We start from the raw sequence: 72,089 nt of genomic DNA on the forward strand, positions 1-72,089 counted from the left end.
GCTGCCCATCTGGCTGTTTTCAATCTTTATGTTGAGCCAATTCATAAAAGTACAAATATGTAACATAAAACGTTCTTGTAAATTGGGAAATATATGAATGCAGGTGAAAGTAAAACTGATAACATAATTCACAATGAGTGGTGTGAACTGAATTTACCAGATGAGTAACGATAACATGCTATTTCCCTTTCTTAACAACGATTTTCACGTTACTCAATAGATACTCAAAATGATGAAGATAGTCGCCGCTCTTGTTGCCTGCCTGGCTGTTACCGCCTTTGCCGAGCCTACCGGTCTGTATGGTGGAATTGGCGGGTTGAAAGGAGGACTGGGCGGAATTGGCTACGGAATGGGTGGATTGTACGGAGGCCTTGGAGGTCTGTACGGAGGCTATGGAGGTCTGTACGGAGGCATGGGAGGTCTATACGGAGGCGTGGGAGGTCTATACGGAGGCATGGGAGGTCTATACGGAGGCATGGGAGGTCTGTACGGAGGACTTGGAGGCTATGGTGGTCTCTACGGCGGAATTGGAGGATACGGAATGGGATTGGGAAAAGGTATTTCACAAAATATGATATCATTTGTTTATCGTATCCCACTTTCAGTCTCGTTTGCAAAATTATATAACTTACCTATGTGGTATTATTATTTACGCGACAAAGCTGATGACATTTACAAAATATCTTTAAAAATTATTCTCTGCTTTCTCTAATATTTGATTTAGCTTATCATGCAGCTAGTTTCAAGACTTCGTTGTGACTTATCCATATATCCCAACTTTATTCTACTATTTTTTTGTTTCAGGTATCGGCTATTATTGATTTTTTATCACCTGCAGTGTGATGTTGGCTATCTATGTATATTCGCAAACCAATGGAATTGGTTCAATAAAATCTTGTCATATTTATTTACGCCTTGAAATTTGTTTGAGAACCTGAAAACTGAATTGAATGTTCACAATGGAAGAGGGATCTATGTTTCTCCATATTGTAAACTCTGGACATAGTACGTGTTGTAGACCAATATCCAAGCACTTAAATGATATTGCGTTTTACTTCAAGCTAAGATATCAACTACTGAAATGTGTATTAAGTTCCTGAGGAAACCGGACATGATGATAAGAGGAGGGATTTTATGCTTGATATATCTCCCACAAAATGTCACTTACCCGAGTTCATGTTTCAGGGGAATGTATCATTTGGGCTGCCACGAAAGGGTTTGATGGCCATTTGAAGTACCATAATATCTGGAATTGGCTGGCTGTATTTCAATTTGCATTTTAAAAACAAGCAGCGAAACAAATAAGCAGGAGTATCAATTTTGGTCAAAGCGTTCATTAACGGGATCAAGGGGTAGACAGTGTGCACTGTATTGAAATGCAAATGTGTGTGCTGGCCTTGAAAATGAGCGAAAGTTGTAGAAAGAATACAATCTACATGTTGTTATGGTGCTCTGTATAAATAATATCTGAGCTGCTGCAATGAAACAGCGAAAGCCATGGTGATGTAGAGCATCAAAACAAATGTTGCAAGATTCTTACTGCTTTGGTTAGAAGGGAATGCATACAGTTGGAATTTCCATGACAGTAACATATCTTTACAGTTTATTAATAACACAAACAAAACGATTGAATTCAAAAGTAACTATTAAATACGCTTGTCCGGGTGTAGCTTATCAAACTACAAATTATTTGTAATTTCCATCAAACATGTACTTCTTGATTTGATGATGCAATTTAACATTTTGCATACTGCTTATGTAATTAATAGGAGAAGTATCTATATAGATATTTAGTTGTGTGTTTACTAACGACCTTCCCTGTAGGCGCTATTTGTAGAATACATATTGATTAAATCAGACCGCGAATTTTAAGATTCCGAACTGGATTGGTAGGATTGAAGATTACAATAAACAAACAAATAGCTAATATATCCCTTTTGTTGGATTACAACGCAAAAGTGACAATCATTTATCAATACAAAGGAGATTGCATTTGGTAACTGTAGAGAGTTATGTTTAGCTGAATAAATGGTCCAACTTTAAAGCTTGTCATAAGTCTTTATAACAACAACCAGACTGTAAAAACAAGTCGTTTGATCATGTCTATCTTTGAAAACACCTTTGTGTTATACTTTAAGAGCATTTTCTTCTGAAAACACACGTCTTTACTTTTAGATGTACGGTTTTTCTGGGAAACCCTTATACACTTACACATTGTCAAACTGATTTGCGCGTGTTTTATTCTTGGTATGAGTTTTGGTTTAAACACGCCTTAAAAGAACACAGTCATCACTGTCACTACTGCTTCATCATGTCAAGGGCATACTTAAAGGGTAGAGGCGATTTATATACTTTCTTCTTTCTTCTAATGTTTAGAACCAAAGACTCACCCGAAGATTAAAACATGTTAAAGTGAGTTATTTGCAACAGTGATTAAGTATATATGCAAATGTATGAATGGCTGAGACATTGTCAAAAGACAACATTCTCCCAATATGGCACACGATGGAACTGACGGAGGAGCTCATGAAACACCCAACAAATATATACAAATATAAACTATTCATTAACACCTGGTGACATCATTGATATTCAGTATATGTTTTAGTACAATCTTGCCTTTTACAACCAATGAAATCTGTTTCAGCAGATAATGGAGCCTGATTATTCTCCGGCGTTGACGATTTATGTAGTTAAAGGGTCATCATTGAATGATTATTATATCAATATTCAGGCGTTATCTATAGAAATTGAGATAACAAATTTAGTGATGCTCGTATTATTACAAATGCCTTGATAATGAAGTGTACAATTATCAAGATGATATGTTGAAAATAAGAGAATTCTCTCAAGAAACGCAGTTGCAAATAAAAGCCACATAACCCTTTTCAGAATCATTCGAAACCTCTGCTCGAAGCAAAGACCATTGTACGATTTCGACTTTAATGATCACACGCATCTGCGCATGAAAGACTACCAGATAGTGATGATACCTGGCGGTTGCCAAAAAGTAAGCGTATCCTGCCCCAACGGTTCCTCCGTCACAAACACATACAAAGACAAGTCAACAAAGACGAGAAAACAAGCTGTTGTTCATATGTCAATCATGTTTTCAGAAGACATTGGTGTACTTTAGGCTTTTAACAGATATTACACGCATAAAAAGGTGTGGTGAGTATTCATAGTGACAGTCCCTTTGTGAGAAGAAACCAATATATGTACCTATCAGTCAGGAAATAAAGCTGTTGTAGTTTATTGTTATTGTACAGTAAGATAAATAAAATTCGGAGAGAATAATGTAGTATCTGGGGACTTCTGCAGTATATTCAGCAGAAGCTATTTTCTTGTGAGCAGGCTGCTGTATTACACGGAAACGGTTAGCATAGTTGACCCCGTGTGGTACAGTGCTACTGCTGTACTGTGGTGGGGCTGTACTAGTGTGTTGCGTCAGTTTTCTGGTCTCTTGTTATGTCGTATCACACAGATGCATTATAATGTATGATGTATGTTGCTCCCTCATCATACATATACTGGATACACACTTGTCAGACCGTTATCGAATATTTACTTGATATAGGTTAAACGTTGAGTATCGAGGACTGTTCGAATGCATTGAGACGATGCCAGAGAGAGTGTGTCTGTTTGCCACCTTTATATACGTTGTCTTGTACTTCCTTAATCGATGTTCATGTATACCAGCTCGCATGTGTACCCGTAGGGTGATAACCTCGGGGCCCTTTGATGCGAAATGAATGCTTATTTTACACCATTAAACTGAGGTGCGTTACTTACCTGGAAGTGGCCAGCCCAAGGTAAATCAATCACGTATAATTCACAAATGGTATATATAAAGGATGGGGGAAACTGTTCCATCATCTCTTATTTTCACCTGCCGTTCAGACACAGATACGAGTCAAGACCAAACTGTAAGTACTATTTTAAGGTTTGCTTTTGATATATATGTATACTTTTAATGTTTGATTCATCTGCTGCCCATCTGGCTGTTTTCAATCTTTATGTTGAGCCAATTCATAAAAGTACAAATATGTAACATAAAACGTTCTTGTAAATTGGGAAATATATGAATGCAGGTGAAAGTAAAACTGATAACATAATTCACAATGAGTGGTGTGAACTGAATTTACCAGATGAGTAACGATAACATGCTATTTCCCTTTCTTAACAAAGATTTTCACGTTACTCAATAGATACTCAAAATGATGAAGATAGTCGCCGCTCTTGTTGCCTGCCTGGCTGTTACCGCCTTTGCCGAGCCTACCGGTCTGTATGGTGGAATTGGCGGGTTGAAAGGAGGACTGGGCGGAATTGGCTACGGAATGGGTGGATTGTACGGAGGCCTTGGAGGTCTGTACGGAGGCTATGGAGGTCTGTACGGAGGCATGGGAGGTCTATACGGAGGCGTGGGAGGTCTATACGGAGGCATGGGAGGTCTATACGGAGGCATGGGAGGTCTGTACGGAGGACTTGGAGGCTATGGTGGTCTCTACGGCGGAATTGGAGGATACGGAATGGGATTGGGAAAAGGTATTTCACAAAATATGATATCATTTGTTTATCGTATCCCACTTTTAGTCTCGTTTGCAAAATTATATAACTTACCTATGTGGTATTATTATTTACGCGACAAAGCTGATGACATTTACAAAATATCTTTAAAATTATTCTCTGCTTTCTCTAATATTTGGTTTAGCTTATCATGCAGCTAGTTTCAAGACTTCGTTGTGACTTATCCATATATCCCAACTTTATTTTACTATTTTTTTGTTTCAGGTATCGGCTATTATTGATTTTTTATCACCTGCAGTGTGATGTTGGCTATCTATGTATATTCGCAAACCAATGGAATTGGTTCAATAAAATCTTGTCATATTTATTTACGCCTTGAAATTTGTTTGAGAACCTGAAAACTGAATTGAATGTTCACAATGGAAGAGGGATCTATGTTTCTCCATATTGTAAACTCTGGACATAGTACGTGTTGTAGACCAATATCCAAGCACTTAAATGATATTGCGTTTTACTTCAAGCTAAGATATCAACTACTGAAATGTGTATTAAGTTCCTGAGGAAACCGGACATGATGATAAGAGGAGGGATTTTATGCTTGATATATCTCCCACAAAATGTCACTTACCCGAGTTCATGTTTCAGGGGAATGTATCATTTGGGCTGCCACGAAAGGGTTTGATGGCCATTTGAAGTACCATAATATCTGGAATTGGCTGGCTGTATTTCAATTTGCATTTTAAAAACAAGCAGCGAAACAAATAAGCAGGAGTATCAATTTTGGTCAAAGCGTTCATTAACGGGATCAAGGGGTAGACAGTGTGCACTGTATTGAAATGCAAATGTGTGTGCTGGCCTTGAAAATGAGCGAAAGTTGTAGAAAGAATACAATCTACATGTTGTTATGGTGCTCTGTATAAATAATATCTGAGCTGCTGCAATGAAACAGCGAAAGCCATGGTGATGTAGAGCATCAAAACAAATGTTGCAAGATTCTTACTGCTTTGGTTAGAAGGGAATGCATACAGTTGGAATTTCCATGACAGTAACATATCTTTACAGTTTATTAATAACACAAACAAAACGATTGAATTCAAAAGTAACTATTAAATACGCTTGTCCGGGTGTAGCTTATCAAACTACAAATTATTTGTAATTTCCATCAAACATGTACTTCTTGATTTGATGATGCAATTTAACATTTTGCATACTGCTTATGTAATTAATAGGAGAAGTATCTATATAGATATTTAGTTGTGTGTTTACTAACGACCTTCCCTGTAGGCGCTATTTGTAGAATACATATTGATTAAATCAGACCGCGAATTTTAAGATTCCGAACTGGATTGGTAGGATTGAAGATTACAATAAACAAACAAATAGCTAATATATCCCTTTTGTTGGATTACAACGCAAAAGTGACAATCATTTATCAATACAAAGGAGATTGCATTTGGTAACTGTAGAGAGTTATGTTTAGCTGAATAAATGGTCCAACTTTAAAGCTTGTCATAAGTCTTTATAACAACAACCAGACTGTAAAAACAAGTCGTTTGATCATGTCTATCTTTGAAAACACCTTTGTGTTATACTTTAAGAGCATTTTCTTCTGAAAACACACGTCTTTACTTTTAGATGTACGGTTTTTCTGGGAAACCCTTATACACTTACACATTGTCAAACTGATTTGCGCGTGTTTTATTCTTGGTATGAGTTTTGGTTTAAACACGCCTTAAAAGAACACAGTCATCACTGTCACTACTGCTTCATCATGTCAAGGGCATACTTAAAGGGTAGAGGCGATTTATATACTTTCTTCTTTCTTCTAATGTTTAGAACCAAAGACTCACCCGAAGATTAAAACATGTTAAAGTGAGTTATTTGCAAGAGTGATTAAGTATATATGCAAATGTATGAATGGCTGAGACATTGTCAAAAGACAACATTCTCCCAATATGGCACACGATGGAACTGACGGAGGAGCTCATGAAACACCCAACAAATATATACAAATATAAACTATTCATTAACACCTGGTGACATCATTGATATTCAGTATATGTTTTAGTACAATCTTGCCTTTTACAACCAATGAAATCTGTTTCAGCAGATAATGGAGCCTGATTATTCTCCGGCGTTGACGATTTATGTAGTTAAAGGGTCATCATTGAATGATTATTATATCAATATTCAGGCGTTATCTATAGAAATTGAGATAACAAATTTAGTGATGCTCGTATTATTACAAATGCCTTGATAATGAAGTGTACAATTATCAAGATGATATGTTGAAAATAAGAGAATTCTCTCAAGAAACGCAGTTGCAAATAAAAGCCACATAACCCTTTTCAGAATCATTCGAAACCTCTGCTCGAAGCAAAGACCATTGTACGATTTCGACTTTAATGATCACACGCATCTGCGCATGAAAGACTACCAGATAGTGATGATACCTGGCGGTTGCCAAAAAGTAAGCGTATCCTGCCCCAACGGTTCCTCCGTCACAAACACATACAAAGACAAGTCAACAAAGACGAGAAAACAAGCTGTTGTTCATATGTCAATCATGTTTTCAGAAGACATTGGTGTACTTTAGGCTTTTAACAGATATTACACGCATAAAAAGGTGTGGTGAGTATTCATAGTGACAGTCCCTTTGTGAGAAGAAACCAATATATGTACCTATCAGTCAGGAAATAAAGCTGTTGTAGTTTATTGTTATTGTACAGTAAGATAAATAAAATTCGGAGAGAATAATGTAGTATCTGGGGACTTCTGCAGTATATTCAGCAGAAGCTATTTTCTTGTGAGCAGGCTGCTGTATTACACGGAAACGGTTAGCATAGTTGACCCCGTGTGGTACAGCGCTACTGCTGTACTGTGGTGGGGCTGTACTAGTGTGTTGCGTCAGTTTTCTGGTCTCTTGTTATGTCGTATCACACAGATGCATTATAATGTATGATGTATGTTGCTCCCTCATCATACATATACTGGATACACACTTGTCAGACCGTTATCGAATATTTACTTGATATAGGTTAAACGTTGAGTATCGAGGACTGTTCGAATGCATTGAGACGATGCCAGAGAGAGTGTGTCTGTTTGCCACCTTTATATACGTTGTCTTGTACTTCCTTAATCGATGTTCATGTATACCAGCTCGCATGTGTACCCGTAGGGTGATAACCTCGGGCCCTTTGATGCGAAATGAATGCTTATTTTACACCATTAAACTGAGGTGCGTTACTTACCTGGAAGTGGCCAGCCCAAGGTAAATCAATCACGTATAATTCACAAATGGTATATATAAAGGATGGGGGAAACTGTTCCATCATCTCTTATTTTCACCTGCCGTTCAGACACAGATACGAGTCAAGACCAAACTGTAAGTACTATTTTAAGGTTTGCTTTTGATATATATGTATACTTTTAATGTTTGATTCATCTGCTGCCCATCTGGCTGTTTTCAATCTTTATGTTGAGCCAATTCATAAAAGTACAAATATGTAACATAAAACGTTCTTGTAAATTGGGAAATATATGAATGCAGGTGAAAGTAAAACTGATAACATAATTCACAATGAGTGGTGTGAACTGAATTTACCAGATGAGTAACGATAACATGCTATTTCCCTTTCTTAACAAAGATTTTCACGTTACTCAATAGATACTCAAAATGATGAAGATAGTCGCCGCTCTTGTTGCCTGCCTGGCTGTTACCGCCTTTGCCGAGCCTACCGGTCTGTATGGTGGAATTGGCGGGTTGAAAGGAGGACTGGGCGGAATTGGCTACGGAATGGGTGGATTGTACGGAGGCCTTGGAGGTCTGTACGGAGGCTATGGAGGTCTGTACGGAGGCATGGGAGGTCTATACGGAGGCGTGGGAGGTCTATACGGAGGCATGGGAGGTCTATACGGAGGCATGGGAGGTCTGTACGGAGGACTTGGAGGCTATGGTGGTCTCTACGGCGGAATTGGAGGATACGGAATGGGATTGGGAAAAGGTATTTCACAAAATATGATATCATTTGTTTATCGTATCCCACTTTCAGTCTCGTTTGCAAAATTATATAACTTACCTATGTGGTATTATTATTTACGCGACAAAGCTGATGACATTTACAAAATATCTTTAAAATTATTCTCTGCTTTCTCTAATATTTGGTTTAGCTTATCATGCAGCTAGTTTCAAGACTTCGTTGTGACTTATCCATATATCCCAACTTTATTTTACTATTTTTTTGTTTCAGGTATCGGCTATTATTGATTTTTTATCACCTGCAGTGTGATGTTGGCTATCTATGTATATTCGCAAACCAATGGAATTGGTTCAATAAAATCTTGTCATATTTATTTACGCCTTGAAATTTGTTTGAGAACCTGAAAACTGAATTGAATGTTCACAATGGAAGAGGGATCTATGTTTCTCCATATTGTAAACTCTGGACATAGTACGTGTTGTAGACCAATATCCAAGCACTTAAATGATATTGCGTTTTACTTCAAGCTAAGATATCAACTACTGAAATGTGTATTAAGTTCCTGAGGAAACCGGACATGATGATAAGAGGAGGGATTTTATGCTTGATATATCTCCCACAAAATGTCACTTACCCGAGTTCATGTTTCAGGGGAATGTATCATTTGGGCTGCCACGAAAGGGTTTGATGGCCATTTGAAGTACCATAATATCTGGAATTGGCTGGCTGTATTTCAATTTGCATTTTAAAAACAAGCAGCGAAACAAATAAGCAGGAGTATCAATTTTGGTCAAAGCGTTCATTAACGGGATCAAGGGGTAGACAGTGTGCACTGTATTGAAATGCAAATGTGTGTGCTGGCCTTGAAAATGAGCGAAAGTTGTAGAAAGAATACAATCTACATGTTGTTATGGTGCTCTGTATAAATAATATCTGAGCTGCTGCAATGAAACAGCGAAAGCCATGGTGATGTAGAGCATCAAAACAAATGTTGCAAGATTCTTACTGCTTTGGTTAGAAGGGAATGCATACAGTTGGAATTTCCATGACAGTAACATATCTTTACAGTTTATTGATAACACAAACAAAACGATTGAATTCAAAAGTAACTATTAAATACGCTTGTCCGGGTGTAGCTTATCAAACTACAAATTATTTGTAATTTCCATCAAACATGTACTTCTTGGTTTGATGATGCAATTTAACATTTTGCATACTGCTTATGTAATTAATAGGAGAAGTATCTATATAGATATTTAGTTGTGTGTTTACTAACGACCTTCCCTGTAGGCGCTATTTGTAGAATACATATTGATTAAATCAGACCGCGAATTTTAAGATTCCGAACTGGATTGGTAGGATTGAAGATTACAATAAACAAACAAATAGCTAATATATCCCTTTTGTTGGATTACAACGCAAAAGTGACAATCATTTATCAATACAAAGGAGATTGCATTTGGTAACTGTAGAGAGTTATGTTTAGCTGAATAAATGGTCCAACTTTAAAGCTTGTCATAAGTCTTTATAACAACAACCAGACTGTAAAAACAAGTCGTTTGATCATGTCTATCTTTGAAAACACCTTTGTGTTATACTTTAAGAGCATTTTCTTCTGAAAACACACGTCTTTACTTTTAGATGTACGGTTTTTCTGGGAAACCCTTATACACTTACACATTGTCAAACTGATTTGCGCGTGTTTTATTCTTGGTATGAGTTTTGGTTTAAACACGCCTTAAAAGAACACAGTCATCACTGTCACTACTGCTTCATCATGTCAAGGGCATACTTAAAGGGTAGAGGCGATTTATATACTTTCTTCTTTCTTCTAATGTTTAGAACCAAAGACTCACCCGAAGATTAAAACATGTTAAAGTGAGTTATTTGCAAGAGTGATTAAGTATATATGCAAATGTATGAATGGCTGAGACATTGTCAAAAGACAACATTCTCCCAATATGGCACACGATGGAACTGACGGAGGAGCTCATGAAACACCCAACAAATATATACAAATATAAACTATTCATTAACACCTGGTGACATCATTGATATTCAGTATATGTTTTAGTACAATCTTGCCTTTTACAACCAATGAAATCTGTTTCAGCAGATAATGGAGCCTGATTATTCTCCGGCGTTGACGATTTATGTAGTTAAAGGGTCATCATTGAATGATTATTATATCAATATTCAGGCGTTATCTATAGAAATTGAGATAACAAATTTAGTGATGCTCGTATTATTACAAATGCCTTGATAATGAAGTGTACAATTATCAAGATGATATGTTGAAAATAAGAGAATTCTCTCAAGAAACGCAGTTGCAAATAAAAGCCACATAACCCTTTTCAGAATCATTCGAAACCTCTGCTCGAAGCAAAGACCATTGTACGATTTCGACTTTAATGATCACACGCATCTGCGCATGAAAGACTACCAGATAGTGATGATACCTGGCGGTTGCCAAAAAGTAAGCGTATCCTGCCCCAACGGTTCCTCCGTCACAAACACATACAAAGACAAGTCAACAAAGACGAGAAAACAAGCTGTTGTTCATATGTCAATCATGTTTTCAGAAGACATTGGTGTACTTTAGGCTTTTAACAGATATTACACGCATAAAAAGGTGTGGTGAGTATTCATAGTGACAGTCCCTTTGTGAGAAGAAACCAATATATGTACCTATCAGTCAGGAAATAAAGCTGTTGTAGTTTATTGTTATTGTACAGTAAGATAAATAAAATTCGGAGAGAATAATGTAGTATCTGGGGACTTCTGCAGTATATTCAGCAGAAGCTATTTTCTTGTGAGCAGGCTGCTGTATTACACGGAAACGGTTAGCATAGTTGACCCCGTGTGGTACAGCGCTACTGCTGTACTGTGGTGGGGCTGTACTAGTGTGTTGCGTCAGTTTTCTGGTCTCTTGTTATGTCGTATCACACAGATGCATTATAATGTATGATGTATGTTGCTCCCTCATCATACATATACTGGATACACACTTGTCAGACCGTTATCGAATATTTACTTGATATAGGTTAAACGTTGAGTATCGAGGACTGTTCGAATGCATTGAGACGATGCCAGAGAGAGTGTGTCTGTTTGCCACCTTTATATACGTTGTCTTGTACTTCCTTAATCGATGTTCATGTATACCAGCTCGCATGTGTACCCGTAGGGTGATAACCTCGGGCCCTTTGATGCGAAATGAATGCTTATTTTACACCATTAAACTGAGGTGCGTTACTTACCTGGAAGTGGCCAGCCCAAGGTAAATCAATCACGTATAATTCACAAATGGTATATATAAAGGATGGGGGAAACTGTTCCATCATCTCTTATTTTCACCTGCCGTTCAGACACAGATACGAGTCAAGACCAAACTGTAAGTACTATTTTAAGGTTTGCTTTTGATATATATGTATACTTTTAATGTTTGATTCATCTGCTGCCCATCTGGCTGTTTTCAATCTTTATGTTGAGCCAATTCATAAAAGTACAAATATGTAACATAAAACGTTCTTGTAAATTGGGAAATATATGAATGCAGGTGAAAGTAAAACTGATAACATAATTCACAATGAGTGGTGTGAACTGAATTTACCAGATGAGTAACGATAACATGCTATTTCCCTTTCTTAACAAAGATTTTCACGTTACTCAATAGATACTCAAAATGATGAAGATAGTCTCCGCTCTTGTTGCCTGCCTGGCTGTTACCGCCTTTGCCGAGCCTACCGGTCTGTATGGTGGAATTGGCGGGTTGAAAGGAGGACTGGGCGGAATTGGCTACGGAATGGGTGGATTGTACGGAGGCTATGGAGGTCTGTACGGAGGCTATGGAGGTCTATACGGAGGCGTGGGAGGTCTATACGGAGGCATGGGAGGTCTATACGGAGGCATGGGAGGTCTGTACGGAGGACTTGGAGGCTATGGTGGTCTCTACGGCGGAATTGGAGGATACGGAATGGGATTGGGAAAAGGTATTTCACAAAATATGATATCATTTGTTTATCGTATCCCACTTTCAGTCTCGTTTGCAAAATTATATAACTTACCTATGTGGTATTATTATTTACGCGACAAAGCTGATGACATTTACAAAATATCTTTAAAATTATTCTCTGCTTTCTCTAATATTTGGTTTAGCTTATCATGCAGCTAGTTTCAAGACTTCGTTGTGACTTATCCATATATCCCAACTTTATTCTACTATTTTTTTGTTTCAGGTATCGGCTATTATTGATTTTTTATCACCTGCAGTGTGATGTTGGCTATCTATGTATATTCGCAAACCAATGGAATTGGTTCAATAAAATCTTGTCATATTTATTTACGCCTTGAAATTTGTTTGAGAACCTGAAAACTGAATTGAATGTTCACAATGGAAGAGGGATCTATGTTTCTCCATATTGTAAACTCTGGACATAGTACGTGTTGTAGACCAATATCCAAGCACTTAAATGATATTGCGTTTTACTTCAAGCTAAGATATCAACTACTGAAATGTGTATTAAGTTCCTGAGGAAACCGGACATGATGATAAGAGGAGGGATTTTATGCTTGATATATCTCCCACAAAATGTCACTTACCCGAGTTCATGTTTCAGGGGAATGTATCATTTGGGCTGCCACGAAAGGGTTTGATGGCCATTTGAAGTACCATAATATCTGGAATTGGCTGGCTGTATTTCAATTTGCATTTTAAAAACAAGCAGCGAAACAAATAAGCAGGAGTATCAATTTTGGTCAAAGCGTTCATTAACGGGATCAAGGGGTAGACAGTGTGCACTGTATTGAAATGCAAATGTGTGTGCTGGCCTTGAAAATGAGCGAAAGTTGTAGAAAGAATACAATCTACATGTTGTTATGGTGCTCTGTATAAATAATATCTGAGCTGCTGCAATGAAACAGCGAAAGCCATGGTGATGTAGAGCATCAAAACAAATGTTGCAAGATTCTTACTGCTTTGGTTAGAAGGGAATGCATACAGTTGGAATTTCCATGACAGTAACATATCTTTACAGTTTATTGATAACACAAACAAAACGATTGAATTCAAAAGTAACTATTAAATACGCTTGTCCGGGTGTAGCTTATCAAACTACAAATTATTTGTAATTTCCATCAAACATGTACTTCTTGGTTTGATGATGCAATTTAACATTTTGCATACTGCTTATGTAATTAATAGGAGAAGTATCTATATAGATATTTAGTTGTGTGTTTACTAACGACCTTCCCTGTAGGCGCTATTTGTAGAATACATATTGATTAAATCAGACCGCGAATTTTAAGATTCCGAACTGGATTGGTAGGATTGAAGATTACAATAAACAAACAAATAGCTAATATATCCCTTTTGTTGGATTACAACGCAAAAGTGACAATCATTTATCAATACAAAGGAGATAGCATTTGGTAACTGTAGAGAGTTATGTTTAGCTGAATAAATGGTCCAACTTTAAAGCTTGTCATAAGTCTTTATAACAACAACCAGACTGTAAAAACAAGTCGTTTGATCATGTCTATCTTTGAAAACACCTTTGTGTTATACTTTAAGAGCATTTTCTTCTGAAAACACACGTCTTTACTTTTAGATGTACGGTTTTTCTGGGAAACCCTTATACACTTACACATTGTCAAACTGATTTGGGCGTGTTTTATTCTTGGTATGAGTTTTGGTTTAAACACGCCTTAAAAGAACACAGTCATCACTGTCACTACTGCTTCATCATGTCAAGGGCATACTTAAAGGGTAGAGGCGATTTATATACTTTCTTCTTTCTTCTAATGTTTAGAACCAAAGACTCACCCGAAGATTAAAACATGTTAAAGTGAGTTATTTGCAAGAGTGATTAAGTATATATGCAAATGTATGAATGGCTGAGACATTGTCAAAAGACAACATTCTCCCAATATGGCACACGATGGAACTGACGGAGGAGCTCATGAAACACCCAACAAATATATACAAATATAAACTATTCATTAACACCTGGTGACATCATTGATATTCAGTATATGTTTTAGTACAATCTTGCCTTTTACAACCAATGAAATCTGTTTCAGCAGATAATGGAGCCTGATTTTTCTCTGGCCTTGACGATTTATGTAGTTAAAGGGTCATCATTGAATGATTATTATATCAATATTCAGGCGTTATTTATAGAAATTGAGATAACAAATTTAGTGATGCTCGTATTATTACAAATGCCTTGATAATGAAGTGTACAATTATCAAGATGATATGTTGAAAATAAGAGAATTCTCTCAAGAAACGCAGTTGCAAATAAAAGCCACATAACCCTTTTCAGAATCATTCGAAACCTCTGCTCGAAGCAAAGACCATTGTACGATTTCGACTTTAATGATCACACGCATCTGCGTATGAAAGACTACCAGATAGTGATGATACCTGGCGGTTGCCAAAAAGTAAGCGTATCCTGCCCCAACGGTTCCTCCGTCACAAACACATACAAAGACAAGTCAACAAAGACGAGAAAACAAGCTGTTGTTCATATGTCAATCATGTTTTCAGAAGACATTGGTGTACTTTAGGCTTTTAACAGATATTACACGCATAAAAAGGTGTGGTGAGTATTCATAGTGACAGTCCCTTTGTGAAAAGAAACCAATATATGTACCTATCAGTCAGGAAATAAAGCTGTTGTAGTTTATTGTTATTGTACAGTAAGATAAATAAAATTCGGAGAGAATAATGTAGTATCTGGGGACTTCTGCAGTATATTCAGCAGAAGCTATTTTCTTGTGAGCAGGCTGCTGTATTACACGGAAACGGTTAGCATAGATGACCCCGTGTGGTACAGTGCTACTGCTGTACTGTGGTGGGGCTGTACTAGTGTGTTGCGTCAGTTTTCTGGTCTCTTGTTATGTCGTATCACACAGATGCATTATAATGTCTGATGTATGTTGCTCCCTCATCATACATCTACTGGATACACACTTGTCAGACCGTTATCGAATATTTACTTGATATAGGTTAAACGTTGAGTATCGAGGACTGTTCGAATGCATTGAGACGATGCCAGAGAGAGTGTGTCTGTTTGCCACCTTTATATACGTTGTCTTGTACTTCCTTAATCGATGTTCATGTATACCAGCTCGCATGTGTACCCGTAGGGTGATAACCTCGGGCCCTTTGATGCGAAATGAATGCTTATTTTACACCATTAAACTGAGGTGCGTTACTTACCTGGAAGTGGCCAGCCCAAGGTAAATCAATCACGTATAATTCACAAATGGTATATATAAAGGATGGGGGAAACTGTTCCATCATCTCTTATTTTCACCTGCCGTTCAGACACAGATACGAGTCAAGACCAAACTGTAAGTACTATTTTAAGGTTTGCTTTTGATATATATGTATACTTTTAATGTTTGATTCATCTGCTGCCCATCTGGCTGTTTTCAATCTTTATGTTGAGCCAATTCATAAAAGTACAAATATGTAACATAAAACGTTCTTGTAAATTGGGAAATATATGAATGCAGGTGAAAGTAAAACTGATAACATAATTCACAATGAGTGGTGTGAACTGAATTTACCAGATGAGTAACGATAACATGCTATTTCCCTTTCTTAACAAAGATTTTCACGTTACTCAATAGATACTCAAAATGATGAAGATAGTCGCCGCTCTTGTTGCCTGCCTGGCTGTTACCGCCTTTGCCGAGCCTACCGGTCTGTATGGTGGAATTGGCGGGTTGAAAGGAGGACTGGGCGGAATTGGCTACGGAATGGGTGGATTGTACGGAGGCCTTGGAGGTCTGTACGGAGGCTATGGAGGTCTATACGGAGGCGTGGGAGGTCTATACGGAGGCATGGGAGGTCTATACGGAGGCATGGGAGGTCTGTACGGAGGACTTGGAGGCTATGGTGGTCTCTACGGCGGAATTGGAGGATACGGAATGGGATTGGGAAAAGGTATTTCACAAAATATGATATCATTTGTTTATCGTATCCCACTTTCAGTCTCGTTTGCAAAATTATATAACTTACCTATGTGGTATTATTATTTACGCGACAAAGCTGATGACATTTACAAAACATCTTTAAAATTATTCTCTGCTTTCTCTAATATTTGGTTTAGCTTATCATGCAGCTAGTTTCAAGACTTCGTTGTGACTTATCCATATATCCCAACTTTATTCTACTATTTTTTTGTTTCAGGTATCGGCTATTATTGATTTTTTATCACCTGCAGTGTGATGTTGGCTATCTATGTATATTCGCAAACCAATGGAATTGGTTCAATAAAATCTTGTCATATTTATTTACGCCTTGAAATTTGTTTGAGAACCTGAAAACTGAATTGAATGTTCACAATGGAAGAGGGATCTATGTTTCTCCATATTGTAAACTCTGGACATAGTACGTGTTGTAGACCAATATCCAAGCACTTAAATGATATTGCGTTTTACTTCAAGCTAAGATATCAACTACTGAAATGTGTATTAAGTTCCTGAGGAAACCGGACATGATGATAAGAGGAGGGATTTTATGCTTGATATATCTCCCACAAAATGTCACTTACCCGAGTTCATGTTTCAGGGGAATGTATCATTTGGGCTGCCACGAAAGGGTTTGATGGCCATTTGAAGTACCATAATATCTGGAATTGGCTGGCTGTATTTCAATTTGCATTTTAAAAACAAGCAGCGAAACAAATAAGCAGGAGTATCAATTTTGGTCAAAGCGTTCATTAACGGGATCAAGGGGTAGACAGTGTGCACTGTATTGAAATGCAAATGTGTGTGCTGGCCTTGAAAATGAGCGAAAGTTGTAGAAAGAATACAATCTACATGTTGTTATGGTGCTTTGTATAAATAATATCTGAGCTGCTGCAATGAAACAGCGAAAGCCATGGTGATGTAGAGCATCAAAACAAATGTTGCAAGATTCTTACTGCTTTGGTTAGAAGGGAATGCATACAGTTGGAATTTCCATGACAGTAACATATCTTTACAGTTTATTAATAACACAAACAAAACGATTGAATTCAAAAGTAACTATTAAATACGCTTGTCCGGGTGTAGCTTATCAAACTACAAATTATTTGTAATTTCCATCAAACATGTACTTCTTGATTTGATGATGCAATTTAACATTTTGCATACTGCTTATGTAATTAATAGGAGAAGTATCTATATAGATATTTAGTTGTGTGTTTACTAACGACCTTCCCTGTAGGCGCTATTTGTAGAATACATATTGATTAAATCAGACCGCGAATTTTAAGATTCCGAACTGGATTGGTAGGATTGAAGATTACAATAAACAAACAAATAGCTAATATATCCCTTTTGTTGGATTACAACGCAAAAGTGACAATCATTTATCAATACAAAGGAGATAGCATTTGGTAACTGTAGAGAGTTATGTTTAGCTGAATAAATGGTCCAACTTTAAAGCTTGTCATAAGTCTTTATAACAACAACCAGACTGTAAAAACAAGTCGTTTGATCATGTCTATCTTTGAAAACACCTTTGTGTTATACTTTAAGAGCATTTTCTTCTGAAAACACACGTCTTTACTTTTAGATGTACGTTTTTCTGGGAAACCCTTATACACTTACACATTGTCAAACTGATTTGGGCGTGTTTTATTCTTGGTATGAGTTTTGGTTTAAACACGCCTTAAAAGAACACAGTCATCACTGTCACTACTGCTTCATCATGTCAAGGGCATACTTAAAGGGTAGAGGCGATTGATATACTTTCTTCTTTCTTCTAATGTTTAGAACCAAAGACTCACCCGAAGATTAAAACATGTTAAAGTGAGTTATTTGCAACAGTGATTAAGTATATATGCAAATGTATGAATGGCTGAGACATTGTCAAAAGACAACATTCTCCCAATATGGCACACGATGGAACTGACGGAGGAGCTCATGAAACACCCAACAAATATATACAAATATAAACTATTCATTAACACCTGGTGACATCATTGATATTCAGTATATGTTTTAGTACAATCTTGCCTTTTACAACCAATGAAATCTGTTTCAGCAGATAATGGAGCCTGATTATTCTCCGGCGTTGACGATTTATGTACTTAAAGGATCATCATTGAATGATTATTATATCAATATTCAGGCGTTATTTATAGAAATTGAGATAACAAATTTAGTGATGCTCGTATTATTACAAATGCCTTGATAATGAAGTGTACAATTATCAAGATGATATGTTGAAAATAAGAGAATTCTCTCAAGAAACGCAGTTGCAAATAAAAGCCACATAACCCTTTTCAGAATCATTCGAAACCTCTGCTCGAAGCAAAGACCATTGTACGATTTCGACTTTAATGATCACACGCATCTGCGTATGAAAGACTACCAGATAGTGATGATACCTGGCGGTTGCCAAAAAGTAAGCGTATCCTGCCCCAACGGTTCCTCCGTCACAAACACATACAAAGACAAGTCAACAAAGACGAGAAAACAAGCTGTTGTTCATATGTCAATCATGTTTTCAGAAGACATTGGTGTACTTTAGGCTTTTAACAGATATTACACGCATAAAAAGGTGTGGTGAGTATTCATAGTGACAGTCCCTTTGTGAGAAGAAACCAATATATGTACCTATCAGTCAGGAAATAAAGCTGTTGTAGTTTATTGTTATTGTACAGTAAGATAAATAAAATTCGGAGAGAATAATGTAGTATCTGGGGACTTCTGCAGTATATTCAGCAGAAGCTATTTTCTTGTGAGCAGGCTGCTGTATTACACGGAAACGGTTAGCATAGTTGACCCCGTGTGGTACAGTGCTACTGCTGTACTGTGGTGGGGCTGTACTAGTGTGTTGCGTCAGTTTTCTGGTCTCTTGTTATGTCGTATCACACAGATGCATTATAATGTATGATGTATGTTGCTCCCTCATCATACATATACTGGATACACACTTGTCAGACCGTTATCGAATATTTACTTGATATAGGTTAAACGTTGAGTATCGAGGACTGTTCGAATGCATTGAGACGATGCCAGAGAGAGTGTGTCTGTTTGCCACCTTTATATACGTTGTCTTGTACTTCCTTAATCGATGTTCATGTATACCAGCTCGTATGTGTACCCGTAGGGTGATAACCTCGGGCCCTTTGATGCGAAATGAATGCTTATTTTACACCATTAAACTGAGGTGCGTTACTTACCTGGAAGTGGCCAGCCCAAGGTAAATCAATCACGTATAATTCACAAATGGTATATATAAAGGATGGGGGAAACTGTTCCATCATTTCTTATTTCCACCTGCCGTTCAGACACAGATACGAGTCAAGACCAAACTGTAAGTACTATTTTAAGGTTTGCTTTTGATATATATGTATACTTTTAATGTTTGATTCATCTGCTGCCCATCTGGCTGTTTTCAATCTTTATGTTGAGCCAATTCATAAAAGTACAAATATGTAACATAAAACGTTCTTGTAGATTGGGAAATATATGAATGCAGGTGAAAGTAAAACTGATAACATAATTCACAATGAGTGGTGTGAACTGAATTTACCAGATGAGTAACGATAACATGCTATTTCCCTTTCTTGACAACGATTTTCACGTTACTCAATAGATACTCAAAATGATGAAGATAGTCGCCGCTCTTGTTGCCTGCCTGGCTGTTACCGCCTTTGCCGAGCCTACCGGTCTGTATGGTGGAATTGGCGGGTTGAAAGGAGGACTGGGCGGAATTGGCTACGGAATGGGTGGATTGTACGGAGGCCTTGGAGGTCTGTACGGAGGCCTTGGAGGTCTGTACGGAGGCATGGGAGGTCTATACGGAGGCGTGGGAGGTCTATACGGAGGCATGGGAGGTCTATACGGAGGCATGGGAGGTCTGTACGGAGGACTTGGAGGCTATGGTGGTCTCTACGGCGGAATTGGAGGATACGGAATGGGATTGGGAAAAGGTATTTCACAAAATATGATATCATTTGTTTATCGTATCCCACTTTCAGTCTCGTTTGCAAAATTATATAACTTACCTATGGGGTGTTTTTATTTACGCGACAAAGCTGATGACATTTACAAAACATCTTTAAAATTATTCTCTGCTTTCTCTAATATTTGGTTTAGCTTATCATGCAGCTAGTTTCAAGACTTCGTTGTGACTTATCCATATATCCCAACTTTATTCTACTATTTTTATGTTTCAGGTATCGGCTATTATTGAGTTATTATCACCTGCAGTGTGATGTTGGCTATCTATGTATATTCGCAAACCAATGGAATTGGTTCAATAAAATCTTGTCATATTTATTTACGCCTTGAAATTTGTTTGAGAACCTGAAAACTGAATTGAATGTTCACAATGGAAGAGGGATCTATGTTTCTCCATATTGTAAACTCTGGACATAGTACGTGTTGTAGACCAATATCCAAGCACTTAAATGATATTGCGTTTTACTTCAAGTTAAGATATCAACTACTGAAATGTGTATTAAGTTCCTGAGGAAACCGGACATGATGATAAGAGGAGGGATTTTATGCTTGATATATCTCCCACAAAATGTCACTTACCCGAGTTCATGTTTCAGGGGAATGTATCATTTGGGCTGCCACGAAAGGGTTTGATGGCCATTTGAAGTACCATAATATCTGGAATTGGCTGGCTGTATTTCAATTTGCATTTTAAAAACAAGCAGCGAAACAAATAAGCAGGAGTATCAATTTTGGTCAAAGCGTTCATTAACGGGATCAAGGGGTAGACAGTGTGCACTGTATTGAAATGCAAATGTGTGTGCTGGCCTTGAAAATGAGCGAAAGTTGTAGAAAGAATACAATCTACATGTTGTTATGGTGCTTTGTATAAATAATATCTGAGCTGCTGCAATGAAACAGCGAAAGCCATGGTAATGTAGAGCATCAAAACAAATGTTGCAAGATTCTTACTGCTTTGGTTAGAAGGGAATGCATACAGTTGGAATTTCCATGACAGTAACATATCTTTACAGTTTATCAATAACACAAACAAAACGATTGAATTCAAAAGTAACTATTAAATACGCTTGTCCGGGTGTAGCTTATCAAACTACAAATTATTTGTAATTTCCGTCAAACATGTACTTCTTGATTTGATGATGCAATTTAACATTTTGCATACTGCTTATGTAATTAATAGGAGAAGTATCTATATAGATATTTAGTTGTGTGTTTACTAACGACCTTCCCTGTAGGCGCTATTTGTAGAATACATATTGATTAAATCAGACCGCGAATTTTAAGATTCCGAACTGGATTGGTAGGATTGAAGATTACAATAAACAAACAAATAGCTAATATATCCCTTTTGTTGGATTACAACGCAAAAGTGACAATCATTTATCAATACAAAGGAGATAGCATTTGGTAACTGTAGAGAGTTATGTTTAGCTGAATAAATGGTCCAACTTTAAAGCTTGTCATAAGTCTTTATAACAACAACCAGACTGTAAAAACAAGTCGTTTGATCATGTCTATCTTTGAAAACACCTTTGTGTTATACTTTAAGAGCATTTTCTTCTGAAAACACACGTCTTTACTTTTAGATGTACGGTTTTTCTGGGAAACCCTTATACACTTACACATTGTCAAACTGATTTGCGCGTGTTTTATTCTTGGTATGAGTTTTGGTTTAAACACGCCTTAAAAGAACACAGTCATCACTGTCACTACTGCTTCATCATGTCAAGGGCATACTTAAAGGGTAGAGGCGATTTATATACTTTCTTCTTTCTTCTAATGTTTAGAACCAAAGACTCACCCGAAGATTAAAACATGTTAAAGTGAGTTATTTGCAACAGTGATTAAGTATATATGCAAATGTATGAATGGCTGAGACATTGTCAAAAGACAACATTCTCCCAATATGGCACACGATGGAACTGACGGAGGAGCTCATGAAACACCCAACAAATATATACAAATATAAACTATTCATTAACACCTGGTGACATCATTGATATTCAGTATATGTTTTAGTACAATCTTGCCTTTTACAACCAATGAAATCTGTTTCAGCAGATAATGGAGCCTGATTATTCTCTGGCGTTGACGATTTATGTAGTTAAAGGGTCATCATTGAATGATTATTATATCAATATTCAGGCGTTATCTATAGAAATTGAGATAACAAATTTAGTGATGCTCGTATTATTACAAATGCCTTGATAATGAAGTGTACAATTATCAAGATGATATGTTGAAAATAAGAGAATTCTCTCAAGAAACGCAGTTGCAAATAAAAGCCACATAACCCTTTTCAGAATCATTCGAAACCTCTGCTCGAAGCAAAGATCATTGTACGATTTCGACTTTAATGATCACACGCATGTGCGTATGAAAGACTACCAGTTAGTGATGATACCTGGCGGTTGCCAAAAAGTAAACGTATCCTGCCCCAACGGTTCCTCCGTCACAAACACATACAAAGACAAGTCAACAAAGACGAGAAAACAAGCTGTTGTTCATATGTCAATCATGTTTTCAGAAGACATTGGTGTACTTTAGGCTTTTTAACAGATATTACACGCATAAAAAGGTGTGGTGAGTATTGATAGTGACAGTCCTTTTGTGAGAAGAAACCAATATATGTACCTATCAGTCAGGAAATAAAGCTGTTGTAGTTTATTGTTATTGTACAGTAAGATAAATAAAATTCGGAGAGAATAATGTAGTATCTGGGGACTTCTGCAGTATATTCAGCAGAAGCTATTTTCTTGTGAGCAGGCTGCTGTATTACACGGAATCGGTTAGCATAGTTGACCCCGTGTGGTACAGTGCTACTGCTGTACTGTGGTGGGGCTGTACTAGTGTGTTGCGTCAGTTTTCTGGTCTCCTGTTATGTCGTATCACACAGATGCATTATAATGTATGATGTATGTTGCTCCCTCATCATACATATACTGGATACACACTTGTCAGACCGTTATCGAATATTTACTTGATATAGGTTAAACGTTGAGTATCGAGGACTGTTCGAATGCATTTAGACGATGCCAGAGAGAGTGTGTCTGTTTGCCACCTTTATATACGTTGTCTTGTACTTCCTTAATCGATGTTCATGTATACCAGCTCGCATGTGTACCCGTAGGGTGATAACCTCGGGCCCTTTGATGCGAAATGAATGCTTATTTTACACCATTTAACTGAGGTGCGTTACTTACCTGGAAGTGGCCAGCCCAAGGTAAATCAATCACGTATAATTCACAAATGGTATATATAAAGGATGGGGGAAACTGTTCCATCATCTCTTATTTTCACCTGCCGTTCAGACACAGATACGAGTCAAGACCAAACTGTAAGTACTATTTTAAGGTTTGCTTTTGATATATATGTATACTTTTAATGTTTGATTCATCTGCTGCCCATCAGGCTGTTTTCAATCTTTATGTTGAGCCAATTCATAAAAGTACAAATATGTAACATAAAACGTTCTTGTAGATTGGGAAATATATGAATGCAGGTGAAAGTAAAACTGATAACATAATTTACAATGAGTGGTGTGAACTGAATTTACCAGATGAGTACGGATAACATGCTATTTCCCTTTCTTGACAACGATTTTCACGTTACTCAATAGATACTCAAAATGATGAAGATAGTCGCCGCTCTTGTTGCCTGCCTGGCTGTTACCGCCTTTGCCGAGCCTACCGGTCTGTATGGTGGAATTGGCGGGTTGAAAGGAGGACTGGGCGGAATTGGCTACGGAATGGGTGGATTGTACGGAGGCCTTGGAGGTCTGTACGGAGGCTATGGAGGTCTGTACGGAGGCATGGGAGGTCTATACGGAGGCGTGGGAGGTCTATACGGAGGCATGGGAGGTCTATACGGAGGCATGGGAGGTCTGTACGGAGGACTTGGAGGCTATGGTGGTCTCTACGGCGGAATTGGAGGATACGGAATGGGATTGGGAAAAGGTATTTCACAAAATATGATATCATTTGTTTATCGTATCCCACTTTCAGTCTCGTTTGCAAAATTATATAACTTACCTATGTGGTATTATTATTTACGCGACAAAGCTGATGCCATTTACAAAACATCTTTAAAATTATTCTCTGCTTTCTCTAATATTTGGTTTAGCTTATCATGCAGCTAGTTTCAAGACTTCGTTGTGACTTATCCATATATCCCAACTTTATTCTACTATTTTTTTGTTTCAGGTATCGGCTATTATTGAGTTATTATCACCTGCAGTGTGATGCTGGCTATCTATGTATATTCGCAAACCAATGGAATTGGTTCAATAAAATCTTGTCATATTTATTTACGCCTTGAAATTTGTTTGAGAACCTGAAAACTGAATTGAATGTTCACAAAGGAAGAGTGATCTATGTTTCTCCATATTGTAAACTCTGGACATAGTACGTGTTGTAGACCAATATCCAAGCACTTAAATGATATTGCGTTTTACTTCAAGCTAAGATATCAACTACTGAAATGTGTATTAAGTTCCTGAGGAAACCGGACATGATGATAAGAGGAGGGATTTTATGCTTGATATATCTCCCACAAAATGTCACTTACCCGAGTTCATATTTCAGGGGAATGTATCATTTGGGCTGCCACGAAAGGGTTTGATGGCCATTTGAAGTACCATAATATCTGGAATTGGCTGGCTGTATTTCAATTTGCATTTTAAAAACAAGCAGCGAAACAAATAAGCAGGAGTATCAATTTTGGTCAAAGCGTTCATTAACGGGATCAAGGGGTAGACAGTGTGCACTGTATTGAAATGCAAATGTGTGTGCTGGCCTTGAAAATGAGCGAAAGTTGTAGAAAGAATACAATCTACATGTTGTTATGGTGCTTTGTATAAATAATATCTGAGCTGCTGCAATGAAACAGCGAAAGCCATGGTGATGTAGAGCATCAAAACAAATGTTGCAAGATTCTTACTGCTTTGGTTAGAAGGGAATGCATACAGTTGGAATTTCCATGACAGTAACATATCTTTACAGTTTATTAATAACACAAACAAAACGATTGAATTCAAAAGTAACTATTAAATACGCTTGTCCGGGTGTAGCTTATCAAACTACAAATTATTTGTAATTTCCGTCAAACATGTACTTCTTGGTTTGATGATGCAATTTAACATTTTGCATACTGCTTATGTAATTAATAGGAGAAGTATCTATATAGATATTTAGTTGTGTGTTTACTAACGACCTTCCCTGTAGGCGCTATTTGTAGAATACATATTGATTAAATCAGACCGCGAATTTTAAGATTCCGAACTGGATTGGTAGGATTGAAGATTACAATAAACAAACGAATAGCTAATATATCCCTTTTGTTTGATTACAACGCAAAAGTGACAATCATTTATCAATACAAAGGAGATAGCATTTGGTAACTGTAGAGAGTTATGTTTAGCTGAATAAATGGTCCAACTTTAAAGCTTGTCATAAGTCTTTATAACAACAACCAGACTGTAAAAACAAGTCGTTTGATCATGTCTATCTTTGAAAACACCTTTGTGTTATACTTTAAGAGCATTTTCTTCTGAAAACACACGTCTTTACTTTTAGATGTACGGTTTTTCTGGGAAACCCTTATACACTTACACATTGTCAAACTGATTTGCGCGTGTTTTATTCTTGGTATGAGTTTTGGTTTAAACACGCCTTAAAAGAACACAGTCATCACTATCACTACTGCTTCATCATGTCAAGGGCATACTTAAAGGGTAGAGGCGATTTATATACTTTCTTCTTTCTTCTAATGTTTAGAACCAAAGACTCACCCGAAGATTAAAACATGTTAAAGTGAGTTATTTGCAAGAGTGATTAAGTATATATGCAAATGTATGAATGGCTGAGACATTGTCAAAAGACAACATTCTCCCAATATGGCACACGATGGAACTGACGGAGGAGCTCATGAAACACCCAACAAATATATACAAATATAAACTATTCATTAACACCTGGTGACATCATTGATATTCAGTATATGTTTTAGTACAATCTTGCCTTTTACAACCAATGAAATCTGTTTCAGCAGATAATGGAGCCTGATTATTCTCCGGCGTTGACGATTTATGTAGTTAAAGGGTCATCATTGAATGATTATTATATCAATATTCAGGCGTTATCTATAGAAATTGAGATAACAAATTTAGTGATGCTCGTATTATTACAAATGCCTTGATAATGAAGTGTACAATTATCAAGATGATATGTTGAAAATAAGAGAGTTCTCTCAAGAAACGCAGTTGCAAATAAAAGCCACATAACCCTTTTCAGAATCATTCGAAACCTCTGCTCGAAGCAAAGACCATTGTACGATTTCGACTTTAATGATCACACGCATGTGCGTATGAAAGACTACCAGATAGTGATGATACCTGGCGGTTGCCAAAAAGTAAGCGTATCCTGCCCCAACGGTTCCTCCGTCACAAACACATACAAAGACAAGTCAACAAAGACGAGAAAACAAGCTGTTGTTCATATGTCAATCATGTTTTCAGAAGACATTGGTGTACTCTAGGCTTTTAACAGATAATACACGCATAAAAAGGTGTGGTGAGTATTCATAGTGACAGTCCCTTTGTGAGAAGAAACCAATATATGTACCTATCAGTCAGGAAATAAAGCTGTTGTAGTTTATTGTTATTGTACAGTAAGATAAATAAAATTCGGAGAGAATAATGTAGTATCTGGGGACTTCTTCAGTATATTCAGCAGAAGCTATTTTCTTGTGAGCAGGCTTCTGTATTACACGAAAACGGTTAGCATAGTTGACCCCGTGTGGTACAGTGCTACTGCTGTACTGTGGTGGGGCTGTACTAGTGTGTTGCGTCAGTTTTCTGGTCTCTTGTTATGTCGTATCACACAGATGCATTATAATGTATGATGTATGTTGCTCCCTCATCATACATATACTGGATACACACTTGTCAGACCGTTATCGAATATTTACTTGATATAGGTTAAACGTTGAGTATCGAGGACTGTTCGAATGCATTTAGACGATGCCAGAGAGAGTGTGTCTGTTTGCCACCTTTATATACGTTGTCTTGTACTTCCTTAATCGATGTTCATGTATACCAGCTCGCATGTGTACCCGTAGGGTGATAACCTCGGGCCCTTTGATGCGAAATGAATGCTTATTTTACACCATTAAACTGAGGTGCGTTACTTACCTGGAAGTGGCCAGCCCAAGGTAAATCAATCACGTATAATTCACAAATGGTATATATAAAGGATGGGGGAAACTGTTCCATCATTTCTTATTTTCACCTGCCGTTCAGACACAGATACGAGTCAAGACCAAACTGTAAGTACTATTTTAAGGTTTGCTTTTGATATATATGTATACTTTTAATGTTTGATTCATCTGCTGCCCATCAGGCTGTTTTCAATCTTTATGTTGAGCCAATTCATAAAAGTACAAATATGTAACATAAAACGTTCTTGTAGATTGGGAAATATATGAATGCAGGTGAAAGTAAAACTGATAACATAATTCACAATGAGTGGTGTGAACTGAATTTACCAGATGAGTAACGATAACATGCTATTTCCCTTTCTTGACAACGATTTTCACGTTACTCAATAGATACTCAAAATGATGAAGATAGTCGCCGCTCTTGTTGCCTGCCTGGCTGTTACCGCCTTTGCCGAGCCTACCGGTCTGTATGGTGGAATTGGCGGGTTGAAAGGAGGACTGGGCGGAATTGGCTACGGAATGGGTGGATTGTACGGAGGCCTTGGAGGTCTGTACGGAGGCTATGGAGGTCTGTACGGAGGCATGGGAGGTCTATACGGAGGCGTGGGAGGTCTATACGGAGGCATGGGAGGTCTATACGGAGGCATGGGAGGTCTGTACGGAGGACTTGGAGGCTATGGTGGTCTCTACGGCGGAATTGGAGGATACGGAATGGGATTGGGAAAAGGTATTTCACAAAATATGATATCATTTGTTTATCGTATCCCACTTTCAGTCTCGTTTGCAAAATTATATAACTTACCTATGGTGGTATTATTATTTACGCGACAAAGCTGATGCCATTTACAAAACATCTTTAAAATTATTCTCTGCTTTCTCTAATATTTGGTTTAGCTTATCATGCAGCTAGTTTCAAGACTTCGTTGTGACTTATCCATATATCCCAACTTTATTCTACTATTTTTTTGTTTCAGGTATCGGCTATTATTGATTTTTTATCACCTGCAGTGTGATGTTGGCTATCTATGTATATTCGCAAACCAATGGAATTGGTTCAATAAAATCTTGTCATATTTATTTACGCCTTGAAATTTGTTTGAGAACCTGAAAACTGAATTGAATGTTCACAATGGAAGAATGATCTATGTTTCTCCATATTGTAAACTCTGGACATAGTACGTGTTGTAGACCAATATCCAAGCACTTAAATGATATTGCGTTTTACTTCAAGTTAAGATATCAACTACTGAAATGTGTATTAAGTTCCTGAGGAAACCGGACATGATGATAAGAGGAGGGATTTTATGCTTGATATATCTCCCACAAAATGTCACTTACCCGAGTTCATGTTTCAGGGGAATGTATCATTTGGGCTGCCACGAAAGGGTTTGATGGCCATTTGAAGTACCATAATATCTGGAATTGGCTGGCTGTATTTCAATTTGCATTTTAAAAACAAGCAGCGAAACAAATAAGCAGGAGTATCAATTTTGGTCAAAGCGTTCATTAACGGGATCAAGGGGTAGACAGTGTGCACTGTATTGAAATGCAAATGTGTGTGCTGGCCTTGAAAATGAGCGAAAGTTGTAGAAAGAATACAATCTACATGTTGTTATGGTGCTTTGTATAAATAATATCTGAGCTGCTGCAATGAAACAGCGAAAGCCATGGTGATGTAGAGCATCAAAACAAATGTTGCAAGATTCTTACTGCTTTGGTTAGAAGGGAATGCATACAGTTGGAATTTCCATGACAGTAACATATCTTTACAGTTTATTAATAACACAAACAAAACTATTGAATTCAAAAGTAACTATTAAATACGCTTGTCCGGGTGTAGCTTATCAAACTACAAATTATTTGTAATTTCCATCAAACATGTACTTCTTGGTTTGATGATGCAATTTAACATTTTGCATACTGCTTATGTAATTAATAGGAGAAGTATCTATATAGATATTTAGTTGTGTGTTTACTAACGACCTTCCCTGTAGGCGCTATTTGTAGAATACATATTGATTAAATCAGACCGCGAATTTTAAGATTCCGAACTGGATTGGTAGGATTGAAGATTACAATAAACAAACGAATAGCTAATATATCCCTTTTGTTTGATTACAACGCAAAAGTGACAATCATTTATCAATACAAAGGAGATAGCATTTGGTAACTGTAGAGAGTTATGTTTAGCTGAATAAATGGTCCAACTTTAAAGCTTGTCATAAGTCTTTATAACAACAACCAGACTGTAAAAACAAGTCGTTTGATCATGTCTATCTTTGAAAACACCTTTGTGTTATACTTTAAGAGCATTTTCTTCTGAAAACACACGTCTTTACTTTTAGATGTACGTTTTTTCTGGGAAACCCTTATACACTTACACATTGTCAAACTGATTTGGGCGTGTTTTATTCTTGGTATGAGTTTTGGTTTAAACACGCCTTAAAAGAACACAGTCATCACTATCACTACTGCTTCATCATGTCAAGGGCATACTTAAAGGGTAGAGGCGATTTATATACTTTCTTCTTTCTTCTAATGTTTAGAACCAAAGACTCACCCGAAGATTAAAACATGTTAAAGTGAGTTATTTGCAACAGTGATTAAGTATATATGCAAATGTATGAATGGCTGAGACATTGTCAAAAGACAACATTCTCCCAAAATGGCACACGATGGAACTGACGGAGGAGCTCATGAAACACCCAACAAATATATACAAATATAAACTATTCATTAACACCTGGTGACATCATTGATATTCAGTATATGTTTTAGTACAATCTTGCCTTTTACAACCAATGAAATCTGTTTCAGCAGATAATGGAGCCTGATTATTCTCCGGCGTTGACGATTTATGTAGTTAAAGGGTCATCATTGAATGATTATTATATCAATATTCAGGCGTTATCTATAGAAATTGAGATAACAAATTTAGTGATGCTCGTATTATTACAAATGCCTTGATAATGAAGTGTACAATTATCAAGATGATATGTTGAAAATAAGAGAGTTCTCTCAAGAAACGCAGTTGCAAATAAAAGCCACATAACCCTTTTCAGAATCATTCGAAACCTCTGCTCGAAGCAAAGACCATTGTACGATTTCGACTTTAATGATCACACGCATGTGCGTATGAAAGACTACCAGATAGTGATGATACCTGGCGGTTGCCAAAAAGTAAGCGTATCCTGCCCCAACGGTTCCTCCGTCACAAACACATACAAAGACAAGTCAACAAAGACGAGAAAACAAGCTGTTGTTCATATGTCAATCATGTTTTCAGAAGACATTGGTGTACTCTAGGCTTTTAACAGATAATACACGCATAAAAAGGTGTGGTGAGTATTCATAGTGACAGTCCCTTTGTGAGAAGAAACCAATATATGTACCTATCAGTCAGGAAATAAAGCTGTTGTAGTTTATTGTTATTGTACAGTAAGATAAATAAAATTCGGAGAGAATAATGTAGTATCTGGGGACTTCTGCAGTATATTCAGCAGAAGCTATTTTCTTGTGAGCAGGCTTCTGTATTACACGAAAACGGTTAGCATAGTTGACCCCGTGTGGTACAGTGCTACTGCTGTACTGTGGTGGGGCTGTACTAGTGTGTTGCGTCAGTTTTCTGGTCTCTTGTTATGTCGTATCACACAGATGCATTATAATGTATGATGTATGTTGCTCCCTCATCATACATATACTGGATACACACTTGTCAGACCGTTATCGAATATTTACTTGATATAGGTTAAACGTTGAGTATCGAGGACTGTTCGAATGCATTTAGACGATGCCAGAGAGAGTGTGTCTGTTTGCCACCTTTATATACGTTGTCTTGTACTTCCTTAATCGATGTTCATGTATACCAGCTCGCATGTGTACCCGTAGGGTGATAACCTCGGGCCCTTTGATGCGAAATGAATGCTTATTTTACACCATTAAACTGAGGTGCGTTACTTACCTGGAAGTGGCCAGCCCAAGGTAAATCAATCACGTATAATTCACAAATGGTATATATAAAGGATGGGGGAAACTGTTCCATCATCTCTTATTTTCACCTGCCGTTCAGACACAGATACGAGTCAAGACCAAACTGTAAGTACTATTTTAAGGTTTGCTTTTGATATATATGTATACTTTTAATGTTTGATTCATCTGCTGCCCATCTGGCTGTTTTCAATCTTTATGTTGAGCCAATTCATAAAAGTACAAATATGTAACATAAAACGTTCTTGTAGATTGGGAAATATATGAATGCAGGTGAAAGTAAAACTGATAACATAATTCACAATGAGTGGTGTGAACTGAATTTACCAGATGAGTAACGATAACATGCTATTTCCCTTTCTTGACAACGATTTTCACGTTACTCAATAGATACTCAAAATGATGAAGATAGTCGCCGCTCTTGTTGCCTGCCTGGCTGTTACCGCCTTTGCCGAGCCTACCGGTCTGTATGGTGGAATTGGCGGGTTGAAAGGAGGACTGGGCGGAATTGGCTACGGAATGGGTGGATTGTACGGAGGCCTTGGAGGTCTGTACGGAGGCTATGGAGGTCTGTACGGAGGCATGGGAGGTCTATACGGAGGCGTGGGAGGTCTATACGGAGGCATGGGAGGTCTATACGGAGGCATGGGAGGTCTGTACGGAGGACTTGGAGGCTATGGTGGTCTCTACGGCGGAATTGGAGGATACGGAATGGGATTGGGAAAAGGTATTTCACAAAATATGATATCATTTGTTTATCGTATCCCACTTTCAGTCTCGTTTGCAAAATTATATAACTTACCTATGGTGGTATTATTATTTACGCGACAAAGCTGATGACATTTACAAAACATCTTTAAAATTATTCTCTGCTTTCTCTAATATTTGGTTTAGCTTATCATGCAGCTAGTTTCAAGACTTCGTTGTGACTTATCCATATATCCCAACTTTATTCTACTATTTTTTTGTTTCAGGTATCGGCTATTATTGATTTTTTATCACCTGCAGTGTGATGTTGGCTATCTATGTATATTCGCAAACCAATGGAATTGGTTCAATAAAATCTTGTCATATTTATTTACGCCTTGAAATTTGTTTGAGAACCTGAAAACTGAATTGAATGTTCACAATGGAAGAATGATCTATGTTTCTCCATATTGTAAACTCTGGACATAGTACGTGTTGTAGACCAATATCCAAGCACTTAAATGATATTGCGTTTTACTTCAAGTTAAGATATCAACTACTGAAATGTGTATTAAGTTCCTGAGGAAACCGGACATGATGATAAGAGGAGGGATTTTATGCTTGATATATCTCCCACAAAATGTCACTTACCCGAGTTCATGTTTCAGGGGAATGTATCATTTGGGCTGCCACGAAAGGGTTTGATGGCCATTTGAAGTACCATAATATCTGGAATTGGCTGGCTGTATTTCAATTTGCATTTTAAAAACAAGCAGCGAAACAAATAAGCAGGAGTATCAATTTTGGTCAAAGCGTTCATTAACGGGATCAAGGGGTAGACAGTGTGCACTGTATTGAAATGCAAATGTGTGTGCTGGCCTTGAAAATGAGCGAAAGTTGTAGAAAGAATACAATCTACATGTTGTTATGGTGCTTTGTATAAATAATATCTGAGCTGCTGCAATGAAACAGCGAAAGCCATGGTGATGTAGAGCATCAAAACAAATGTTGCAAGATTCTTACTGCTTTGGTTAGAAGGGAATGCATACAGTTGGAATTTCCATGACAGTAACATATCTTTACAGTTTATTAATAACACAAACAAAACTATTGAATTCAAAAGTAACTATTAAATACGCTTGTCCGGGTGTAGCTTATCAAACTACAAATTATTTGTAATTTCCATCAAACATGTACTTCTTGGTTTGATGATGCAATTTAACATTTTGCATACTGCTTATGTAATTAATAGGAGAAGTATCTATATAGATATTTAGTTGTGTGTTTACTAACGACCTTCCCTGTAGGCGCTATTTGTAGAATACATATTGATTAAATCAGACCGCGAATTTTAAGATTCCGAACTGGATTGGTAGGATTGAAGATTACAATAAACAAACGAATAGCTAATATATCCCTTTTGTTTGATTACAACGCAAAAGTGACAATCATTTATCAATACAAAGGAGATAGCATTTGGTAACTGTAGAGAGTTATGTTTAGCTGAATAAATGGTCCAACTTTAAAGCTTGTCATAAGTCTTTATAACAACAACCAGACTGTAAAAACAAGTCGTTTGATCATGTCTATCTTTGAAAACACCTTTGTGTTATACTTTAAGAGCATTTTCTTCTGAAAACACACGTCTTTACTTTTAGATGTACGTTTTTTCTGGGAAACCCTTATACACTTACACATTGTCAAACTGATTTGGGCGTGTTTTATTCTTGGTATGAGTTTTGGTTTAAACACGCCTTAAAAGAACACAGTCATCACTATCACTACTGCTTCATCATGTCAAGGGCATACTTAAAGGGTAGAGGCGATTTATATACTTTCTTCTTTCTTCTAATGTTTAGAACCAAAGACTCACCCGAAGATTAAAACATGTTAAAGTGAGTTATTTGCAACAGTGATTAAGTATATATGCAAATGTATGAATGGCTGAGACATTGTCAAAAGACAACATTCTCCCAAAATGGCACACGATGGAACTGACGGAGGAGCTCATGAAACACCCAACAAATATATACAAATATAAACTATTCATTAACACCTGGTGACATCATTGATATTCAGTATATGTTTTAGTACAATCTTGCCTTTTACAACCAATGAAATCTGTTTCAGCAGATAATGGAGCCTGATTATTCTCCGGCGTTGACGATTTATGTAGTTAAAGGGTCATCATTGAATGATTATTATATCAATATTCAGGCGTTATCTATAGAAATTGAGATAACAAATTTAGTGATGCTCGTATTATTACAAATGCCTTGATAATGAAGTGTACAACTATCAAGATGATATGTTGAAAATAAGAGAGTTCTCTCAAGAAACGCAGTTGCAAATAAAAGCCACATAACCCTTTTCAGAATCATTCGAAACCTCTGCTCGAAGCAAAGACCATTGTACGATTTCGACTTTAATGATCACACGCATGTGCGTATGAAAGACTACCAGATAGTGATGATACCTGGCGGTTGCCAAAAAGTAAGCGTATCCTGCCCCAACGGTTCCTCCGTCACAAACACATACAAAGACAAGTCAACAAAGACGAGAAAACAAGCTGTTGTTCATATGTCAATCATGTTTTCAGAAGACATTGGTGTACTCTAGGCTTTTAACAGATAATACACGCATAAAAAGGTGTGGTGAGTATTCATAGTGACAGTCCCTTTGTGAGAAGAAACCAATATATGTACCTATCAGTCAGGAAATAAAGCTGTTGTAGTTTATTGTTATTGTACAGTAAGATAAATAAAATTCGGAGAGAATAATGTAGTATCTGGGGACTTCTGCAGTATATTCAGCAGAAGCTATTTTCTTGTGAGCAGGCTTCTGTATTACACGAAAACGGTTAGCATAGTTGACCCCGTGTGGTACAGTGCTACTGCTGTACTGTGGTGGGGCTGTACTAGTGTGTTGCGTCAGTTTTCTGGTCTCTTGTTATGTCGTATCACACAGATGCATTATAATGTATGATGTATGTTGCTCCCTCATCATACATATACTGGATACACACTTGTCAGACCGTTATCGAATATTTACTTGATATAGGTTAAACGTTGAGTATCGAGGACTGTTCGAATGCATTTAGACGATGCCAGAGAGAGTGTGTCTGTTTGCCACCTTTATATACGTTGTCTTGTACTTCCTTAATCGATGTTCATGTATACCAGCTCGCATGTGTACCCGTAGGGTGATAACCTCGGGCCCTTTGATGCGAAATGAATGCTTATTTTACACCATTAAACTGAGGTGCGTTACTTACCTGGAAGTGGCCAGCCCAAGGTAAATCAATCACGTATAATTCACAAATGGTATATATAAAGGATGGGGGAAACTGTTCCATCATCTCTTATTTTCACCTGCCGTTCAGACACAGATACGAGTCAAGACCAAACTGTAAGTACTATTTTAAGGTTTGCTTTTGATATATATGTATACTTTTAATGTTTGATTCATCTGCTGCCCATCTGGCTGTTTTCAATCTTTATGTTGAGCCAATTCATAAAAGTACAAATATGTAACATAAAACGTTCTTGTAGATTGGGAAATATATGAATGCAGGTGAAAGTAAAACTGATAACATAATTCACAATGAGTGGTGTGAACTGAATTTACCAGATGAGTAACGATAACATGCTATTTCCCTTTCTTGACAACGATTTTCACGTTACTCAATAGATACTCAAAATGATGAAGATAGTCGCCGCTCTTGTTGCCTGCCTGGCTGTTACCGCCTTTGCCGAGCCTACCGGTCTGTATGGTGGAATTGGCGGGTTGAAAGGAGGACTGGGCGGAATTGGCTACGGAATGGGTGGATTGTACGGAGGCCTTGGAGGTCTGTACGGAGGCTATGGAGGTCTGTACGGAGGCATGGGAGGTCTATACGGAGGCGTGGGAGGTCTATACGGAGGCATGGGAGGTCTATACGGAGGCATGGGAGGTCTGTACGGAGGACTTGGAGGCTATGGTGGTCTCTACGGCGGAATTGGAGGATACGGAATGGGATTGGGAAAAGGTATTTCACAAAATATGATATCATTTGTTTATCGTATCCCACTTTCAGTCTCGTTTGCAAAATTATATAACTTACCTATGGTGGTATTATTATTTACGCGACAAAGCTGATGACATTTACAAAACATCTTTAAAATTATTCTCTGCTTTCTCTAATATTTGGTTTAGCTTATCATGCAGCTAGTTTCAAGACTTCGTTGTGACTTATCCATATATCCCAACTTTATTCTACTATTTTTTTGTTTCAGGTATCGGCTATTATTGATTTTTTATCACCTGCAGTGTGATGTTGGCTATCTATGTATATTCGCAAACCAATGGAATTGGTTCAATAAAATCTTGTCATATTTATTTACGCCTTGAAATTTGTTTGAGAACCTGAAAACTGAATTGAATGTTCACAATGGAAGAATGATCTATGTTTCTCCATATTGTAAACTCTGGACATAGTACGTGTTGTAGACCAATATCCAAGCACTTAAATGATATTGCGTTTTACTTCAAGTTAAGATATCAACTACTGAAATGTGTATTAAGTTCCTGAGGAAACCGGACATGATGATAAGAGGAGGGATTTTATGCTTGATATATCTCCCACAAAATGTCACTTACCCGAGTTCATGTTTCAGGGGAATGTATCATTTGGGCTGCCACGAAAGGGTTTGATGGCCATTTGAAGTACCATAATATCTGGAATTGGCTGGCTGTATTTCAATTTGCATTTTAAAAACAAGCAGCGAAACAAATAAGCAGGAGTATCAATTTTGGTCAAAGCGTTCATTAACGGGATCAAGGGGTAGACAGTGTGCACTGTATTGAAATGCAAATGTGTGTGCTGGCCTTGAAAATGAGCGAAAGTTGTAGAAAGAATACAATCTACATGTTGTTATGGTGCTTTGTATAAATAATATCTGAGCTGCTGCAATGAAACAGCGAAAGCCATGGTGATGTAGAGCATCAAAACAAATGTTGCAAGATTCTTACTGCTTTGGTTAGAAGGGAATGCATACAGTTGGAATTTCCATGACAGTAACATATCTTTACAGTTTATTAATAACACAAACAAAACTATTGAATTCAAAAGTAACTATTAAATACGCTTGTCCGGGTGTAGCTTATCAAACTACAAATTATTTGTAATTTCCATCAAACATGTACTTCTTGGTTTGATGATGCAATTTAACATTTTGCATACTGCTTATGTAATTAATAGGAGAAGTATCTATATAGATATTTAGTTGTGTGTTTACTAACGACCTTCCCTGTAGGCGCTATTTGTAGAATACATATTGATTAAATCAGACCGCGAATTTTAAGATTCCGAACTGGATTGGTAGGATTGAAGATTACAATAAACAAACGAATAGCTAATATATCCCTTTTGTTTGATTACAACGCAAAAGTGACAATCATTTATCAATACAAAGGAGATAGCATTTGGTAACTGTAGAGAGTTATGTTTAGCTGAATAAATGGTCCAACTTTAAAGCTTGTCATAAGTCTTTATAACAACAACCAGACTGTAAAAACAAGTCGTTTGATCATGTCTATCTTTGAAAACACCTTTGTGTTATACTTTAAGAGCATTTTCTTCTGAAAACACACGTCTTTACTTTTAGATGTACGTTTTTTCTGGGAAACCCTTATACACTTACACATTGTCAAACTGATTTGGGCGTGTTTTATTCTTGGTATGAGTTTTGGTTTAAACACGCCTTAAAAGAACACAGTCATCACTATCACTACTGCTTCATCATGTCAAGGGCATACTTAAAGGGTAGAGGCGATTTATATACTTTCTTCTTTCTTCTAATGTTTAGAACCAAAGACTCACCCGAAGATTAAAACATGTTAAAGTGAGTTATTTGCAACAGTGATTAAGTATATATGCAAATGTATGAATGGCTGAGACATTGTCAAAAGACAACATTCTCCCAAAATGGCACACGATGGAACTGACGGAGGAGCTCATGAAACACCCAACAAATATATACAAATATAAACTATTCATTAACACCTGGTGACATCATTGATATTCAGTATATGTTTTAGTACAATCTTGCCTTTTACAACCAATGAAATCTGTTTCAGCAGATAATGGAGCCTGATTTTTCTCTGGCCTTGACGATTTATGTAGTTAAAGGGTCATCATTGAATGATTATTATATCAATATTCAGGCGTTATCTATAGAAATTGAGATAACAAATTTAGTGATGCTCGTATTATTACAAATGCCTTGATAATGAAGTGTACAATTATCAAGATGATATGTTGAAAATAAGAGAGTTCTCTCAAGAAACGCAGTTGCAAATAAAAGCCACATAACCCTTTTCAGAATCATTCGAAACCTCTGCTCGAAGCAAAGACCATTGTACGATTTCGACTTTAATGATCACACGCATGTGCGTATGAAAGACTACCAGATAGTGATGATACCTGGCGGTTGCCAAAAAGTAAGCGTATCCTGCCCCAACGGTTCCTCCGTCACAAACACATACAGAGACAAGTCAACAAAGACGAGAAAACAAGCTGTTGTTCATATGTCAATCATGTTTTCAGAAGACATTGGTGTACTTTAGGCTTTTAACAGATAGTACACGCATAAAAAGGTGTGGTGAGTATTCATAGTGACAGTCCCTTTGTGAGAAGAAACCAATATATGTACCTGTCAGTCAGGAAATAAAGCTGTTGTAGTTTATTGTTATTGTACAGTAAGATAAATAAAATTCGGAGAGAATAATGTAGTATCTGGGGACTTCTGCAGTATATTCAGCAGAAGCTATTTTCTTGTGAGCAGGCTGCTGTATTACACGAAAACGGTTAGCATAGTTGACCCCGTGTGGTACAGTGCTACTGCTGTACTGTGGTGGGGCTGTACTAGTGTGTTGCGTCAGTTTTCTGGTCTCTTGTTATGTCGTATCACACAGATGCATTATAATGTATGATGTATGTTGCTCCCTCATCATATATTTACTGGATACACCCTTGTCAGACCGTTATCGAATATTTACTTGATATAGGTTAAACGTTGAGTATCGAGGACTGTTTGAAATGCAGTTAGACGATGCCAGAGAGAGTGTGTCTGTTTGCCACCTTTATATACGTTGTCTTGTACTTCCTTAATCGATGTTCATGTATACCAGCTCGCATGTGTACCCGTAGGGTGATATACTCGGGCCCTTTGATGCGAAATGAATGCTTACTTTACACCATTAAACTGAGGTGCGTTACTTACCTGGAAGTGGCCAGCCCAAGGTAAATCAATCACGTATAATTCACAAATGGTATATATAAAGGATGGGGGAAACTGTTCCATCATCTCTTATTTTTACCTGCCGTTGAGACAGATACGAGTCAAGACCAAACTGTAAGTACTATTTAAAGGTTTGCTTGTGATATATATATGTATACTTTTAATGTTTGATTCATCTGCTGAGCATCTGGCTGTTTTCAATCTTTATGTTGAGCCAATTCATAAAAGTACGAATATGTAACATAAAACGTTCTTGTAGATTGGGAAATATATGAATGCAGGTGAAAGTAAAACTGATAACATAATTCACAATGAGTGGTGTGAACTGAATTTACCAGATGAGTAACGATAACATGCTATTTCCCTTTCTTGACAACGATTTTCACGTTACTCAATAGATACTCAAAATGATGAAGATAGTCGCCGCTCTTGTTGCCTGCCTGGCTGTTACCGCCTTTGCCGAGCCTACCGGTCTGTATGGTGGAATTGGCGGGTTGAAAGGAGGACTGGGCGGAATTGGCTACGGAATGGGTGGATTGTACGGAGGCCTTGGAGGTCTGTACGGAGGCTATGGAGGTCTGTACGGAGGCATGGGAGGTCTATACGGAGGCGTGGGAGGTCTATACGGAGGCATGGGAGGTCTATACGGAGGCATGGGAGGTCTGTACGGAGGACTTGGAGGCTATGCTGGTCTCTACGGCGGAATTGGAGGATACGGAATGGGATTGGGAAAAGGTATTTCACAAAATATGATATCATTTGTTTATCGTATCCCACTTTCAGTCTCATTTGCAAAATTATATAATTTACCTATGTGGTATTATTATTTACGCGACAAAGCTGATGACATTTACAAAATATCTTTAAAATTATTCTCTGCTTTCTCTAATATTTGGTTTAGCTTATCATGCAGCTAGTTTCAAGATTTCGTTGTGACTTATCAATATATCCCAACTTTATTCTACTATTTTTTTGTTTCAGGTATCGGCTATTATTGAGTTATTATCACCTGCAGTGTGATGCTGGCTATCTATGTATATTCGCAAACCAATGGAATTGGTTCAATAAAATCTTGTCATATTTATTTACGCCTTGAAATTTGTTTGAGAACCTGAAAACTGAATTGAATGTTCACAATGGAAGAGTGATCTATGTTTCTCCATATTGTAAACTCTGGACATTGTACGTGTTGTAGACCAGTATCCAAGCACTTAAATGATATTGCGTTTTACTTCAAGTTAAGATATCAACTACTGAAATGTGTATTAAGTTCCTGAGGAAACCGGACATGATGATAAGAGGAGGGATTTTATGCTTGATATATCTCCCACAAAATGTCACTTACCCGAGTTCATGTTTCAGGGGAATGTATCATTTGGGCTGCCACGAAAGGGTTTGATGGCCATTTGAAGTACTATAATATCTGGAATTGGCTGGCTGTATTTCAATTTGCATTTACAGAAGGAGGTAGAGATACACATGTATTCATATACATGCATGCAGTTTATTCACTGGTGGCGTAATTAATAATAAATGGTCGCGGAGCGGTATTCTGTATTAATAATAAAGGGTTACTCGAATCTATTAGTCGACAGTATATAATTTTGAACGCTGTTGAAGATGAGGTTATTGTGACTTGCAGATAGGGATACATCACCGTAGAGAATATTTTGTATTGTACATGTAGTACCAGCTTTTATAATGTTAGCGAACATGATATTTCTGGGAATAGTGTAATTAGGACATTCAAGAAAAAAGTGTATGTTGTTTTCACATGGGTTTCCACAAGAGCAGGACAAAGTATCAGATAAATTTACTTTAAAGAGGTCTGCATTTAGGGAACTACAAGAATGCCTTAGGCGTGTATGTAAAATATTAGCTCTACGGTTGCCGATTGAGAAGTATGGAGGTGGAGCTGTAATGGTTGTTTTAATCATATGTTTAAAATTTGATAATGATGTTGCACTTCTGTATTCAGGGGGTAACTCATTCCATAATTTGATTGAAGAAGGTATAACTGATTGTTGGTATGTAACTGTTCGTGCTTGCGTCAAATTCAGATTATTCTGATTTCGTAACTCATATCTACTAAAAGTTGATACTTTGGGTAGTAACATGTCATGTAAATACGATGGGCATAGATTATTAACAATACTGTAGATTGTACAAAGTTTTTTATTTGACCTTCTATAAGATAGTGATTCCCATCCTGTCTCAAAATATAAACTCGATCTTGAGGAGAATTTAGGGAGACCTGTTACTATGCGAGCGGCTTCGAGTTGAATCATTTCAAGTTTTTCGGAATTTTCATGACTGCAGTTGTCCCATACCTCTGAAGTATATTCTAATATAGGCCTTATGAAAACAAGATAGACTTTGGACAGGGTTTGTCTATCAAGTAAATATTTAACGGTTCTTTACGAACAAATCATTTTGGAAGCTGAGCGGCAAATTTTATCAACGTGAGTTGTCCACTTCATATCATGGGAGAGAGTAACGCCCATATGTTTGTGCGAGATAGATGCGCTAAGTGCGGTATTGTTATAAATAATATCTGCAGTGCGGTTTTTACAATGAGTGAACAGAATAAATGTTGTTTTGTCCGGGTTAAACTTAACTAGCCATCTATTGGCCCAGGTATTGAGAAGCTCTAGATCACTGTTTAATCTGTGTTCTATCATTTGTAAGTGAAGAGATGATGTACCAATGGAAGTATCGTCTGCAAAAAGGCGAGAGGAATTCACTAGATTATCAGCGAGATCGTTTATGTAGACCAGAAACAAAAAGGGACCTAATACCGAGCCCTGGGGGACACCGGCTCTGGTGAATTTCAAAGATGAAAAGCTGCCATTTACAAAAACCTTTTGTCTCCTCTGACTAATATAGTCTTCTAACCATAGTAATAGCTTGCCCGTTACACCGTATTTTTGTAATTTATGAAGTTATCCTTTATGCCAAACTCTGTCAAATGCTTTCGATATATCCCAAAATACCATACAATAGTATTCGTGCTTGTCAACAGATGAGACAATATCATTATAAATTTCTATTAATTGTGACGTAGTAGAATGTCCTGGTACAAAGCCGGATTGATATTTGTACAGGAGACTATTCATATTGAAATAGTTGTATAAGCGTTTAAAAACTAATATCTCCTGTAGTTTTCCAAGAATAGATAATAAGCTAATTGGTCTGTAGTTTGAGGGTAATGCTTTGTCACCTTTCTTGTATAATGGCATGACGTCAGCAAGTTTCCAGTTTTCTGGAAAGATTGCTTCTTTTAAAGATCGATTTAAAATTATACATAATGGGATGGCAATACTGTCAGCCAAGGGTTTTAAGAGTCTAGGGTTTATATTATCTGGTCCGCTTGATTTATTGCAAGGTAGAGACTTTATGAGATCGCTTATTTCTAATTCAGTAACTGTGATATCCGAGAGAGAGGTTTCACAACGTTGACTGAAATCTGGAAGCGGTTGATTTCCGTCATCAACATCACAAATAGAAACAAAATAGTTATTGAGTACATCAGCCTTTTCGACATCGGTAAATGCTGTGGGTTTATTAAGGTCGGTACACAGAGGGGGGATACATGCTGGTGAATTAGCATTTTTGATGATGAATCTCAATAATTTCCAGTAGTTGGTACTGTTTGAGTTCAGATGTGTTTCCAACAAGCCGTTAATGTTGCTATAGTATTTTTCTTTGGCTATCTTTTTCATATTATTAAATTTGTTTCTTTGCTTTTTGTAGTTGGCAAGATCGCTTAGTTTACCAGTTCGTAATGCCTTTTTTCGATAGCGGTCTCTGGAGCGACGCTCCCTTCTGAGGTCATTATCGAACCATGGTTTGTCCGTTGGGCGAATAGTTACACACTTAGAGGGTATATAGTCGTGCATGTAGTTTTTCAGTTGGGAGTGGAATTTGTCACACATTTCATTAACGTCCAGACATTCTTTAAAAAACTCGTTCCAATTTTTATTCTTAATTTGTATATTCATTTTTGCAAAGTTAGCTTGTTTGTAGAGCCATACGTTTCTTCTATATGACTTTTTTATATTAAGATATACATTAATAGATACGAAAACACCCCTGTGATCCGATACATCGGATCTAAAATCTAGTACACCGGATAAGGAACAATTACAATCATTACTTACTAAAATAGGGTCAATAAGTTTAGCGAATGTGTTGTAATTCGTGTTGCTTCATTTATAATACTGCGTATAAGTTCTTGCGTGTTTTTATGTCACGTAAATGGTGGATATTCGTATTGAAAAGATCTTCATTTAGGTCACCAACAAGGACGATATCACGGGAAACATCAAGTGCAGTTTCTATCATGTGCTCAAGAACAGTCCAATATGCGGTAGGGGTGTTGGGTGCGCGATAGGTGACACAAAGCAGAAAACTGTGCTGTGGTGAATAAACTTGAAACCCCATAGATTCAGAATTAATTACTTCCAAGTCTGTTCTATGCTTGACACTAAGTGAATTAGAAAAATATACAATTATACCACCTCCGAAAAAATCCCTGTCCCTCCTTTGAGGTTCATGGAAGAAATCAAGGAGCAGGTCGGCTGACTGAACGTTGGCGTCCAGGTGAGATTCAGTGAAGCATAACACATCGAAAACGCAGATATCATCGTAGATTTTAGTCAATTTATGCCGGATACTTCTAATATTCAAGTGGAATATGCCTATATCATTGGTTGTGTTATTTTCTTTTGGGCCGGGATTTGGATGAATATCACCAGCAAATGAACAATAGAAGGAGGGAGATTAATTTCATATTTACGCACAGGCCATACGTCATGACAAAACAAAGGTGCAGTATGTACATCGTGGAATGCATTTTGAAATGGATATATACTACTTTGGTAAAAGCGTGACGCCTGAGGTAAGTTGGCATACATTTATTATAAAATAATCCAATCGTCGCCCTGTACGACATGATGTCAATCAGTGCCTAATTTGGAGAGAATAATGAACCAGGTGAGGGCGACGATGAACGTATTCTCAAAGTGTTTGATAATTAGTTTGGTGAATATGACTAATCGTATGTTAAGCGCGCCGAAGAGGCATATTGAATGTATAAGTTCTTCTTGATTGTACAAAATGTTCAAAAGTGTTGAACTGTAGTCTCTTTGTGGACAAAGGACAAACACATGAAGTATGTACAAGTAACATAGAAAAGATCCAGGAAAAAGCTGGGTCTTGTTCAAAATGAATAGAGGAAATATGATACAAAAGCGTACAGTGTGAAACATAATGATGGCGACAAGTAGGGTGTGTTCCCTCAAATTGATTTTGTTGGCTTTGGTGGAACTGTGCAAGTACAGCAATAGCTGTGACCAAGATGCATCTGATTAATGACATCTGCAGAAAGAGGTAGGTAGCTCTGAAATGATATGATGGTCACTTTCAGAATATAGATGACATTGGCATGATACCTAAACAGGTACAGGCCTAGAGGTCACAATGCATTTATGAGTTTATCAAATCGTCAATGTCTGCAAGACAGTTGATCCAAAAACGCTTTCCGCTTTGTTTGCATGCAGATATCCTACCATCAAATGTCCAGAATGAGTACATTGAGGTCGCTTTCTTGAGTTCTAAGAGCCTTTTAATTAGTGAATGGCAATGTTTAGTCAGGTCTTCGGTGATGAAGATTTTGTCAGGGTTAGACCTAAGTTTGCGTTTTGACATGTACACAGCATTTTTCGTGTTGTGGGATACAAATTTGACAAGTACTTGGGCTCTGCCGTTGATGACCCTACCCACAGTATGCGAACGATCTAAGTCATTCTTATTTAGTTTTATACCTAAGTATTTATGACTGATATCAATGACTTAATCATCGGTTGGGGCTTTGACATCATCGATATGCACATTCATAAAACGCAACGAATTGCGCCTGTGTATTGTTCTAGTTCCTCGATGTGAGCTGGAGCCTTTGTCAGATTATCCTCAACCCTGTGAACTTTGTTTTGAAGTTGCTGGATCAGGTCTGATTGTGCTTTAATAACTGAATTTTGATTTTCGACACAATCTACTAAGGTACTTGTTGCCGATTTAACAGCCTGCTCGACGACTGGTTCAAGGTGTTTGCCTAACTCCATAGTCAATTTTGGCACTAAGACAGGTAACAACTTTGCCATAAAAAGTTCGTGGGCAACTGCCTGAGTTAAAGCATCTGAGGCTTCATCCTCAGTGAGAGACTCACCCCAACTGGATAGAATATGTCTTCTTTGTCGTTGTGCTGGAGGTTGATCATCAGCTGGACAACATAATGTTTACGGGTATATATATCCTGGTGTATGTGTGTAAATATGTGTGTATATATATATATATATATATATATATATATATATATATATATATATATATATATATATATATATATATGTATATATATATATATGTATACGTGCGTGTTCAAGGGTATATGTGTATGTATGTACATGTAGTGTGTGTATGTAAGTATATGTGTACATGTACATGAGTGTATGTATGATTGTGTAATTATATATGTAGTTTTGCATGTATTTTGGATTAATGTGTATATACAAGTAAACTATGTTATTCTTGCAAACATTATGTTTATGTTCTTGCGTAAAAAATGTTCTCTTTGTTACTATAAATGTAATATGTGCATATGTATTTGAGTATGTGTATGTATGTATGAGTATGTATGATTGTGTGTATATATGATTATGTGTATATGTTAGTATTTCTGTATACGTATGTATATGTATGTGTGTATGTATATGTGTATATATATATGTATAATCAATGTCTGTACATATAGAGTAGGGAAAGGGCCACCTAAGTTGGATAAATTTTGCCCAATCCCGTTGACCATATATGTCAATAAAATATGTTTAAAACAATTTCCATTTTAAAAACACGCAACGAAACAAATGAGCAGGAGTATCAATTTTGGTCAAAGCGTTCATTTACGGGATCAAGGGGTAGACAGTGTGCACTGTATTGAAATGCAAATGTGTGTGCTGGCCTTGAAAATGAGCGAAAGTTGTAGAAAGAATACAATCTACATGTTGTTATGGTGCTTTGTATAAATAATATCTGAGCTGCTGCAATGAAACAGCGAAAGCCATGGTGATGTAGAGCATCAAAACAAATGTTGCAAGATTCTTACTGCTTTGGTTAGAAGGGAATGCATACAGTTGGAATTTCCATGACAGTAACATATCTTTACAGTTTATTAATAACACAAACAAAACGATTGAATTCAAAGTAACTATTAAATACGCTTGTCGGGTGTAGCTTATCAAACTACAAATTATTTGTAATTTCCATCAAACATGTACTTCTTGATTTGATGATGCAATTTAACATTTTTCATTCTGCTTATGTAATTAATAGGAGAAGTATCTATATAGATATTTAGTTGTGTGTTTACTAACGACCTTCCCTGTAGGCGCTATTTGTAGAATACAGAAGAAGAAGAAGAAGAAGAAGAAGAATATTTTATTATAGTGTCACCCGCTGTACATATAAAATGACAAGGCAAGAATGTAAAAATTCAGCGGCCGGCCAAAATGGCCTACGAGACACTAAAAGACTCATAAAAACACTATTTTATATATGTACACACCACATTTAATAGCAGTTATGAAAATAACATTCATAATATTATCCCCCATACAAACATCCTATATACACACAACCACATCCATTCCCACATCCAGGTCTTCACTCACAGCAGCTTACGCAAACCACGCAAACACACCCGCACATTCAGACACACCCAAACCCTCATTGACATCACTTCAATCACATCCGAACCCTCGCTCGAACCCTCACCGTCACACATCACTCTCACACACACCCTATTTCTTAAACACACCCTCACCTGTATCCGTTCCCGCATCCACACCAACTCCCTCATCCGCACCCATCAACCACGTCCTCACTCGCATCCACATCCCTCCCCGTCTCCACAAAAAAGAAGCACCAACCACGCACAAAGACACCAACAAAGTAACAATCTACCGCCGCATACACACACTCCCTCCCAACGACCCCCCCCCCCCCCCCCCCCCCCACACACACACACACACCCACACCCGCGACAACATGAAACAAGCACCCATCACAACCCCTCGGGCCAGCCACCCATCACAACCCCTCGGGCCAGCCACCCATCACAACCCACAGCACCCCCACACATCAACCCTACAACACAGCAAAACATGATAGATGATAAGAATTATCACACGCACACAACTACCCAGTTTATTGTTTTATATATTTTCTTCTCCGATACATTGTGAAGATTAATGCAGCAAGTGGTTTAACCAGTTCGTCGCACTGCATTAAGAATACCGTTTGGTCTGCCGGAGACATGGTAATAAACGAGGGGTTAATAAGGGATACTTTCTGCCAAACATTAAGTCTTAGATCTCTATAACAGTCACACGTTACCAAAAAGTGAACTTCATCTTCAACAGTTTGGCCGTTACATAATTTACAGACGCGTTCAGAAACAGGGGTTTTCGGGTGTGTATAACGACCTCTTTCTAATTCTAAGGGTAAAGTTCCACAGCGAAGTTTAGCTAAAGTGCTTCGCCGTGATCTATCCAGAATATGACGTACATAAAATGAAACATTCAGTGTATTTTTAAACAATCTAAACGTTCTAAGCTTATTGCCTGTAGTATGGCCAGTGTCATTCCAAACTCCACGCAACCAGTTTTCTCTGTCAAGTTCTATCAGTTTTGATTTCAAAATTTGGAAATCTATATTACCAATATTATAGAGATCCAAAAATGGTAGATCAAAAGAACCAAACATTCTTACAACTCTGCTGTCCCAGGACTTTCGGTATGACAGAGACCAATTTCTGATACGAGCTATAATTCTCTGCGGGGGAGCTGAATTCAACTTCTTCCAGAAACGCACAACTTCGATTTTATGTTTAGTGATAATCGATGACCAACCCATCTCCCCTCTTACAGCCAAATTAGGAGTAGTTTTTCCTACACCCAAGAAAAAGCGACACGCTCTATTTTGGATGGCATTTATGCAACTAAATTCTCTGGTTCCCCAAATTGCTGCACCATACGTTAAGATAGGTTGTACTAGATTGTCATACAAAGTACTGAAAACATCATAGGTCATTCCTCCAACTAATTTAAATTTACTTATAATTACACTGAGGGCTCTTCCAGCAGATTTAGCAATTTGTTTAGCTGTGAAATTTAAATCTAGGTGTTCCTGGAGCCAAAGTCCCAAATATTTATATGCATTACAAATTTCAATATTCTCTCCTCCACAGTGAAAACTGATACTGGAACGCGTAACAGACTGCTGTCTATAATGGACAATTTTAGTTTTTTTTGTATTAATTTGAAGACGCCATCGTCTGCACCAATTATCAACGCAATTTAACATTCGTTGTAATGAGTGCTCGTCGCCGGCTATAAGAGCAATATTATCGGCGTATAAGAGTAAACTAAGCATAGAATCATCGCCGAAGTCAACACCACAGTGCAGGTCATTAATTTCCTCAACCAAGTAGTTAATGAACACGGAAAAAAGTGTCGGTGATAACACACAGCCCTGCTTCACTCCACTGTACACAGGGAAATCCTCTGTCAAGTATCCGTTAAGGGACACACAGGATCGAGTGCCATCATATAACGACTTCACTGCAGAAAAATATTTTCCGTTAACACCAAGTTTAAGTAATTTGTACCAGAGACAATCCCTGTTTACTCTGTCAAACGCCTTCATTGCGTCTATATAGCATACAAATGTAGAGCGTTTTTGAGATTTCCTATTATTAATAACAGAATATAAAGAGTATATATGTTCTACAGTGTTCCGCTTTCTACGGAATCCATTCTGCTCATCGGCCAAAATAGTATTACGTTCAAGCCACTTTGTAAACCGTGTGTTTAAAATGTCAGAATAGACTTTACAAGGTACTGATATTAAGGAGATCCCACGGTATCCAAGTGGGTCTCGGGGATCGGCATCTGGTTTCAGGATTGGTGAAATAATACTATGGCGCCAAACATCAGGGCAGGTATTATATTCAAAACAAAAAGTAAAAAGCCTCAGTAAAATGTCCACACAGGAACTATTTTTGAGCGCTTCTGCAGGTATAAGATCGGATCCCGCCGCTTTGCCGCATTTAACACGGGCGAGTGCATTTACAACCTCTTCACGAGATATTGGTACATTTAGGTGACTAGCATCGAAGGGGGGATATTCTACTGTGTCACTGTTAATTTCAGATTTAATTTTCTGAAAATGAGCATCATCAAAGGTATTTAATGGATCAGCATTATATAAACTGCTGTACTTTAAATTCCAAATATTAAGAACATCCTCCTTGTTTGTGATCACACTTCCGTCACGAATTACCTCCCATGGGATAGAGTTTCGCCTATCACTAGCAATACCTATTTTGCCAATAACTTTCCAAAATTCGCGGCTATCATGATGTTTATATTTGTCAAGCAAGCGCTGTTGTTCTTGTAACTGGTACGAGCGTTTATAGTTACGATGCAGTTTATCAAAATCTTTCCGTTCAGACACAAACTTCTGTTTTAACATTTTCTTTCTTAAAGAAGATTTACTTTTCAACCAATCCTGCTCGGATAAACAAACAGAATCCCATTTGGATTGGAGGGCCTCACACCAATAAGGTTTATACATGGATTTACCTTTTGTTTTACTGATATTGCTGTGAGAGACAACATCAACATTCCTGTCCAGTTCAGAATATAAGCATGACAAAAACTCAGTAAAAGCAGCATTTACATCCCGCTGAACAGACAACTGTGTCTCTATCTTATGTATTGTCTATGTTACCATGGCTAAAGCCTCCTCACTCTGGAGAAAATAACTTGTAATGTCACGTTGTTTATAACGTTTATGTTTGGGGGCTCCAATCACACAGCCAGAATCATCCGTATGGCTAACTAGTCTGGGAGCTAATATATCACATACAAGCACGGAGTGGTCGAGGATGGCGTCTGGTGCATTATAACCATTCACAAGAGATGACATTTTGATCACATTAAAATCTTTAAAGCAAGATAAGTTTTCATGTGTTGTTACAATATAATCTACCACTGAACAGCCGTTTTTGATGTAAGTAAAGTCATGATGCCCCACACGGCCGTTCAACATACACATATTACAGTTTATCAGAAAATCAAGAAATAGATCACCATAGCTATTTTCTTTAAAGTCAATAACCATCCGATTACAAACCTCATCGACTCCTTCGATATAATCCGTCTTGGTTCCAGTTCTTGAATTAAAGTCTCCACATATGCACATTAATCCTTCATTTTGGAAAGTTCCCACTTGCTCCAACAAAGTCTCAAAAAATTGTTCTGCGTCATGTTGTCTGCTCGACCCAGTGGGAGGCAAATAGCACACACATAACACAAGCTTATAATCAGTGTCTGTGCAGGATGTAAGTTTAAACCATATAATATCATCGTGGTCAGTGTCTAAAATGTCAACAATAAACTGGCTAAAAATTGAGTTTTTAAAAAAGGCCCCCACCCCTCCAGATCCTCGTTTGGCTCTTACTTCAATATCACGCCGGTTATTCCCAATCCAAGTGTATCCGTCTACCACTATATTCTCTCGATGCTTCAAGAAAGTCTCACAAACACCGAAAATGTCGTAATCCAAATCACGCAGAATAGAGTCCCTAAACTGTTTATTACTTGATTCTCGTTTTGACCATCCTCCACAATTCCAAAACCCAAGCCGCAGCCTGTCCTACTCCTTGATAGATACAATTCGTTTGCCATGAAATCGCAGTTTCTTCTCCTTCCCCATCTCGCTGATCATAGCCTGCATATTCGATCTTAACAACAGTTCTTCAGCAGACATAGCCGCGTCCACATACACTCTTGAGAAGTCTTTAGTATCTCGAAGTCTTTTCTTATTCTGAAGCACTTCCCTCTGTTGATCAGCAGTCTCAAGTGTGACCACAACAACGCCGGGTTTGTTGTCATTCCGTTTCTTACGAATTGCGCGTGTTGCACGAGCATCTGTCAATTTCAGTCCGTCGCGAAGTATATGATTGACATTCTGACAGATGACGTCAGGGTCTGTCCGTTCACGGCTGTCGACAGGTAAATTTCTCAAAATAATACTACGTGTAATCTCTGTGTCTTTACCAGACCTTTTAACAACCTCAGCGAACTGAGTCTCAAGAACATTAAGCTTCTTTTCGGCGGTGACTATTTTCTTCGAACTACTTTGATTTGCATTTTCTTGAGATTTTTCAAGTAGTTTAATTTTCTCACTCAAACTCACAATTTTGGCGTCAAAGTCTTTTTTCAGCTTTTCCGTTTCCTGCCTGAGAACTTCGGTCAGCCGTTGTGTAACTCTGTTTTCATTTTCTGCCAACTGTTCACTGAGAAAAGACCTCATACCGTTGATTGCCGTGAGAAGCACTTCGTTTGTGATTACTTGTCGTACGTTCGTACTGTTGACTGGACTATTTCCTCTCGACAACGGGCACGAAGTTGCATCCATTAGTTCACAGTTGGATGAAACAAGAGTATTTAAGTCTGTATTACAAGTTTTCGCTTTTTTGGCAGCTGAAGGTTGACATAGACATTCTTCGCTTTCGACAACACGTGGTTGCGACATCACACTTTCGACGAAGTCGACATGTTCATTCAATGACTGCGCCATATTCCCACGTTAGGCCTTCAATACTTTCAAATCGAAGATAAAACTACCACTTAAGAGATCTTTAGACAGACTGTCACACAAATGTGTCGTTATTTTCAATGGATGTTCACTTGGTGAGCCGATTGTTTCAGATTTGTTTTCAATCGCGAGGGAGACGAGCGAAACACGTCTTACTCCATCCAGGGGCAGATAACCTTATGTAATTAATAGGAGAAGTATCTATATAGATATTTAGTTGTGTGTTTACTAACGACCTTCCCTGTAGGCGCTATTTGTAGAATACATATTGATTAAATCAGACCGCGAATTTTAAGATTCCGAACTGGATTGGTAGGATTGAAGATTACAATAAACAAACAAATAGCTAATATATCCCTTTTGTTGGATTACAACGCAAAAGTGACAATCATTTATCAATACAAAGGAGATAGCATTTGGTAACTGTAGAGAGTTATGTTTAGCTGAATAAATGGTCCAACTTTAAAGCTTGCCATAAGTCTTTTTAACAACAACCAGACTGTAAAAACAAGTCGTTTGATCATGTCTATCTTTGAAAACACCTTTGTGTTATACTTTAAGTGCATTCTCTTCTGAAAACACACGTCTTTACTTTTAGATGTACGGTTTTTCTGGGAAACCCTTATACACTTACACATTGTCAAACTGATTTGCGCGTGTTTTATTCTTGGTATGAGTTTTGGTTTAAACACGCCTTAAAAGAACACAGTCATCACTATCACTACTGCTTCATCAAGGGCATACTTAAAGGGTAGAGGCGATTTATATACTTTCTTCTTTCTTCTAATGTTTAGAACCAAAGACTCACCCGAAGATTAAAACACGTTAAAGTGAGTTATTTGCAACAGTGATTAAGCATATATTACTACTTATAAGTCATATCCTCTATACTCCAAAAAGATACATTGATAATGATGACTACAAAGCTATATTACATTTAATGAACCCCGAATTGGGATGTATGTATTTAGACAATACAATTGTCTGAAGGGGAATGTCTTTAGTTGGGATTAAAAACTGTCAAGTCATTGATTTTGAATGGAAGGGAGGACGAGCAAAGTTGAACAACCTGTGATATAGAGAATCTCACCCTCTTGTCTTTTGATATCAAATATATCAACACAAGTTGATAGAAGTGGCAAAATTCCGAGGCTTGCCGAGCATTTTTGCCACTTTTATCAACGAGTGTTGATATATTTGATATCAAAAGACATGAGGGTGAGATTTTATTTATCATCCAACATCATTCTTCCAACTTTTTCAATTTGTGAACAATAATTAGCAGTGTCTTCAGTGTAAACAGCGGAGCCATTAGTGATGTCATTTGATTGTGACGTCATGGTAACCAGTGATGTCACAATGGTCTGCCAAACATTGTGATGTAATTTCATTGCCGCGATATCTAAAGTGTAGTTATCGCTTGATCTCATCCAAGCGATATCTCCTGTGGGAGCCAGTTTTGGATGATAAATGTCATTGTTCAAAATAAATCCTCTACCCTGTGTCTTCGTTCTACTGTGGTTTCTCCCCAGCGAGATTGGTGGACTCTTTCCCTTGGGTTTCCTAGACATTACGAAGACATTCTCACACCGTTATCAAGCTTGGGTGTCTCAAAACCTGTTTGAAAGAAAGACGTCAAAGAGTACTTTTTGTGTTTACAATGGTCTGAAATGTTAAGCTAAAGCATCTCACTCCAGCAGTTGGTTCTAAATACAATCTCCAGTCTGCAACATTATTGATAATATATGATTCTGATCTCCCGTGTGCCATTAATGTACACGTTACCATTGACACGAGACTATCGATATAATAGTTGTACCTCCAGCTAAAGTTTGAACGAACACATTCCATCTTCTCCCTGTTTTTGATACATCGTTCGCTGTTTGAACACTTTCCAACTTCACACAGATCGTCATGTATCTGTTTGCATGAAATGGAAAAACATAATTGAGTGAACGTGCAAGTCCAAATGATGCACCATCCCGTTAATGGAATCCACTTTATTGATGATTTTTCGCGTTGCGATCTTCAATATGTCAAAAAAAAAATTATTGTTGTTTTTGTTAGAATATGATGCGTCCATTTTAACTGGTATCTGTTTCACAGAGATGAAGCACTTATACATTGACATTTAATGGATGAGACTCTTATATATAATTTATTTCAGAAAATAATAGGACACCACCTTTCATTTTCATAAGAAATCTCAGCTAAAAGAAGAGTGTATTGTACGATTCCAACTATTTCCTGAGAAAGTGTTTATGAATCTTAATCAAATAGCTATGATACCATTTGTTCGCGAAAAGATGAACGTATCCTGCCCCACCGGTGTCGCCCGTCATAAACACATGCAAAGGCAAGTCAAGTGCTCTCTAGTGAGAGTGAGAGAGAGCTTCATTTCAGTAAAGGGGCCATCGGCCCATTATACAATACATGATATCAGAATTAGACAATTTCAGAGCCAATGAGAAAGTTATTTCGCTTTTTAAAAGCAAGAAATATAAATTGAGCTAAAGCATTAATTATGCATGGGGTTTTAGATATACAGAGTGTTACAAATTTATCAAAAGTTACATTTGTGTAAAATTAAGGCAAAAGCAAGTCAACTGCTCACCGGTAAAAACACGGAAACATATAGTGTAGTCCAAATAGGAAACTGTACTGGACACTGATACGTCAAATTTAAGTTAACTTAATTTTCGATCTTACAGAAATGTTATCGTCGTACTAATCAAACAAGGGGTGGTGTAGAAGCCAAGTGGTTCGCTCGTCAAGCCAAGGGCCCCGGTTCGATTCCCCATGGCATTTCTGGTGTCACCATCCGTGATATGGACTGTCTGTTTTTAGGAGCGGCGTAAAGCCACATTCACTTATTTACTCTTCAAATATATTTATTTACATGTTAGAATCCAAACTGAAGTCCGAAAACTGAATTAAATTGGATTTAAGTTAAGTATATGTTTTGTATTGTAATAACTTCATTCAATACAATATAAAATTACAGGGACATTTTTATAACAGCTGTCAAAATACTCTTAGTGTGATATATGTATGTTGTATTTCAAATTGAAATAATACTGATAGTGCTATTGAACTGATTTCACACTGACATTTAAGGATTGAAGTTGTATTTGTTGACGTTCATTAGCTGATGAAGACAGAGCCTCACGTGGGCAAATCCATGATGCGCGAAGTGCTTTTGTGGTAAATTTGCTCCCGCGAGGCACTGTCTTCATCAGCTGATGAACGTCAACAAATACCCTTCCTGCACGTCTGTGTAACTGTGTCATATTAATATTCGACGCATCCTTTGTGTGTAAATCCTTGTTCCTGGGACAGTTTGTTTCTAGATAATTGGCAGCAAAACCCAGTTAGTTTCACTATGTGGGCCCAGAGAGCGATGTGCGAGTCCAGAGAGAGATGAGTGAGTCCAGAGAGAGATGTGTGAGTCCAGAGAGAGATGTGTGAGTCCAGAGAGAGATGTGTGAGTCCAGAGAGAGATGTGCGAGTCCAGACAGATGTGCGAGTCCAGAGAGAGTTGAGTTAGTCCAGACAGAGATGTGTGAGTCCAGACAGATGTGCGAGTCCAGAGAGAGATGTGTGAGTCCAGAGAGAGATGTGTGAGTCCAGAGAGAGATGTGCGAGTCCAGACAGATGTGCGAGTCCAGAGAGAGTTGAGTTAGTCCAGACAGAGATGTGTGAGTCCAGACAGATGTGCGAGTCCAGAGAGAGATGTGTGAGTCCAGAGAGAGATGTGCGCGTCCAGAGAGAGATGTGTGAGTCCAGAGAGAGATGTTTGAGTCCAGAGAGAGATGTTTGAGTCCAGAGAGAGATGTGTGAGTCCAGAGAGAGATGTGTGAGTCCAGACATATGTGCGTGTCCAGAGAGAGATGTGTGAGTCCAGAGAGAGATGTGCGAGTCCAGAGAGAGATGTGTCAGTCCGAGAGAGATGGCAAAGAAATCTCCCAAAGCTGTCTTTCCTCTACGCATTTCCGCAACCAAACAGAACCACCATAAACATCTTTCAAAACGCGATGACTGTCGTTAATTATACACATAAATTGTGAATGTATTATGCCAATTATTGCTTCTATAGAATCATTTGTGACCCTTCCTATATATCAATACCACTGACAGATTCAAATCTTTACAGTGAACATACAAACGTGTACCAATATATATTGTTCAAAACGACGTTTGAAACTGTCGAAATATATGTATTCCGTGTATAATCTGTAGTTGATTTCAGAATATACAATGTTGAGAGAATCAAACTTTATACGACTTGGAACACGTCCTGTATATTTGTCGATTTCCATCTTCCTCACATCGAGATCATGCGTCTTATTTCAATTGTTCATAGTAGTTGTTGGTTGGTTTGTTGTTTAACGCCTCACTCAGCAATATTCCAGCTATGTGACGGCGGTCTGTAAACAATCGAGTCTGGACCAGACAATCCAGTGATCGATATCATGAGCATAGATCCAAGCAAGTGTCAATCAAGGCAAGAAGCGCGAAGAACTGCAACAGTAATTCAACTGGGAGAAGGCGGCTTTTTTAAACTAGAGTCAGATTCAAACATAAGTACCCTCAGAATAGGAAGAAAATTTGGAAAAAGGCGGGTTAGAAATGAAACCCGAAGACATGAAATTTGTGGAACAAGGCGAGCGGGAAAAAACAGGCGAGCGAGCCTGCACGTTTGCTGTTTAGTTCCTTGTCGGGGTTCGGTCTCAAAGGGTTGAATGGATCATGTATATGCATAAATGTCGCGTCCATAACGATACACGTGAGCAGAAAGGGAATTCCCTTGACTGTAATATAGGGATTCCCCTGCATTCCGTAGTAATAAAAGTAGTACGCCTCGGTGGGCATGGTTTACATTATTACATTCATTGGGAAATGAATACAATAACACGTGATTATTTCAGCTAATCAGAGTGCAGGAATTACATTGAACACACCGAACATTTAATTTTGGGTTATGATGTCAACATTAATGCCCACTTTATACATATAAGCAAAATAAACAAATACTTTGTACAGTTGGCGACTATGTATGTTAAGATATCAAGCTTCCGCAATATTTTTTATAGTTCAATAAGTGCTTCCTTAGAAATAGTCGATTGTTTAAAACGAGTATTGTCTTTTCTAGCACTGAGAAATGAAGTATTTTAATTATTGATAGTCTGTGTGTGTACTAAATCAATTATACACAGTATGTCAAAACGGTTTTTCATAGTAGTCAAAAGCCCACTTAGCGGACATATGTTACTATTCCTTGGGGATTCCGGACAAGAAGCGGTCCCCAGCAAGCAGTGCTGGTCGCGAGAGCGATTCTATGGTTGTCTTGATCGTTGACTGGGTCCATTCCATGTCTTCGTACTGGAAGGCGAAGATTATTTTCGGCCGCCGTCAAGTAGATGGTATTGTGTTGAGTGTGTTAAGCAAACAGACAGATCATTTCAATCTAAAATTTAAATCAATAACTTTGCTATGATTTGGAATGCACTTATTTTGTTACAATCGTAAAATTATTTGTAAATGTGAAAGTACTTCTCCACTACTATGAAGTCAAATATTGAAGCATGTAAGATGTTCATCCCAGTATAAGCCCTGGTTGTATGACAAGCACAAAGACATACATATATATATACCCACATAATGTATGGGGATCTCTGAAATATATCTATTAATATATATATCATATTGTATTATATCATATAGTTATGATTTAGTTATTCTAATAAATAATAAGTTCCAGTATTGGCGGGAGGTGGGGGGGGAGGGGGCATCACCATACCCGTGCTCGTGGGTTTCACCGAAGTGGTAAACGTCTGTGACCTGCATTACTTCGGGCTTTCCTCCAACATTAAGGTGACACGCCGTGATATAACTGGAATAATGTTAAAATCGGAGTTAAACCCATCTCACTCACTCACTCACTCAGTATTTGGCGTCAGCATATCTACAATTGATAATCTACTGATTCACCATCAAAACCTGTTTAATATAAAACGTTAACGCCAGAGAATATTCATACTCGATTATCTCCCAAACCAGATTCCACATTGCGTAAAAGGCAAAATAGTAGTGATACATATATGAATGGATCACTGAAAGTCATCGATGAATGTCATTCAGAATTGTATAGCAGAGGAATTTACTAAATATGACACGTCGCTTGAAACAGTCGGAATCGTACAATCGTACAATGTATTCTGCTTTTAGCATGCACACATATATATACTCTTCAAAAAAAGAAACTTGACACTGACTTTCAAAATGTAATATAATGCGATTGTTTCAAAATAGGACACAGAAACCATAATTGAAACACTGTTTGAAGATCAATGTACACAATGTTCAAAACATTAATCGTGTCACCTAAACAGACACGTACACGATACAGTTAATGTCACAGGGGTACAGAAAATGTCAGTATCGGTTGTGCCCACCACGTGCATCAATCACCGCTTGACACCGACGACCCATAGATGCAATCAAGTTGTCAATTACACGCTGTTGGATGTGCTGCCATTCATGCTGAACTGCTTCAAGAAGCGCCGGAAGTGTTTGGGGCGGTGGATTCCTTCTGCGAACGCATCGATCCAACTCGTCCCACAGATGTTCAATCGGGGACAAATCTGGTGACCGGGCAGGCCAAGGTTATGTCTGGATGTTGTTGTGCTGTAAGAAGTCCTGACAAACACGTGCAATATGCGGTCGAGCCTTGGCCTGCTGGAACTGTCCGCCATGAACGTTGACGTGAGGAAGAACGTAAGGCTGTAGGATCAAGTCTCTGTAACGCACACCACGTGGGGTCAATACATGACGTCGAACAGGTCTTCGTGCAAAAAGTCAAGCCTCCCTCAGTCTGTTGCGTACCGTTTGATCTGATATTCTGCGTACCCCAGGGATCTGTGTGGTTGTCGACGTGGCTGTGGTAGTGCGGTCTCGGAGGTGTCGCAGCCGGATGTTTCGATCTTGTGCTTGGGTTGTCACCCTTGGTCTTCCTGACCTTGGTCTGTCGTCAACTCTGTTGGTGTTGTTGTATCAGGTCCACAGTGCGGAGATTGTCTGTCTGGATACGCCAAAGTGCCTGGCCACTTCTTGCTGAGTTGCTCCAGCGTGTAATCTCCCAATGGCGTTGTTCCGTTGAGCTTCATTCAGTCTTGGCATTCTGTCACCGCCTCTACTGCCGTTATAAGGACTGTATGAACAGCCGTTGATGTGGATTTTTATACCCATTCAGCAGGGGGGCATGCATGCCTAAATGCAGGATCCTGTGCTGCACGTTTTTTTACAGGCGGTTGCGTTTGGATGAAGCTGTAAAATTGATCCCCAAACGCTACGTTTATGTGCTGAGCATGTGTTTTCGCGAATTATAGACACATCATCTTTCTGTTTGACTTATTTGGTTCTCATTTAATGTAATCATTTTAGATATTTGGCAAAATGTGTTTTTGCATCTATGTCAAGTTTCTTTTTATATATACTTTTTATATATCTCATATACATGTATATCTCACGGGGATTGTTTTTATACACAAATCCAGAGGACATTGTTGAATCTGTTGCTGTAAAGATGACCAAGGGATTTTCACCCCCATTTGTTTTGTCCTTCATGAAACTTTATTACAACAATTAAAAGTAATGAATAACAAATCACGTGAAAGACAAACACCAAGAGACAATAAATTATTCTTATTTCATTGTCGGTAGGAAATCTTCAAAGCAAGATAATTAGTCTCATGTTCATTCTAGTAAAAGCAAATCTACTGAGGAAAACTGAACAATAATAGCAAAGAACACACACTGCCATTTAGGAATTGGTCAAATGTAACAAATGTTATATTTGGGATGACACTTCCTAAGTAAAGTGCAGATTCTCGTACTTTGGGTTCCTAGTGTTGGAAGGGGGCACGGGTGGTCCAGTCTTTTAAGGCGCCGCGATTCGCTGAGCAGAGTTGCGTCCCTTGGGCACGCCAGAAACCTATAATTGTGGGTTCGAATCCCGGTTCGCCCCGGTTATGTTTCTAGGTTTGTCAGCAAATGGTAAATGTCTGAGACCTGCATCACTTCAGGCTTTCCTCCAACATTAAGCTGACACGCCGTGATATTACTGGAATATTGTTAAAAGCGGCGTTAAAACCAACTCACTCACTCACAAGTAACGACGTTTGCATTCGGTTTGCTTTAGCATTGTAGTATTTCTTATTCCTTTACGTTATCGTTGTAAGTTCTTCCATGCGAGACAGAAAACAGAAAGTCGTTGTTTTCACACGCCTTGTCATTTGTAAAAGTGTATCTGTTACAGTCAAGGGTAAAATTTGAATAAAAGAGACCATTTATATACTGAACAACAAAAGTTGCTGTGACACTGAATAAGATTTAATCCAAAGTTATTTTTTTACCAAGTCTGGTAAAAGACTCCTGTAAGTGTTCAAATGGTTTAATTTGGTTTAATTTGCCATACTGACCGTGACTTCAGAAAATACGTGATTTCATAAAAAAAACATGAATGTGCCAAAATGTCAATGTACAAATCAATAGCGTGTGTGTCCACCTTTGGTTGCGATGCAAGCAACACATCTTCGTTTCCTGGAATGGACCAGGCGTCGCACAAAGTCCTGTGGGTGACTGTCCATATCTGCTGGAGCATTCCATCTCATCCCACAAGTGCTCGATTGGTGAGATATCAGGGGAGCGAGCCGGCCAGGAGATGACATTCACGTTGTTGTTTTTTTAAGGGAATCCTGAACAAGTCGAGCAATATGAGGCCGGGCGTTGTCATGTTGAAAGGTAATGACTGGGCCATGACGACGCAAAAACGGTAGAACAACAGGGCCGATGATCTCGTCGCGGTAGCGCTGTCCATTGAGATTTCCCTCTGCCACTATCAAACTGGTCCTCTGTCTTGCTGTAATCCCACTCCATACCATAATGCTGCCGCCCCCGAACCGATCTTCTTCCATGACACAATGAGTGACGTAACGTCCACCTGGACGTCGGAACACTCGAATCCGTCCATCGCTGTGGCTGAGGTGAATAGAACTTGTCCCGACTGCATGGCCGTCCAGCGTAGACGCTGTCTGCACCACTGTATACGTCAAATGGGACGTCTGTGGACGTTAAATTGTCTTGCAACATCACGTTGACTCGATCCTGCTTCAAGCATACCACAGACGCTCATTTTCGGACAGGCGTGGCATGTCGTAACGTTGAATAATTGCGTAATTTTCTGAGTGGTTGTTGTCAGCACGATGCTAAACAATGCATATGAAATACCGTTAACGCACATGCTTTTATACCCATTCTTGGGTAGTGAAATGCATGGGGCTTGCATAAAAGTCAACTTTTTCATGGAATGCATTGCTTTTCTGTAGCAGTTGCGTTTTTGTGACTTGATTCCATACATGTAGTACAATATTGAAAAACAAACTTTACTTGTTTGAAAAATACACTAAAATATTGGTGTCACAGGAACTTTTGTTGTTGAGTATATTTACAAATTGACTGTCCGTTTTAACAGATTGTCTCAAAATGATCAAGAAGTGCAAAAGGGCTAAAAGACATGTAAGTAGAGTTATGATTAGAAACCAAAAATATAAAAATGTTCATTGACTTTCGTGTTCTTTAATTCCTATCATTTTCAGTAACTGGTAGATTAAATTAAACATCAAAATGTTCGGAATGTGTTATCAGTATAGTTATTTACAATAAATGGTGCTATTGTTCAGTCAGTTGGTAAAAATAAAAATAACTGAAATATTTAGGCGTTTTATGAATTGCATAGGTGAAAATTTCAGTCATTTTACACATGGACTGTAACATATGCAAACGTTATAACTGTGAGTGAAAATCCAAGCAGCCATAAAGCCACCACCACATGATACGCAATGCTCAGGTGAAATCACCAGTCTGAGTGTGTAAACGAAAATCGCAGAATACCACGTAAATGACACATCAAACCTTCGGCATCATAACCGATGCGACCTCGAAAAGATACCTACATTTCCCTGTTAATTCAAAGACGAAACTGTATTTCATTTTTGTTGATCAATGTGACGATACGCCCATGTGCTATCAACAGACGCGACAAATGCGCTTACCGGTTCCGGACTAGTCGCGACCTTTGGGTTTGTCATCCGGGTATCCACGGGATAGAAACATATGCCTTACGGCAAACATGGGTTATTGAAAAACATTTCTAACTCGGATCTCTAGGGTGTCATTTTGTGTACTCCGCGTCTGTGGCCATGAATTCAAACGTAGCGAAGGTCTAATGGCATACACATACGAAATGAAACTGAATTTAAGTAAACAAAGTGTCTCTGAAGAGCGCAATCCGCGTTTGCAGTTTCGTGGCTACGTCAGGACTACGCCATTACTTGTGAAGCAGGCATTTTCTGTAGTTCTCCTCTGACAATCAATTTTGCAACGAATCTTAAGTTTTATAAAGGATTTATTTGGATTGTGTGAATATGATAGATCCCTTCTACAAGATATGTGCAGAAACAAGAAACATCATATTCGGGAATTCAGTCATGCCCATTACAGTCCTTAGGTGGACTGTTAAACTAAATCATTTTGTATATACTCATCGACATTAAAAAAACAACGAATATTATACATTTTGGTTGATATATGAAGAATTATTCATAATAAAGAGATATCAGATTGGTTCGAAGCACAAAGGAACATACAGTTATGTTGTGTGGACCGACGCATGAACGCATCACATGTTACGTCATAGATCCACTATTCGAGATGCACTATTCGTTTCGTGCAGGATTGGCGTGTACATTTTGGAAATAACGTGCAGCACATCGTGGTCTGAATACTACTCGACTTAATGTTTGTTTTGTCATTAAGTGGTACACATTGGAACCATCTCTTCTTAACGTATATTCATACTTCTCAAAATGTTCCTGTGCTTTGTGTTTCTTTTGGCGGTGAGTATACATCATTTATCATCCAAAACAGGCTCCCACAGGAGACATCGCTGCAATGAAATTGTATCACAATGCTTCAAGCAGACCATTGTGACGTCATGTTACCATGACGTCACAATCAAATGACGTCACTAATGGCTCTGCTACTGAAGCTGTTAGCGGTACCTTTTACACTTAGACACTACTTATTACTGTCTACAAACTGAAAAAAGTTAGAAGAATGATGTTGGAAGATAAATAAAATCTTTTACCAAATATATCAACACTCGGCAAGTGTTTTTCCACTGTTATCAACTGTTGATAATATTGATATATTTGATATCAAAGGACACGAGGGTGAGATTCTCTATGTAACATCATAATACACTGGTACGATGCTAAGCAGATCCAATGAAAGGTTACCGACAAAGCATGCCTTTGAGAATAATAAGACAACAACAAGATTATAAATAATAACAACGCATATAGTTTGATCAGTGCGCAACATGTTTTGTGAACACGCGCTGTCTGTCAACATATGAAAAGGCCACAATTATGATATCATATAAAAATGAAATATAGTCCCCAACTATAATAGTCGTTGATAGTTGAAGAAACACGAACTCAGCTTTTGGTTTCAAAACATTCTTTAAGCGCTGTCCTATGTGAAAGTACCACAGCTCTACATACAACACAGCATATTTCATGTCAGTTAAAGCTAGCAGACATACATTTCTTTCTCGTAGCCTCTACAACTTTCTAACCAGTAATCCATTACAGTAAACTACGTTTACAACGAACTGAATAGGGCCATTAATTTGAGTTCGTTATAACCGTAGTTCGTTATAAGCGTGTCCGTTATAAACGTAGTTTACTGTATTTCCTGAGGCAAAACTAGTTACCAAGTATTTTTTTCTGGAACTAATCCCAGCCTTCGTCACGATATCAACTAATCGGTCAATACTTTTTTTACTTATTTCTGTTGATCTGCCTTTACTCTGATCCGCCTACGTCAAAAGGTATTTAGTCCACGCAGGATCCCGCAGTTGGTAAAACTGCCCCTTCATGATGATGTCACAGTTGATTTCAGTTGGTGACGACACACTCTTGAAGTTGACCCCAATACAGTCGGAATAGAGGAAACACGTTAGCTGACATGCTTGTAAGTGATGCGTGGTCCGGTGCAGTGATTTGTACGACAACTGCCGTTTTTTTGCATAGGACTTGACTTTTGAGACTTCCACTGAAACAGTTGTCAGACGAGCATTAATCATATACCCTTAGCATGGTACAGAGTACTTGGGCACATTGAAAGCTTCAATTGAGTTTTATTTGTTTGTTGTTTGTTTAACGCCGCACTCAGCAATATTCCAGCTATATGATGGCGGTCTGTAATCACACACTGTCACCTGGCTCTCAATAGGAATACAAGGAATACAATTGGAATACAAGGTCAATATATGACGGCGGTCTGTAAATAATCGAGTCTGGACCAGACAATCCAGTGATTGATATCATGAGCATCGATCCACGCAATTGGGATACGATGACATGCATCAACCAAGTCAGCGAGCCTGACCACCCGATCCCGTTAGTCGCCTCTCACGACAAGCACCTTTTACGGCAGGAATGGGTTGCTGAAAACCTATTCGACCCCAGATCTTCACGGGTCTATGTTAACTCCAAGTTGTTTTACCATCTTCAATTCTAATACTTATTTTTCATTTGTCATTATTAATATCATATACCTTATAAAGTACTTAAACGTTTAAAAATACATATATTATTATTGTTATTAAATAAGTTGTTGTTAAAGATCTCGGATAGAATTGGTATCCAATAAAACATGCTTGTCGTAGATGGCATTCACTGGATATTCTGGTCCAGACTTGATTATTTACAGACCGCTGTAATATGGCTGGGATATTGCTGAGTGCGACGTTCAACAATAAACAAACGAATGTTTTTATTTTTATGTACAGATTAACATAAATGAATGCAGCAAGGAGGGTTTTGATGATCTGGCTCCGTCATGCTGGTTAGGCTCATCGCCCCATCATTCATCCCTTGTACACACAGCCCTGACAGCTGATGGAACTTGTCCTTGGCTTGTTGATTTCCCCTCCACCCTACACACCCCCACCCTCAGGACTAAATGAATGTTTGGCGTTAAAGATTATTGAGACTCAATATTATTCTTTCGTAACCCTTTATGAAATAACAACAATGTTTCCGAAGACAGTTCAAATTAATGTTTTCTAAAACAACGGATGAGAATAACGGTTATAATTATGTTCAGCGAACGACAAATAATAAGTGTATTGTGGCTTCGAAAATTGCTGAAGCGCCAATGCGAAATACAGTTATAACTATTTTTTGTTGAATTTAAAAATATTTTTAGAGTCAGTGCTTGAGAGTGTGACGATCTGGATGACAAAGCACAACAGTATCTACTGTTTTCACTTACACTATAATCTACAATTTCAAGTTTCACTGTCGTAGCTGCTATTGTTTATTAATGGCTTTCGACTACGAAACCCTTGGGAAACGGAACCCAGAGCGTTGTATCCGTATGATCGATATGAGCAACTGTTCGCACTGTACAGATCATTCATCGACTTAATTTGAACTAATAACCAAAGATATTGATTTTAGGTAAATGGAAGAGACAAGCAAAGCCGATTCTTGTTGGTTCAAAACCTTGCATTCCGGAGAATTATTCTTTCGGAAAAGGTATTCATCTAAAGAGAAATGAGCATCCACTTATGAATGGAATTTGGCGCAATACAATTATCATTATTATCACATAAAGATTTCAATATAAATGCAGCAAAGAGGGTTCCCCCATGAAGCGCTGCCTCGTCGAATCCACCCATATTTTTTCGGAGAATGTGAGACTCCCCAATACTGCAGCCTTCTGCATTACCCAGAAGGGCTTTATCCCTGGTAACAAACCCGGTCACTGTCACGGTGTCGCACGACTTGGTTCTTTGGATGCATTGAAGCGTGACTTTTCGTATGCGAGGTCAGGTTTGCTTGTCTGGATACGTCGGGCGCTGCATACGAGTCCTTCCCGATTATAATTTTCCAGGACGCCCTCTACTTACTCTGGGTGGTACCATGGTTGAACCCCTGACTTAAAACAATAAGCAAGGCGAAGACGGTTATGATATGATCGAGACACTCAATCATGTCAACTGTGTTTGTGTCAAAGCTGGGCATCCACTGACAATGTGTTGGACATTTTCATTAAATTCATTGCATCATCCACAGTTCATATTTACATTTTGTTGAAAAGTCACACAACGATATCGAGTGTGAAGTGTCTGGGGCTTAGCAACAAACAGAAATCCTTCAAACTGTTTTACTTTTCAGGCCAGCCGACATCATCCAAGCGAAGGATTCTGTAGGATTGCTGACCTTCTCATCACACTGCACATAAACTCGATGCAGTGGTCGTTCAGAAAAAACTGAGCCTGTGCCGATTTGATATGGCACTTCGCTTTGTTGACACTCGTTTCTGTACCGTACAGCAGTTCAGAACTATCAACAAAATCAACACTGGCATTTGAGGTTATGTCCTACATGCACACCCTTGGCACGTTTAAGAAAACTGTGGACTGTTTTGCTTTCATCATAAGATTTGACATGCTTAATAAGAGGATCATCAGACAAATAACTGTCCTAATGCGTACAATACACTTCTGTCATTAAGAGCCTCCACGTTAATAATTCAAACCACGCCCTCCCATTGTAATTGGAAAGTATTAGCAATTGACGAAAGAGCGAGTGTGGTGGGATCTATTGTCTGACATGATTCTTCGTGTGAGGGTGTCAATACCCTGAAAATTCTATTTCGTCCAATAAACAACACTACGAGAATAGGAAAGGATTGGTACAGCATACGTAACTGTGGCTATAGCTTAATTGCGAACGTTCAGCTCTGAACTCCAGATCTAGATTTCCTTATTCCTAAATTTGTATTCTGCCCAAAGTTTGTGCTTCATATGGTCATTCTGGAGTTTGTTTCTAACCTGTATCCCTAAATACGTCTTGGCTTGACCTTCCACAAGATGGTCAATAACTACTCCCCCAACTCCTTAATTGACGGATCCTCTCTGTTTTATCTTGCCACGTTTCAGATGAGAAATGATGTTGCATATGTCGAGCCTAAAGGATTTCCACAATGACAATCTGCGTTTTAGTGTGGATTCTCCTTTGGCAAAATGCTTAAATGTAAAAGAGATGGGTAAGAGGTATTGGGATCTGTGCTGAGGAGGTCCAGGATGATAACATTCCTCTATGTTAAGCAAAAAGCTTTTTTGACAAAAAATAGTCATTAGTAGTAGTAGTGGTAGTAGTAGTATCTAAATTTCGGGAAACCCAAACGATATCACCAAGGCAGGTCAAACAATGTCCAGTTTACCGGAAGAACAAGATTGAATTTGTGTGCAGATGAAAGGGCTCATGGGTATTAGGCACATGTAAATATATAATATACACCAATGGAAAAGGTACCTTTGGTTCACATAAAATTCAATAATATATATACATGATAGCTACACGATACATCGCAATGACCAATGCAGAACGAAGCATGGTTTATTTCACGATAAAACATTGTTCTATCATGACTCTATTGCTGAGAGATGTAGCTGGACAGCGCAGGGGAACGCAATGGCCAAATGATAGCACCCAAAAGCGTGAGAGATGTGGCAATCGGTATTGAGAGTAAAGGTGCATAATCGACGTACAAAATGTGAGAATACCCCGCACACACGCCCAACCTGGTTGGATGTTTGCATGTTTGTTAGGATAGGCACGCACGTTTGTTTTGAATATGAACAACACACAATAATTTGTTTAGATATCACGACGCCTACGACAGGACCAGAACTAGCTGTTAACACTAGCTCAGTTGGGGGAGGCCTCAGATTTTATCGAATAAAATAGATTGTTCCAGAATATTCTTGAAAAAGATAATTATGCTGCAGACCATTGAAAAAAGAGAAATTGTCTGACACTAAAATTAAATTGTTGCAAGATGTCTGGGTTTTTTCAGCCGAAGCGGAACACATCTAATCTCGATACAGAATCCCACATAAGGGCGTCCTGTAAATAATCGAGTCTTGACCAGACTTTAACACATAATGATCACATATGGTTCAGTTGGATGTTATTTTTATAAAACACCGGTCTGGTTCAACGAGATTCAGTTAAACTTTGATAAGTATATAACCTGAATGCCTCCAGACATGGACGTAAGACAATGTCCTTACTTTGAGTTCCTTTGGAGATGTAGTTTCCGGTCTGGGCAGACCTTTCACAAAATGTCTTGTTAGAGTAGAACTGAAGATCATCAGTGTTTTCCTAAACAATAAATAAATTGTTAGTGTCTGTGTTGCAGCAATTAAATCAGTCAACAAATGTTAGTGTCTTTGATAATGCATCCGGAATCGATCAATATATGCACCCAAGGGAAACCCATATCTAGGATCTAGTGCTGAGCAATTATAATAAAACAACGATACGAACCCAAGACCAGTAAATGGGTTTTACTTTACTCAAAACAACAATCAGCAATAGTCCAAGCATGTCAAATAATAATTTTGATTTATATAAAATCCTATTTTATCATTTATTCTAGTTACTGTAAAAATCACAGTAAACAAGAGTCAGCCATTTTCTTTACCAGAATTACCGATGCATGTGTTTCATGGCTATGGATAGTAAAGAAAAAGTCGTCCCGGCAAAACTAATAGAAGCTGTCCACGGTGTGTGACTGGGTACAGGGGTTGCACCCTTACAATGTGGGCCGATACTCAAGCCATCAAGTATAAGAATGCATATCTGTGTAGGCTTAACTTATATACATGTTTTGTCGGGATAGAGTTGGACTATTGCCGATTGTGGCGATCAGTAACTGACTCCTTAATATGGTTCCAACAATGTGCTTGAAGAAGCAACGATCTAGTATTCCAGTTATATGACGGCGTGTCAGCATAATGTGGGAGGAAAACCCGAAGTGATGTAGGTCGTAGACGTTAACCAATTTTGTGAAAATCATAAGCATAGGTATGGTGCTGACAAACCTAGTAATGTAATCCGAGCGAACCGGGATTCGATCATAGGTTTCTGGCATGCCCAAGGGCAACAGCTGTGCACAATGAATAACAATATAGACAATGGCTGAATGGGTAGCCGAATATGAGGCCACCCCTTCTCTAAGCATACAACATACCTGGGGCGTATCAATGCCTTCTAAAGCTGATCCATAAGTTGCATCATCTCCGTAGCCCATCAGATATGCGTTGAAATACACCCCGTTAGTGGTAGCAATAATCTGGGGTTGCGCAGTTTCCACAAGCGGCACGTATCCTCCCACATGATCTGTTCCGGAAATAGAGGACCAGACTGTTTCTGTGGGCAATGCCTGTCCGTTTAACACCATGCTGGCCTGTCCACTCGATTCTGTAGTTACTACCAGGTAATGCTTGAAATTAACGTCACTTGATATCGATGGTATAGAAAACTGATATTTAGAGGTTTTGCTGTTGTAGGTTGGATGTAGGTTCATCATGTCTGTCTTTCTCGGTCCGCCATTTTGAAGAAAGATTGCAATACCGACTTTGGATGTTGCGACAACGATGTGAAAAGAGCCTCTTGAGAATGAGACATCTTGAAAATCGCCTTTGGTAGCTAGGTTTATTGTTCGGTCACTGTCAATGCTAACTTCGGCTTTAGAAGATGTTGCGACAATACGAAAAGTGTCATTTCCACTGATTCCTGGCAGACCAAATACGATGTAGTTGTTGGCAGCATATCGAGTTGGCATGTGATCTAAATAAACATATCTGTTAGATGGATCAATCGACATAGCTCCCGCTATTATTGCTATTCTATGTGAGCTCTTAATTATCGTCCCAGTTAAATCCTCATTACTTTCCAGTTTAAGACTAGAGCGGTAAAATAATTTTTTTAGCACAGCGGTTTGTCCATTTACTTCAACATCGCTTGTTACAGGTCCAAGAACGTTCGACACATTTACTCCATCTGGAAAAGATATGGTTAGTTTTGTGTTGTCGGCGCCAAAACATATACCTACTACGGATAACATTGGATTGGCAGCATTGTTGTAAGATATAACTGTATACTGATATAATAACTGATTCAATTCTCTCATTTGGAAAAATGTCCATCTGTCCCGGAAGTAGACCCCGAGGTCACCAGGGGTTACAACGCTTAACCCAAACAACCTTTTTTTGCTTGATCCTTGTGTGATGATAACTTGTTTGGACAGCTTTACTCTAGCCGTTTCACCTGAAGTGATGTTTTGATGAATCTTTCGAGGTTTAGCGTTCACCCACGCGTCAGTGGTCGTGGATTCGGATGACATAATGTAGAGATAACCGGCATCCTTACTTCCAATTTCTTTCTCTGGCACCATAGCCAGGTATGTCTTTGTCCACACCGAAGGACCATCTGAAAACACGAACAGAAGAATATAAGAGATTCGAATAATTTGTATGTTTATTGTTTAAAGCCGCTATTTATCATCCAAAACTGGCTCACACTGTAGATATCGCTGCAACGAAATTACATCACATTGCTTTGCAGACCATTGTTACGTCACTGGTTACCATTACGTCACAATCAAATGACATCACTAATGGCTCTGCTACTGAAGCTGTTTGCAGTACTTTTTACTTTGAAGACACTGCTAAATACTGTCTACAAATTGAAAAGGTTGAAAGAATGATGTTGGATGATAAATAAAATCTCACCCTCGTGTCTTTGATATCAAATATATCAACACTCGTTGATAAAAGTGGCAAAAATCCTCGACAAGCCTCGGAATTTTTCCACTTTTATCAACTCATGTTGATATATTTGATATCAAAAGACACTCGGGTGAGATTCTCTATATATCGTAAGTATTTTTGTTTTGGTTTGTTGTATAACGCCGCACTCAGCAACATTCCAACTATATGACGGCGGTCTGTAAATAATCGAGTCTGGTCCAGACAATCCAGTGATTAATATCATGAGCATGGATCCACACAGTTGGGATCGATGACATGCATCAACGACAAGCATTTTCGCCTTTTACGCGCAATCATGGGTTGCTGAAGACCTATTCTACCCCGGATCTTCACGGGCCATGCCGTACGTAATATAGTCTAGACAAGACAAAACCAGAGATTGATATTAAGAGCAACGATACAACTGTAACGGGGTACCATGCTAAGCAATGCGCCATTCAGTTGCCTAGTATGACAAGCACATGTTGCTGGGACCCCTTCCTTCTAACCCGGAATCCCAAACCGGTTAGAATATTAAGGATATCTCGTATGCAAAAGAAATACATGAACTATTCTTGCAGCTGCTTAAAATTTTACTATACTGGCTGGAAAAAGAAAGTATATATCAAAGTAATGATTATTCGATTTATTTGATGTCACGGGAGATAGACCACGCGTCATTATGTTGTATTTCATGTCATATGCATTAATACAGCATGACTCTCTGGTGGAACTGACGGTTTCAACTGTTTACAATTCAGTGCATCAAATACTCAGTATTATTAAAATCCACAAATCCGGCGCAGTGATGACTCGTTCGTGACCAACTCGTGTTATTCCGGAACAAGCCGAATAGCGACTCGTGCCCCTCTCGTGGCCATTTTTGCGACGGGGTTCCGTCTAAGCGCAAAGGAGCACAGCTAAAAGAATTGTCAACACGTTGCGTACTGATTCACGTATATTTCCCCCATGTCATATATATTCCAG

At 38.1% G+C, this 72,089-nt stretch overlaps 12 protein-coding genes across 12 annotated transcripts in view; 11 read left to right on the plus strand and 1 right to left on the minus strand.

Moving 5' to 3' along the window:
• Positions 1-229: 229 nt before the first annotated feature.
• LOC139451956 (acanthoscurrin-1-like) lies at positions 230-821 on the plus strand. Its single transcript, XM_071233240.1, has 2 exons — positions 230-557; positions 805-821. Exons 1-2 carry the CDS (start codon positions 230-232, stop codon positions 819-821), a joined length of 345 nt encoding a protein of 114 aa, XP_071089341.1.
• Positions 822-4,217: 3,396 nt separating this feature from the next.
• On the plus strand, positions 4,218-4,808 carry LOC139451957 (acanthoscurrin-1-like). The gene is made up of 2 exons (XM_071233241.1): positions 4,218-4,545; positions 4,792-4,808. The coding sequence occupies exons 1-2, from the start codon at positions 4,218-4,220 to the stop codon at positions 4,806-4,808; spliced, it is 345 nt and encodes a 114-aa protein (XP_071089342.1).
• Positions 4,809-8,203: 3,395 nt separating this feature from the next.
• LOC139451958 (acanthoscurrin-1-like) lies at positions 8,204-8,794 on the plus strand. The gene is made up of 2 exons (XM_071233242.1): positions 8,204-8,531; positions 8,778-8,794. The coding sequence occupies exons 1-2, from the start codon at positions 8,204-8,206 to the stop codon at positions 8,792-8,794; spliced, it is 345 nt and encodes a 114-aa protein (XP_071089343.1).
• A 3,395-nt stretch (positions 8,795-12,189) lies between these two features.
• On the plus strand, positions 12,190-12,759 carry LOC139451959 (neuropeptide-like protein 31). The gene is made up of 2 exons (XM_071233243.1): positions 12,190-12,496; positions 12,743-12,759. The coding sequence occupies exons 1-2, from the start codon at positions 12,190-12,192 to the stop codon at positions 12,757-12,759; spliced, it is 324 nt and encodes a 107-aa protein (XP_071089344.1).
• Positions 12,760-16,154: 3,395 nt separating this feature from the next.
• LOC139451961 (acanthoscurrin-1-like) lies at positions 16,155-16,724 on the plus strand. Its single transcript, XM_071233244.1, has 2 exons — positions 16,155-16,461; positions 16,708-16,724. The coding sequence occupies exons 1-2, from the start codon at positions 16,155-16,157 to the stop codon at positions 16,722-16,724; spliced, it is 324 nt and encodes a 107-aa protein (XP_071089345.1).
• A 3,394-nt stretch (positions 16,725-20,118) lies between these two features.
• On the plus strand, positions 20,119-20,709 carry LOC139451962 (acanthoscurrin-1-like). Its single transcript, XM_071233245.1, has 2 exons — positions 20,119-20,446; positions 20,693-20,709. Exons 1-2 carry the CDS (start codon positions 20,119-20,121, stop codon positions 20,707-20,709), a joined length of 345 nt encoding a protein of 114 aa, XP_071089346.1.
• A 3,396-nt stretch (positions 20,710-24,105) lies between these two features.
• On the plus strand, positions 24,106-24,696 carry LOC139451963 (acanthoscurrin-1-like). The gene is made up of 2 exons (XM_071233246.1): positions 24,106-24,433; positions 24,680-24,696. Exons 1-2 carry the CDS (start codon positions 24,106-24,108, stop codon positions 24,694-24,696), a joined length of 345 nt encoding a protein of 114 aa, XP_071089347.1.
• Positions 24,697-28,091: 3,395 nt separating this feature from the next.
• On the plus strand, positions 28,092-28,683 carry LOC139451964 (acanthoscurrin-1-like). Its single transcript, XM_071233247.1, has 2 exons — positions 28,092-28,419; positions 28,667-28,683. Exons 1-2 carry the CDS (start codon positions 28,092-28,094, stop codon positions 28,681-28,683), a joined length of 345 nt encoding a protein of 114 aa, XP_071089348.1.
• A 3,395-nt stretch (positions 28,684-32,078) lies between these two features.
• On the plus strand, positions 32,079-32,670 carry LOC139451965 (acanthoscurrin-1-like). Its single transcript, XM_071233248.1, has 2 exons — positions 32,079-32,406; positions 32,654-32,670. The coding sequence occupies exons 1-2, from the start codon at positions 32,079-32,081 to the stop codon at positions 32,668-32,670; spliced, it is 345 nt and encodes a 114-aa protein (XP_071089349.1).
• Positions 32,671-36,065: 3,395 nt separating this feature from the next.
• LOC139451966 (acanthoscurrin-1-like) lies at positions 36,066-36,657 on the plus strand. Its single transcript, XM_071233249.1, has 2 exons — positions 36,066-36,393; positions 36,641-36,657. The coding sequence occupies exons 1-2, from the start codon at positions 36,066-36,068 to the stop codon at positions 36,655-36,657; spliced, it is 345 nt and encodes a 114-aa protein (XP_071089350.1).
• Positions 36,658-40,053: 3,396 nt separating this feature from the next.
• On the plus strand, positions 40,054-40,644 carry LOC139451967 (acanthoscurrin-1-like). Its single transcript, XM_071233250.1, has 2 exons — positions 40,054-40,381; positions 40,628-40,644. The coding sequence occupies exons 1-2, from the start codon at positions 40,054-40,056 to the stop codon at positions 40,642-40,644; spliced, it is 345 nt and encodes a 114-aa protein (XP_071089351.1).
• A 23,663-nt stretch (positions 40,645-64,307) lies between these two features.
• LOC139452157 (uncharacterized) overlaps positions 64,308-72,089 on the minus strand; it is a 12,778-nt gene continuing 4,996 nt past the window's right edge. Inside the window, exons 2-4 of the mRNA XM_071233503.1 lie at positions 69,542-70,782; positions 68,580-68,670; positions 64,308-64,543 (exon numbers count right to left, since the gene is read on the minus strand). Coding sequence (XP_071089604.1) covers positions 64,308-64,543; positions 68,580-68,670; positions 69,542-70,782 — 1,568 coding nt within the window. The remainder of the gene's footprint in view (positions 64,544-68,579; positions 68,671-69,541; positions 70,783-72,089) is intronic.

This window comes from Haliotis cracherodii, unplaced genomic scaffold (assembly GCF_022045235.1).
Source record: "Haliotis cracherodii isolate W230 unplaced genomic scaffold, xgHalCrac1.p SCAF_9, whole genome shotgun sequence".
NCBI lineage: Eukaryota > Metazoa > Mollusca > Gastropoda > Lepetellida > Haliotidae > Haliotis > Haliotis cracherodii.

Excerpts from the sequence above, each read along its gene's own strand:
- LOC139451956 (XM_071233240.1), top strand. The coding sequence starts at position 230 with ATGATGAAGATAGTCGCCGCTCTTGTTGCCTGCCTGGCTGTTACCGCC.
- LOC139451957 (XM_071233241.1), top strand. The coding sequence starts at position 4,218 with ATGATGAAGATAGTCGCCGCTCTTGTTGCCTGCCTGGCTGTTACCGCC.
- LOC139451958 (XM_071233242.1), top strand. The coding sequence starts at position 8,204 with ATGATGAAGATAGTCGCCGCTCTTGTTGCCTGCCTGGCTGTTACCGCC.
- LOC139451959 (XM_071233243.1), top strand. The coding sequence starts at position 12,190 with ATGATGAAGATAGTCTCCGCTCTTGTTGCCTGCCTGGCTGTTACCGCC.
- LOC139451961 (XM_071233244.1), top strand. The coding sequence starts at position 16,155 with ATGATGAAGATAGTCGCCGCTCTTGTTGCCTGCCTGGCTGTTACCGCC.
- LOC139451962 (XM_071233245.1), top strand. The coding sequence starts at position 20,119 with ATGATGAAGATAGTCGCCGCTCTTGTTGCCTGCCTGGCTGTTACCGCC.
- LOC139451963 (XM_071233246.1), top strand. The coding sequence starts at position 24,106 with ATGATGAAGATAGTCGCCGCTCTTGTTGCCTGCCTGGCTGTTACCGCC.
- LOC139451964 (XM_071233247.1), top strand. The coding sequence starts at position 28,092 with ATGATGAAGATAGTCGCCGCTCTTGTTGCCTGCCTGGCTGTTACCGCC.
- LOC139451965 (XM_071233248.1), top strand. The coding sequence starts at position 32,079 with ATGATGAAGATAGTCGCCGCTCTTGTTGCCTGCCTGGCTGTTACCGCC.
- LOC139451966 (XM_071233249.1), top strand. The coding sequence starts at position 36,066 with ATGATGAAGATAGTCGCCGCTCTTGTTGCCTGCCTGGCTGTTACCGCC.
- LOC139451967 (XM_071233250.1), top strand. The coding sequence starts at position 40,054 with ATGATGAAGATAGTCGCCGCTCTTGTTGCCTGCCTGGCTGTTACCGCC.